Source organism: Anser anser (assembly GCF_964211835.1).
Source record: "Anser anser genome assembly, chromosome: 10".
In the NCBI taxonomy this organism is placed as follows: Eukaryota; Metazoa; Chordata; class Aves; order Anseriformes; family Anatidae; genus Anser; species Anser anser.
The window spans coordinates 6,675,792-6,745,128 of record NC_139730.1 but is presented as its reverse complement, the minus strand read 5'-3'; the positions used below and the strand labels follow the sequence as shown (position 1 = coordinate 6,745,128).

The window sequence follows — 69,337 nt, the reverse complement described above, 5'->3', positions numbered from 1 at the left end:
TCATTATGTGCTTTTATTATGTGGTTATAAGCTGCTAGAATGGAAACTGGAGCGATAAAGCTTGATTGATCATTATATTCCCATCTATAAAGGCAGATTTTTTTCCCCACCATGAACAACAGACAAGTCTGATCGGGATGCAAGTCTGAGCATTAAGTCCACTAACTCCAGCTCGTCAGGTCAGGGCTGATGTTTCTGAGCCTTCCTCCAGTCATCAGACCCAGCTGGAGAGGCAGCTGGGAGAGCTGGTGCCCCAAGTCACCCACGTGTCCCCAGGAGCCTCATCCTTGTGGGTTCTGCCACTTCTGAAATCCCAAAAGCTGAAGCAGAGGCTAAATTTGGAAACAAAACAGGTTGTCCTTGACTGTTGTTTCACATCTTGGTCCTGATGTGCTCCAGTTTAGACAGCAGAGCCAAGAACCCTGCGGTGAGGCCATGCGCTCAGTGAGGGCTCGGTGCTTTGCAAGGTGCCCGGGCTGAACAATTGCTACCAGACACCCCGTGTTCCCCCTGCTCTCCCCAAGGCACGATGCTGCCTCGCACTGTGCTGCTGCTGGTCCCACTGCTCACTGCACCCTCCTGGGCTCGCCCCAGCCTGCAGCGAAGGGGAAACATTTGGGTGATGTCCACTAAGGTGGCTCCAAGAGCTCGGCTCCATCCAAGTGCTGGGCCCTTTGCCAGGAGCTGGAGGTGCACAGCACCTCACAGAATGAGGCTTTTCAGTGCATTTGGTTCCTCTTTGTGCACTTCCCTATCTGCCAACGTGAGTATTCATCAGGCCGATGGACGTTGCTGCTGGTTTCAGCTGACATAGATTATGTCCTTTTTTGAGCCGTATCGGAGGCCTGTTCTCTGCAACGCTTCTTTCATTGTTCACCTACCATGGAGACAGCACTCGCAGCGAGATTTATCTCTCAGAGATCTCAGTGCAAAAAGGGGCTGTTCTCTCACAGCCCTGTGATGGCTATCAGCATCCAAAGCTCCCTGCGGAGCTCCATGGACAGCCTGGCTGGACCAGAAGGAAAGCATGGTGAGCTAGGGGAGGAAACACCCCGGCTTTCAAGGAAGCAAAAAAGGCAAATCTTGGCAGAGACAATAATTCATTTATAGAAGGAAGCAAGGGAAATCTTTCTTGCTCCTCCAAATAACAGTCTCTCATTCCCCGACTCTAATCATTCAATAACTTCACAAGGATCAGAATCATTTTTCCATCCTCTGTAGATTTTGTGTCTCGTGTTTTTGCTTGCTAAATATACATAAGCATGCCACTTACTGCAGCGTGCAGGCTCGTGATCTTTGCATGGCTTCCTCCCCTCTAGGAATGCCATAAATAAATCACTAGGTCAGGAAGTCTGTTACATGCCTGTGGTGTCTCTCCATCACACTGGCTCTTTTTCTCTCCCCTTCTACATTTGTACAGAGCGCTTAAACCCGCCAGGAGCGTTGCATGTTATCTCCCCTCCTGATGGTACCTCACTGTGCTAGGTGCAAGCCAGCAGCAGATCAATCACCAATATTCCTCGCCACAGAGGACACTGATGATCTAAGATCAGACCAAAAATTGCATCTAGGAACAACCTGCACTAAAGTTTTTCCTTTCTGAAGAACTCGCTTGCGTTGGCTTTGCAAAAATGTGGGTTTCCAAGAACATGGTAATGCGTAGCCAAAGTCATGGATTAAAAACTTCACTTTAGGATCCAGAAGGTGACTATGACTGGTGATGGCAGTGTTTGCAATGCACCAAGAGCTTTTCAGATCAAATGTAAGTGATTTTTCTTTGGTTGTGGTCACCAAAAGGCAAGTTCTTAGGTGGGTCCTGGTGAACAACTTCAGTTCTTGCTCCCACAGGGGGAGCTAACCTGGGGCTATGCTCTTGTTGCAGCTTGTGGCTAGGGATCTTCGGGGAAAACCCCTCTGCCCTGCTTTGCTCTTTGAAAAGTGCCCTTATTCTGAAGCCTGGGCAATTCACTCAGCAGCTCTTCACACCACAAAGGACATGAAGGATGAGAAATATTAGTACAAAAGAGAAGAAAAAAGCATTCATTATTGATGGGGGAAGCGAAATGACAATCCCTGTAGGCAGAAATCAAGTGCCTTTCTAGACCTGAAATGGGTTTCACATTAACAGCCTTTTGCACAGCAGTTTTTAGTTGGTGGCAAGAAGTGGAGAGAAGAAAAAGTTCATTCTTTATGTTATCCCTAAAGATTTTGTCATTTTTGCTAAATGGAACATATTGTTAAGTCCCATGTGTTCCTTGCAGAAAAGTTCTCATTTGCAAAGGGCCATGTGTGTATGCAGGTTTTTTGTTTTTTTGTTTTTTTTTCTTTTCCTTCTTTTTTTGGGGCATTTTAATTGCTGTTGTAATCTGCATGTTTTGCATCAACATTTTCGATCAAAATTTTCCCAAGGACTGCAAGAAGGTCAGGGAAAAGCAAGAAAACCTTTTGTACTTTTTCCTCAGGTGTGCTGATCACCAGGGTGGTGAACTTTTGGGAGGTTAGCACCGTTGTCTTCTTTATTCGGATGGCCACGAATGAAGGTCATAAAGATTTCCTCGTCCTTTTTTATCTATTCTCGCATCATCTTCTCCAGCCTTCTTTTTCACTCTGACTTCTCACAGGTGGGAACAGAGTCTGTTATCTCAAATTAATCTTACGAGACCTCCCCCGCGGATCTGCACTGTGCCCATGCACAGCTTATTTCTTCATCTCATGTGTAGAATTGTTTATCCAAACTAGGTAGATTTACCTCCGCGGCACAGTTGTGGAAAGTAATTGGGTTTCTGTCAAGTACAGGACAAGATTAATCAAACCTGCCAACTTGAAGCAGGCCAAAACTAGATTCAGATTTGACCTGTGCTTTAAGGGCCAGGAAATTCAGACAGAAGTACAGTGATGAAGGTGTTCTGCAGAGGGAGACCTGAAAGAAATGCCACTTCTTAGCAGCTTTGAACTGAGATAAAAAGATAAAATTCAAAACCAGATGGGGGCTGAATTTGGCATCCGAAGCCTATATCTGTTTATCAGACACTTAAAATCTACCATCGTAAGTGAGAAATACTTATCAATTCGGAATTATCTCGGGGGAATGTTTTGTTGAATTCAAATCACTGCCAGTCGTATGCAAGAATTGTGAATGCTTCACATTGAACTGAGCACGCGTACATATTCTGAGTCATTGGAAACATGGCCTCGCTGGGTTCGTTTCTTCTCTACGGGGTGGGAAGAACGTGGGTCAAGTGCGGAGGCCAGGGGTGGAGAGGTAGCTCGTGCCTTTTCTGTTTCGGGGCTGTCAGCAAGGGGCTGCTTTGTTTCTCTGGTGACCGTGCAAGACAAATGCTGCAAATGCAAATTCGCAGGCAGGGCTGGGACAGCTGGCATTAGCCTGGCGTGCCGGCGCTGGGATTGAACTTTGTGCCTTCACTCCTTCTGGCTGTAGGTTTTCGCACAGATTGGTGGAAACGCAGCGATAATCAACGCTCTTCAGAGCCGAAGCATCTTCCGGCTCTTTCTTTTCCTGCCTTCTTTTGGGCACCGCGGTGGCCTTCAGAATATCAAAGAGGAGCAAATCATGCCCAGGTTTGTGACCCCCCTCCCCAAAACGGTGTTCCCCCCACCCTTTATGCGCACACGTGCGCGCACAGCACTGCCACCCAGCGGTTCGCTAACCACAAACAAAGGGGCGATGCAAACGGGTTGTTTTTGCACCAAATGTCACTAAGAGGGTACAAAAACTTCTCACAGGCACGTACTGAGCTCTGCCCTCCCAAACGGGAGGTGCCAGGCTGCAAGAGAGGAGCCAGAGTGCCAGCTGGGCAGCTGCATTTGGAAATATCAGTACCTGAGCATCAGGTTCAGATAAGAGGCAATTTGCGATTGTCACACATTTTCTACCTTTTCCATTTTATTTTTTTGTGCATGGTTAATGTGAGGGGGAGGACAGCAGACGTTATCTCCTGCGACTAGTGGTGGCAAAACTGAAAAATTGTTTTCATTACCAGGTGGAAGGCTTTTCACATGCAAATTGTCAATATCATTGTGATGTGGCATTTTTATTAATCCAAACCAGCTTATCTGACCAAAAAGAAAGAAAGATCATTCTGTTTCATATCAAACATTTTGTTCTGACAATGGTAAGTTGTATTTAATGAAATGTTGCATGGACGATCACACCTTTTTGTAATTTACTGCAGGAGAGGAAGAAATAGAATGGACTAATGGGTGAGGTTGGGTTTCTTTGTTGGTGGTGTTTGTTTGGGGTTTTTTGTTTGGTTGTTTGTTTTTTTTTTTCCTTTGCTCTTTTTTTGGACAGTTCTCTGAAATGCCAGTCAAATGATGCCAGCTTATGAAAGCTTTTTAACTTCTCTCCTTCTACATCAAAGAAACCGATCTGCTTTTACAGATATGCATATTTTTGTCTCTCTATTGTGTGCACTTCCCCTTCAGACACTGGGAAAATAAGGTCACGTTCCCTATTGAGTCCATCCTTTTCTATTGATTTAACTTTCTTAAAATCCTAATAGAGCTTGAAATTAATACAGTTTAATTTTCTTCACCCTTTCTTGTGAACCACCAAAGCTTTTTTGTTGCTGCTACACCACTTTGGTAATAAAGACTGTGACAGGCTTGGATTCCTCCTTCTGATGGCAAAAATCCCTGAGAAGAGAAAATCAATGAGGGTTATAGCTCCATCCAAGGAAAATAAGGGCTTTTCCTTTCAGCCTATGAGATGAGGAGCGGGGATGCTTTTTGAGGCAATTCAGCGGGGAGCAGACCACAAAGTCTTGGACCCTTCTGATGTGGCTAAATTCAGATTCACCAACATTAGGCCATCTCCCAAGGCCTTGGCTAGGGCTGTGTCTCAGTGCTATGCCTTAAAAGTGAGCCACATTCACATTCCCACGTCTAGGACACATTAATTTCTCCAGCATTTAGGAGTCCTTTAATAAGACTCCTCGTTCCTGCAGGAGGGAGGTGAATGTACTTTAGTATCAGACCTGGCTGCTTTGGGATCTGGCTGGGAAAAGATTTATCCAAGGGCAAATAAAGCCTGCAAGCTGCCTGGTTATTACCAGTGTTCCTCCATCAACGTGCAAAGGGGCTGTGAACTCTTTATGTCGGAGTGGTATCCCCAATCCCTTGCCATGGGCTGTGCAACAAGGTGGGGAGCACTGAACCTACAGCATCGGCATCCTTCCCTCCTGCTGATGAACCTACTGGGGAGGAAAAGACATCGCACCCCTTGACAGCTGCTTGCCCCCCACCAGAGGAACCACAGTTTCATTGGAGAAAGCACCTGGAGGCCGGCTCCTTGACGGTAATGGGGCAATGAAACGTCGCGACCCTGGTTAGTCCAGGCTCCCATCCATCATGCCTGTTTATCCCGTCAGAGCACTGTTTAGCTGTATAAAATGGGCTGTAAACTTTGTTCACTTTGGCTGACAGCTATGATAAAGGCTATGTGCATTTTACAGCCTCACGAATTGGAAGGAGAAAGGTCCCCCGAGACCTCCCGCTACTCCAGGTCCCATCATCTGTCGTGGCACAGGAACGACCCAGTGGTCGTCTTCTCCAGCCCCCCTCCGCTTGGTCAGGTGCCGCTGCCTTTCTTGGTGACGGATTAAAAACATGTTAAATATGTATTATTTTTGCACTCTCTGCATATCCCTGCCTTTCATATCCACATCTTAAATTCATCACCTCTCTGTCAGTTGTTTGTAAATGTCCCTAGGTGTTTAACTCTTATTCCCTGAATCCTCTGAGCTATTGTTGGATGAATATGGCTATTACATATTCCTGGTATTTCTGAAAGGTCAAAAGAAAATGTAAAAGTGCCATTTCTTTTCTTTTCTCCCTTCAAAGCTGCAAAATGCAATATTGTTCTGGTGCAGTTACTCTTGCCATTACGCAAAGATTTTTTTTTTCAATACACCTTTTTGTATTTACTGCAAGTGTTCAGGATACAGAATTATTTCCTCAAATTATTAAAAACTAGAAGATATAATAGCCTTTTATTCTGTTTCAGAACATATTAGTCTACCACAACAGTCTATTTTCGACAGTTTGCTCTCATCTTCCTGCAACCCATCTTACAAATGAGACATAAAATTGAGGCTCCGGATGCTTATGGACCCAATCCTGCAGCATTTATGCACCTGTTTAAGTTGAATCATGTGAGGATTTGCAGTGGATTGACCGAGGGGAATGACTAATACTTGAGGAACTATGGCAATTGCTCCAAAGCAGTTTGCAGTTCTTCAGGATAAAGAGCAATGCATAAAGCTAGGATGCATTATCTCCTCCTCCACCAATTCTGGCCAGGATGCTCGAAAAGATGGACTCAGAGCAAATGCAGAATAAAATGTACTCGCCTGCAGCCAGTACCTGGTACACTCATTTCTTGCTATCCCTACCATAAGATTCCTGGCTGAGCAGAAGTTGGCCGTCAGCAATGCAACAAAATGCAACAAAATCACCAGGTTTTCACCACGGAGTTGCACTTAGTGATGTTACAAAGCCTCGTTAATTGATGACAACATGATTCAGCAAGCTGCACTCTTCCTGACTCTTCTCCATAGCTTGCTGCCTCTCCATTCAAAACCCGGCTGCGCTCCGAGGGTCTGGTCCCTGCGTTTGAAGCCCGAGCAGCTGAAGAATGACCTTTCTCTCTGACCTACATCTTTCATAGGAATAAAGCAACAGATGACACCAAGTACAGGATTCACAGAGCTCTTTGTGCAAGCCCCTACAGCGGAGCTCCCCAGTGAAGGGCATCAAGCTTAACTCTCAGCTCACTCTGCAAGGAGGCTTTTTCATTCCACTTAATAGCAGCATTTCCACCGACTTATGCAGCAGCAGAGTCAAATCCCAGCATGTCTTTTAACACCAGCTACTCCTCGGCAGAAGGAGCATCTCGGCAAATTGGACATCCCTGCCTCCTGCGAGGTTTCTTCCAGGCAAACCCACTCCCACCGCACGCAGAACGATCCCCCACTTTTTTGCTCAGCCTCCGTCGGGCTTTCTGTTCTTGCACATCACCACCGTGATTGGCAACTGAAGCAGAAAGATCAGACAAAAGAAGGCTGAGGCACCACCTGGGACGGAGCTGAAAGAGATGCAGGAGCAGATATCTCCATCTGCCTCCTCAAGGCTTTGTGAGGCCGGGATGCCAGCTGCGGTGTGGTGCGCCCAGATCCCAGGGGACCGCTGCTCTGCCCCGCTGCATCTCAGGAAGCCCCGATGGCAGCGCCGGCACCACCAAGGTCACCTTCCTCATCCTCAGGCCGGTCACACTGCTGCAACACTCCAGAGTATGGTGAGCTAGAGGAGTCCAGAAAGGATAAAACAGAAGGAAAGGGAGTGTTTTCTCGGGTGTATGCAGAAGGTAAATTATGGGGCTACTTACAGTACCGAAAATCACTTTCTCTCCAGGGGCCTGAATATGCTCTATTAGAAAATCTGCATATGAGCCTGTAAATGTGCCATATATGCTATAGCGTAATTGTACCAGACTCACCTGTGTTGTATTTTTTTACCTATAAATGTGACGGTGATGTTCTTGTCTCCTCTTTCTACAAGCGTTTCACCAATCCCCAGGAAAGCAAACCTCCCGCAACGGGCTCCTTCTCCCATTTAATCCAGATAAAGAGGAAAGTCCTCCACGGAGGGTGTGCACACAAAACCCACATTAGGCACCCCGGTGTACACGGACACGCTCTGCCCCACTGCAAAGCACCTCAGCACCCCTGCTAGGAATCGCAGGACGAGATCGACAGCCCTCCCGTGCCCTAAGCATCGCACTTCTGTGTCGATGCAAAAAGCCACGCACAAAAGGGAAGATGGCAGCTTTCCAAGTGGCCCCAGTTAATAGCTCTGTTTTGCTTAATGGTGCCTCCCATTCAGACTAAAGATGCTGTTTTAAATATGTAAGCAATTAGTATCTCTCTCTCTCTCACAACACATCTGTGCTTCTTCTATCTGCTGCATTACAAATCTGCTGCGTCCCTCTCCAGCTCGGCGGCGCGTGTATCGCCAGATATCCTGGTCTTCAGCAACTTTCCGGGCTGCAGGAATGACGGCTGGCTGCGGAGGTGCTCCTGACTGGCCCTGCCTAAGCCCTCGGCACCGCCATCCTCTCCTCCCCAGCTGGTGCTGGGCTGACGTACAATAGGGGTGCAGGGAAAGGGACTTTTTGGTCTGGTTTTGGCCATTCTTCTGTCCGGCCTGATGTTTCTTCCTTCTTCCCAGCTGCCACTTTTACACACTTTTGTCTCCCTTTCTGGGGAGGGGCGGCAGCCTTTTCTCTCCGTACCAAACCGCAGGTTGCCCACGGGAGCGTGGCCGGGATGCACCCCGTGGTTTCTGCTCAGTGAATTCTGCCACAATTCAGCCTGCCCGTTCAAACTCCTGTCCGATTTTGGGAGTCACGGCAGGGCCGGTGTGCTTATGCATTTACGGTACACAAAGAATTATTGCTACCACATAGTGAGAGGGGTAGGTGCGATTCGTTACCGAGCACCTCTATACGCACAGTGCTTTGCGACCCCAAAAGCCCCTCTTTAGGAACAGACGTGCCCACCGGCATCCCTCCAACCCCATTTTGGGCAGACCCCCCCCCGGCCCCCAGGGGCTCCGCGAGGTATCGGTGGGGACCCCACGGGGGGGGTGCCTCCCCGCGGGGTGCTTCCCCGAGCCCCCCCGGCCAACTTTAGCGGCGGGGGGCTCCGGGGGGCAGCCCCCTCCCTTCGGCCCCGTCCTTCCCCTCCCTCCCCTTCCCTTCCCCTCCCCGCACCGGGCGGGGCGGGCCGGGAGCTCGGCGGGCGCCGAGGGGCGGAGCGGCCCCGCCGGGGGGCGGTGGCGGCGGTGCCGGGACGCGGAGCCGCGCTCAGCACCCCGCGGAGCGGCTGGGCACGGCACGGCTCGGCACGGCACGGCTCGGCCCCCGGAGCCATGCCGCTGCCGTGCCGGGGCTGGACGCTGGCTTTGCTCACGCTGCTCGTCGGCTTCCTCATCTTCGCCGACATCTCCGAGATCGAGGAGGAGGGCAGCGGGTAAGGAAGCCCCCGCTCCGCGGCGCGGAGGATGGAGGAGGAGGAGGAGGAGGATGGAGGGAGGATGGAGGAGGAGGAGGAGCGGGGCTTGGGGAGCGGCCGGACAGTTTTCTTTGTCTCCTGCTCTGCCGGCTCCTTGAGCGCCCGAGTGGGCAGGGAGCTCGCTCCGCACCCCGCGCAGCACCGCGCAGCCGGCGGCAGCCCCGGGAGGGACCCCCCGGGACCCCCCCCCACAACGGGACGGGACGGGGAGGGACGGGGAGATGGGGCCGGTCCCGGTCCCGTTGGGGACGTGGAGGTACCGGGCCGGGTCGGGTGCTGGAGCAGGTGCCGGTCCCCCAGGGGCGCGGCATCCCGCTCCGGGTGTAGGGGTGCTGAGCCGGGTGCGGGTCCCGGTGGCGGTGCTGGAGCGGTGCCGGCCCGCTTCGGGGTGTTAGAGAGGGGCTGGAGAGAGGGGGCTGCGGCTCGGCTGGCGGTGGGGTGGTGGGGCTGGTCCCTGAGGGGGGGTTCGGTGCAGGAGGGCTGGGGATGGAGGGGCGAGCTGCAGCCCCGGGGGGCTCGGTGGGCGTGGTGGAGCGGGCACCCTGCACCCTGGGGCGGTGGGCAGGGGCCGGTCTGCAGGGGGCTGGGGCGAGGACCTGTCGGTGGGGAGGGAGAGAGGGAGCAGGGACAAGATTTGGAATGGGTGGGGGGTGATGGAGAGCACCGGGAGAGCTCAAGCTGTTCGGCTGTTGGGTCGGAGGCTTTAGGATCGCGTACCACTCCTACCTGGGGCATCCTGCATGGCAGGGACTAAGGAACCCTAAATCTGGGAAGAGGAGCAATGCCCCACCCGCCCCGTAAACCCCATCTCCGAAGGCTGCTAGGCAAATGAGGGAGTGAGAGGAGGAAGAGTGGAGAGGAGGGCTTGCGTTAACCCGAGGAACTCACCGCAGCAGCGTGGGAAAACAAGTCACATCACTGTGGGAACGGGGGGTGCACTTGTGGTGCCAAAATGGCACGGGGTCCTTCTTTCTGCTCAGGACCGGGTGGAATTTCCTGCTGTAGTACCTCAAAACAAATACCTAGCGCTTGGCTAAAACTGTAAATGAAACGCGGTGATGTTTGTCGTCGTTTCATTGTTGGATTGTGCTGGGTGCCACGGGCAAGAAGTGCTTAAAGGTCGGTAGCCTTGTCCAGAAACATCCAGCACCGGGCTGTAGGTTACCAGGCTGGGCGGATTATCGCTCCGCTATGAGCTGGCGCTACCTATATAATAAGAAAGGAAATGAAATGCTTCAGAAGCATCCTCCCCATCGGACAGGCTGCTCCGATCCCCTTGCTTTCCTCCCATCCTCTTTTCCGGCTTTTGCTCTTTCTTCTCCCACCTCGCCTATCTGCTGGATCTGTCTGCTAGAACTTGCTGTGACCTTACTGAAAATCTATTCTGTTTTGTTAGTTACTTGTCCTGCTCTTCACCCAGGTTCATTAGGGACTTCCAGGTGTTTTTGGGTTTTGTTTTGTTGGTTTGTTCCCCTCCTCTCTTTTCTGTACATTTTATGGAAAGTGGGTGTTCGCTGGCTGCTTATCTCCAAGCCCTGGCATCTGAGTTTGTTGCTGTAGTTCTCCAAGGAAGTACCGCCAAGCAGTTCAGCGGCAGAGACAGCAACAGGGTCAGATGAGTTCTGCAGAAATATCGAGCAGCCTCTTTCACACGGCGTTTCAGCAAGTGCGGGAGGTAACGTGGGCAGGAGCGGAGATCCCTGTGCCCCTGGCTCAGACCCGCTCACTGCCCCGGGGACTGAAGGAGGCTTCCTACGATCCTGTGCCCTCTGATACACGTGCATTAGTCCCAGACCAATTTATTTTCTTTATAGATAAGCTACCACATTGGCTGGGACAAAGGAACACACAGAGAAAAGGTGAGACTATATGTAGAAGTAACCACGAAGTAGGACAAACTGACCCTTTCTCCTCCTTTCGCCGTTCCCACCCACATCTTTTCCCCGTTGCATGTCCCAAATCCCTGAAGCGGCCCATGTTTGAGCTCCTTCATCCCAAACACAGCAAGGGGACAAGCTCTGTTCTTCGTGCACCCTAGGCTCTTAGCACGGGAGCCTGGCACAAGGAGCACCCCATCCACGTGTGCAGTCGTGATGGCCAACACGATGCTGCGACCTGGCTGAAAGGCATTGCTGGGGAGAGGTAGCAAAGTTGCAAAGACTGCGACAGCCCGGGAGATGGTAAAGGTTTTTCAGCTTCTGGGGCCACGTGCTAGCGGCGTCTTTTTCAATCAGGACTTGTAGGTAAAGGGGACTGTGTGACAGCAAACACTGACGACAAAACGTGTGCCGTGGTGTAGAGAAACTGCAAACTTTTCTAGGAGCTCTCGGCGTGCCCAGAAGGAACAGTTCCACCCTGCTACAGGTTTGGAAGCTACTGGCTTTTTGTTCAGCTCTCTCCTAGGTCGGGAATATCCAGCTGGTGGATGGTTTAGCTCAGTGTCCTCCTCCCTGACCCCCTGGCACCACCTCGGTGGTCGGCATGGCCCAGACGGGAAGCAGGGGGAAGAGGCGGGCAGGGACCCCTGGCACCAAGGGGCTGGGAGCTGCAGACAGGTGCAACTCTTTTCTTCTTTTTCCTTGGCATCGAAACACTCTCTAATTATTGTGAGGAGCAAACAGCTTGCCCACTTTTACACATACCCTGCCCCCTGCCTGTGATTTGGATTGTCTTTGGAAGGATCTGCCTCGTACGGGTAGGAACAGGGGGAACATACTTCTCTCACCTACAAATACTGGGAAATCGAAGAAAGAGAGAACAAAATGTTCATTAGGTACAAAGTAAAAATGTAATATTACTGGCAAACGGACAAAAAAAAAAAAAAATCATGCTGTTTGCCCAGACAATAAGTTCCCAGCATCACAGGTGAAAAAGGGGGCTTGGAGCCGAGAGCATCTCTGCCTGGCGGAGCTTCCTGAAGAAGGACACCCCTTAGGAAGCAAACATCTTTTGCTCCTCCAGATACTATTATCCCTCCTCCCGCAGAGGGGAGAAGCTGAAACAAAGAGGCTAAATGACACTGCTGGGGCAAGGATGGAAAATGAGCAGTTTCTGGGTCCCGGCGCTGTGCTGCTCTTGCTAGCCCCTTCCTTTTGCCCATTTCGGCACGGACACCCCGCTGCCCGCCTGCCCGGGGCCGGTGCTCGGCGGCGATGGGATGCCAAAGGGGAGGTGGATGCGCTCGCCCTTGCTCCTGTCCCACCGTGGTGACATGTGGACGTTTCCAGCGGTGACATGTGGACGTTTCCAGCGGCGTGGCCACGTCGGTCCCCAGCAGCCACCCGCTTCCCGGCCGCTGAACTTTTCCTGCAGCCCGTCGGCGCCCGCCTTTCCCCGCACCGCTCTGTGCACAGCTCTTTGTTTCCCCAGAAAGGAAACAAAAGAGGCATTCGGGGCTGGCTTGGGGAACGCGACAGCAATCGCTGCCATTTCTTCATCCAGCCCAGGACAGAGGAGCGGGCCAGACCTCTCTTGCCTTCTGCGGAGGAAGACAAAGGAGTGGGATAATTATTGGGAAAGCGAGGGGGATAATTATTGGAAAATTCTGCTCCTTGGTGGCGGTTTAAAGGGACTCTTTGTTATGCATCTGCTGTAGCGGTTCTGCAGGGGTCCGGCTGTGTCCTGATTGTCTGTAGAGGGAGCTGGTGACCCGCTGCCACCAGGTGACTTCTGGAATTAGCGTGAGCCATCTTAGGCAGCACTTGACACTGGATAATGGGTTGGACTTAATATGAGTCAACCTTTTTCTCTGCTGGTCCAGACCACATGCCTTTCCATCCTGATTGCAACAGGAATTATATCCTGCTCTTTGAAGTGATGAACTGGAGGATCAAATATCGCTGGCCTGCCCCGAAGCTTGTCGTCAGATCGCCACGTTTCCCTCTTGCGCCCTTTTCTAACGCCTGCCTCTCGAAGTCTCGGGGGAGCCACAAAAAGGCTTCGCATCCTCTGCGGTGGCTGATGCGTTTGCTCTGAGTGGCCTGTAGCATGCTACAGTCATAACACTTCTTGTCAAGGCTGGTCCACCGACTATAAACATCCTGCTTAAGTCCTTTGGGCTGTGATTTATTGCGCCTGACCCGGAGTCAAAGACTTGTTCTACACCAGAAAGTTTTGCTGAAAAAAAAAGTGCCATATTCTACCAACCCCGGCTTTTGTGTGCTCACACAGCGGGTGCGCAGGAACCAGCAATTACCTGGGTGGGTCTGGAGGAGGAATGCCTCTCCGCAGCACAGAGCCCACGGACACCAAGTAACTGTTCATGCAAATCAAGCCCATGGAGAGACCTTTGTACCCGTTGGGTATGGCAAGGCTCTAACAAAAGCCCCGTGACGCATCGGGCTGGAAAATAAAAGCAATGTTGGAGCACTGATTTGAATGAGGAAATATTCGGTGTAGGCTTTGATTGCCACACTTCTGACGATAACTCAAGCAGCCCATGTCAGGTTGGCTGCAGAGCTCCCCTTGCTCCCTGTCAGCACTGCCGCGGCACAGAAAAGCCCCATCTCCTGCAGAGCCACAGGGGCAGGAGGGCAGGGGCGGCTGCCACAAAATGACATGCAAAACCTCCGTGCTGCTGCCTAGGGCAAGTTGAAGGGGATGAATCTTAGTTTATTTCCTCAAGCTGAGCTCCAGGGGAATGCAGGGATGAGGAGTCCAGCAGCAGGGCTGGAGCAGCAGGATGGGAAACACCAGCAGGACCCTGAGCTGTCCGGTGGAACAAAGCAAAATCCAGCACCAGGAACATAACCAGTCCCTCTGTGGGGTTTCCATTACAGCTGGTGAAAACTTCGGTCCAGTCCTACCTGTTTGCTGCTTGCAAGACCCCAAGGAGGGGATTTCTGAGGTTGCCCATGAGGGGATTGAAGGCGGCAGCCCTTTGACTGCTTCTCCAACCAACTGTCCTTGAGCATGGAAGTGCCAGAGACGCAGCCGGTCCTAGCTGCAACAACCAGAGTGCTAAGGAGAGGAAAGCCACCCCGACAAGTGCTACAAGTTTCCCTTTCACCCAGGCGGGCTTTCTTTGTCCCATCACTAACCCTACAAATGCACCATTTAAATCTGGAAGGGAATGGACACTGATAAAAGGCTCGTCTTTTCTTTTTTTTTTTTTTTTTCCTCTTGTATTCTGTGCTCACATGCCTGCAGCAACCGTGGTTATTCTGCTTGGACATCTGTTCGTCTTTGCCTACCTGCATGCAAAATGTGCTTTAGATCCTCCAGAAAAGCATTTAATAGGAGCTCTTATACCTTTCCCTGGGCTTCCCAGTTATGAGTATTTTGGTTTTTCATCCCTAAGAGCAGAACTACTCAAATACATCTACAAGCACCGTTGCTATAAAAAACAGTTGTTTCAAAGCCAGGCTTCCTCTAATTGCCTCCATCATTTTACTTTCCTTGGGTCTGGGTCACCTTCAGCAACAAGAAATAAACCCAAACCACAGTATTAGACAGTAATTATTTTGCTTTTTCCCTGCTGCCCTTCCCCAGCTGCCTCTGGAAACCAGGGAATTCCCTGTCCCAGCAAATTTACCGTGGGAGCAGACTTTGAAGTGTCCTTCAGCAAACACCATGGCAGAGCAGCCTGGTGTCAGCAGCTCTGCCCATCGCAATTCAATAGCAAGGGAAAAAAAAAAAAAAAAAGAACATCCTTACAGCTCTGTTTTCTTTGTGCTCCCACTGTAAATCTAAACAAGTCCTTTGCCTTGGCTAAGCAGCAGCCTTGGTGGTGGTGGCCTTGGGAGAAGCATCCTCAACAGCAGCACTGCTGGCACGCTGACATCGCTGGTCTTGCTATTGACCATACACAGGTCTCTTGTTTGCATGGTGTTCAATTCATCGAGCTGGTTGCTTGTTCACGGGGTCAGCTCTTTCCAAAATTAAGCACTGGATTCTTGCTTGTTGCTACTGCAAATAAAGTCCTTGTCATTGCACATAGAAACCCACCGGGAATAGCACAAACAAACAAAAAAACCCACCAGGCTGGCCATCTACATGCTGAGCATACTGTCCCTGCCCACCGAGCACTCTCCGTATGCAGGGCTGCTTTTAAAAGCACGTACTGTCACCGTCACAACAAGGTTTTGCCGTGCTCTCGTGGCCTTCCTCACTCAGACAGCATCACAGCAGGCTCCAGGCATCCTCAGTCCCCCGGTCGAGGGGCAGCTGTCCCACCACCATACATCGCCTCCGACCCAGGTGTCACCGTCATCCTTGGGAACATCAGCCAGCAGCTACAGCTGGGGACGTATTTCCCCTGCTAAGGTTAAGCGTTGTCATCAGACATCCCCTGCACCTTCTCAGAAGCACACTCGACTGTCGCCCAACAGCTGCTCACTTGGTAATTAAACTTCTTCCCGCTGCTGCCTGGATCTCCACAGCATGGCTTTGTGAGCCAGAGGAGGGGAGAGGAGGCTGAGCTCTAAAACAACCAACATTTTTTCAATGTGTGGCATCTGGACACCATGCTTGGGGGAATAAGTCCTTGCATAGGTGGCTCCTTTGCTGGGGAACGCCTATGATGGTGGGCAAATGGCTCAGGTGGTTGCTGGCCGTGGGGTGCAGCTTTCACCTGGGCACTCCTGGTACCCGACATCATGTTGAGGATGCTCGTACAGAAGAACCACACCAAGAGAATGTCACTGCCCAGGAGAGGTCCTCAGCATCCACGCTGACAGTGGAAAAAGAAAAACCTGAGACCCTGAGTATCCCAATGAGCCTGGGGACCCTCAATCATTTCCCAAGGTACGTAGCACCCACGATGCTACAAGAGCCACTGGGATTTCTGCCTTTTAGGACAAGGATGCTCAGGAAGACAGGATCTGCTGCAAGACTGATGCTCTACTGCTTTTGCTCTCTGATAGCTCTGCTCAGTTGGCTGAAAAAATGATCTCGGGAAGAACACACAGTGTAGACATGGTTTTTAAGTAGTGACACATTTTTCTCTCTCAGCTCTTTGCTAGGTCTTCCCTGGACTCTTGGTATTTCACCTTTTCCCTTCCAGAAGGGGAAAACGAAATCCACAGACAACACCCACACCCCCGTCCCAAGCCCCTCTCTGGATGCTTTTATCCTGGTTCAACGGCTGCTTCTTTGCTGGCTGTTTCATTAATATACCCAAATAAGCTGAAGGAAGGAATAAGGTCTGCCGGTATGCAGGATGGGGAGAGGTGAAGCGTGTGACATTTCATCCCTGCGAGCACGTGAGCATTTTGTCTTTAGAGCAGCGATAAAACAGGAGTGTCACGGGGTAACGGAGTCGAGCCGTGCTGACATTGTGAGGAACGTGTGCGGATGTGAGACCTGACACTCTACAGGTGCGAGAGAGACAAGAGCCTGTGAGCCCTGGACCCGCAGACCCTGCGGGGCAGCAGGGACCGTCAGCGTGCTGCCAGCATCCTCCTGCCTCTCACAGCTCCTTCAGACACAGACTGGGATTTAGTGGTGATGCTCCGGTTACCCCAGCACCAAGGGATTCCCAAGCAGCACCCTGGTGATGTGACGTCCTGCGGACGTCCCTCCGTTTGCCTCCTGTCCTTTCACCTTTGGAGCTGTGCCTTTCCTGCTGCTTCTGCACCGGTTTTGTCACGTAAGCATTTCAGCCTAATTGGCTTAACCCTATTAAGCAATAGGTGTCTCTGTTTTGCAAACTCATGTGTCTCGATTCCTGTGCCCTTGCCGTACGCTGGCAATGATTGCACACAGTGATTTGCAGCCAGGCAGAAAGCTCAGGGCTAAACCCTGCTCTCATTTCCACGGGAGCTGATGCGGAGTTGTGGTTCTGCCTGGCACACGGGGCTGCTTCAATGCTGAGCGCCTCCAACCTTCCCCTTCCCTCGTGGGCCATGGGGTGGGTGAAGTGATGGAGGTGGGCCTGAGGCACGGAAGGAAGCAGCTAAATTAGAGAGGCTGGTTTGTACGAGACTGACAGACCCCCTTTTACTCAAGAAGGGTGATAGCAAATGCTATGAGTGGCAGCAAGGCTGTCGGCTGGCACTTTGTCACCGAGCCTCCCAACCTTGCTCCCCAACCAGTGAGGCAAGGTGATGTTCCTGAATCCTCTGGTACAGGCACGATCTCTGAAACGTTGTCGTATGACTCGATAGAAAGAGTGGAACTTGGAGCTGCAAAAATAGCACCTGATATTTAGGAAGTTTTTGACACCCTGGCTGCCAAGCTGTGACAATATGAACAAGTGAGATTTTAAACACATCGAAGTGAGATTTCAAATGTCTCATCAAGATATATTGCAGGCTCTTTCATCCTAGCAGACAAATGCTTTAGAAATTTCCTCCAAATTAATCCCTAGAGAGGAACCTTGCTCGCCAGGAGAGTGCATGCTGGCAGGGCTGCCCAACGGCCACCACTCCTCTTAATCGCAGTCTCCTTCACACCCTGGCATGAAAACCTCAAAAGCAACTGATGAAATGTCACCGGGAATGATGGGCAAATCTCAAATGTCCTGGCTCCTCCTGATATGATACAAAATGTGATATGGGGAGGTGAGTGAGAAATGAGCCTGGCAGCTGGTTTTCTGGTGCAAGGTGAAAACTAGGGTAGGCAGGCGGCGTTGTGTGCCAGCATCCCATATCCAGGGTCAGAAATGGGGTCTGATGCCATCACTTCTCACCCAATTTTGGCTTTAGTTTCTCATTTGGCAGTTGGCCGAAGGTGTGGGCCTGACTCCCTCTGAATAGAGCATTCCCTCTGCATGTTTTGTCTCGTCTGCGATAACAAGAGCAGCTCATGGGTGTGGATGGGCTTTGACATGCTCCCCTCAGAAATCAGCTGAGCATCCAGCCAGAAGCCCCCAAGGGGACTTGCTGATGAATTCAGCCTTCTGCCGGTCTCAACACAAACCCCAAACTTCAGGGAAGAGGAGGGAGGGTTGAAGCCTGTGTCCTCGTCCCAGTTTTGCAGCACCGGCCTGAGTGAATCCTGACCCTGAAGGCCCCTTCCCTGAGGACTCAGGGAGCACAGGGCTTAGCTTGGTGACTGCATTTCTCTTGGTCAGCAGAACAAATTCGGTCACTTCATGGGGCAGCCGGAGGACACGAGCCTGTCTCTAACATGGCGGTGTGTGGGTGCCAGCCAGTCCCTGACACCACCAGGTCTGGCCCATATGCGCATGCACGTTGGATTATCTATCATTGCAAGCATCAGCAGAGCTAAAGTGTGTCAGGTTTTGGAGGAAGGAGGTTGTCTAAGTGTTTGTGGTTCATTTCCAGCAACGGGGCAGCGTATCCCTTTCCCCAGGCTTTCTGGTGGCAGTGAGCAGGTCGGCCTGGCCTGCAGGGGGGTCTGTCAGCGCCCTGCTGGCATTGCCCAGGCCTGGCATCACGCGTGTGATCAGTTCCTGTGGCCTTCTGTGTTACATGTGCTTCCCCTCAGCTATCGAGCCGTGCTCAGTGAAGGGCAGGAGGCATCTGCTCCTGTCCTGGGCTGTGGGCCCGTCACCTCCGGTGGCACAGGCCGAGCCACTTCCCTGTCACCGTCCCAGCCTTAAAGCGAGGATCACAAAATGCACCTAATGCAAAAGAGGGCTGTGAAAACTCACTCAGTAGGTGCTACTCATTTGCACTCCTCAGATAAAACTGTGGCACTCTGAGCTGTCTTTCTGAGGAATTCGGGGGAATAAATTTTGTTTAACAATCCCGCTACGGGTTATGGAGCTGTTACTACCGCTGTTTTACGTGGAGGAGGGAGGAGAGGGGAGCTGGGGCAACCCGTCTCACCCAAGGTCAGGAAGGCTCTGGCAGTTTTTGCTCTACCAGAAATGCAAATGCAGCTGACTGGGTGCTTGGATGTGGCCGAATTGTGTAGCTCACGTATTTTGGACCATCCATGCTTGTTGTGCCTGCTTCCCATGTGTCTTCTGCTCTGGGGAGAAGTAGGAACATGAGGTGGGCTTTGTAAAATATCCGTGGAAAACACATTTTCAGATTTGTAAGCCTGCGAACAGGGGTGCGTGAAGCCTGCTTTTAGAGACCCAGTCACCCAAAGAGGCTGTGTGACCTACTTGTTCAGTCAGAGCAGCTTTGATTCCATCTATTGAAATTGCTGGAAGCAAGACCAAACTGCACTGAGCAACAATTAAGAGAATCGTTGAAGAAGTGGACAATGATGAAAAGGGAACCGAAAACCCTAAACAACCCATTCATAGACTGTGAATGGAAAAGTCTTTGCATACCTGGTTTGTCAGGAATTATTCATCCAGGAAAATTTGGACCTGAACCATAAGACTTTTTTTCGTTCTTCTCCTCTGATATATGAATCAGTGTCACTCTACAACTAAGCACAGAATATTTTGACCTATATAATATCTTAGTCAAAATTCAGCTTGAAAAATCTTGAAGCAAAAATGAGAAAAGATGGCATAAGCCAGTAATAAGGCATTATCGCATATAGATGCAACTTATCGCTGGAAAACATCCAAGCCAAAGTCAAAAGAAGACCGTTTTGTAAATAATAGGATTAGGAAGCAGGTTGGTACTTTGTGGGGCTAGCTATACAATCAAACTGATAACAGCTAGATTAATAAAGCAATTCAATCTGAACACGCTGTAGCACTAGAAAGCTTTTCAAAATCAATGCCTATCAGTGCAATTTTAATCGAGGTTGCTCTTTGCCTTTTGAAGCCAAGAGATTTGAAACTCCAGGTCAGTGAGGTGTAATAAAAAGCATTGTGTTTGTTTGTTTGTTTGCTTTTTTAACATGTGCCTCTTAATTACTACCTTCCATTTCTTAAAGTTTTCCTCTTCCCAGGTGGGACTGGAGAGGTGGTATAACGAGAGTGGCTTGGCTGCATTGGTAGCTGCGGCAATCCTTGGAAAATACGGTGCTTGGCTAAACTGGGGGCATTTTGAGCGACTGGTGTGCCTGGCTGGTACCTGCTGGAGGGCTGAGAGAGACGTCTGGATGGGGGAATCTTCCCCATGGTATCACAGCTCTCATTGTCTTTGGTTGTACAAAGGGAGATTGTAGGGAGGGTGTCCAGAAGTTGCAGTGTAGGACAGGAAGGGTCGAAAGGCCGGTGGTTTTGAGTCACAGGAATGTTTTAGGGTTGACTGGACAAGTGGAGAGCTTCAGCCAAGTATCATGTCCCAGTCTCAGGCGATCTCTGTGGCTTGGAGAGAGAAACCAAGCCCAGTGGGGGGAGCAGCATCCCTGCCATAATCTCAGGAGCTTGCCAAGAGCATCCCTGCTGCCTCTGGGCCAGATGCTGGCTAGCAGAGCCCTGCTCACTCCTCCACTGCTGAGCTGTCCCTTCCAAGTTCATATATGACAGCAGTTCCATGCCATAATAGGGTACAGATCATATAAATACCCATCCAGGGAGGAAGGCAGCATTTCCTTGCCATCTCGGGTGTCTGGACAGGGCAGCCACAAGAACGCTTTGTGCTGTTTGCACTGAACACTTTGTGCTCTGTTTGCACTGCAATGTTTTGAAAACTCTTGCTTTTCACAGTGGAGGTAAAATGAAGAGCTGACCTCTATCCCTGCTGCCTCCACACACAGCGAGCTGGGAGATGGGCTCCCAGGTCTTCTTCCTCACATCCAACATTGCCTGCCCGAGCACCTGCCTGGATTTCAGGAGAAAACATGCACAGAGCTGTCACTGGGGGCATGTAAAGCTTAGCTTGGATAAATGCATTTGAATAACGTGTTGTGATGCTTTGGATCAGTCCTGCTGTAGCCACAAAACATGAATGAGGTGGGAGCTAAGAGGTCTTCTCCACTTCCAGATTTCTGTGATTTTTCCCCCCCTTTCACAGAGATTGTGAACCAGCACTTATTCAGAGAGCAACATTTCTTTTTTCTAAGCCCTTAATCCAGTCCCTATCTCTCTTACAGCAAGTGTGAAGGAGTGTGAATCCCATTTGGAAGGCTCCTTCAGAGGAGACGTCTCTGAAAGATGCGTGGTTTGCACGCTAATCCAGCCTGCTCCCACAACCCGCAGTGAACCCCATTAAAGCAGAGGCTTGTTAAATGCCAGTAGGCTCTAGGAATAAGCCAGTCCTGCTGTTCCCTTGATGCACCAAAAAAAAAAAAAAAAAAAAAAAAAAAGAAACAGCTCGCTAGCTCTCATGTTAGTCAAAGGAAAAAGGAGAGTGTTGGAAGAAGAATCGCAATGGCTTGGTCGTAGATGGGCTCCTGCGGGAGGGAGGGAAGGGACAAACATCACAGCATTTCCAAGGGTTTTATATTATGCGATGCTGAGGATTGCTCTCAGCCTAACTAAGGGGTTTACATCACATCCCACAAGCCTGAAAATCTTTTTAATGCTACCAAATGGTCATGCTCACTATTTCATTTGTGTCTAATACATTTGGGATCTTTTCAGGACTGCTAGAAATACCTGCTCCTGAGATACATTTTCATTAAGGTATATGTTTCCAGGTAATAATATTTCTGCTGGAGAAGAATTTGGTTCTCTTTATGAGCGTGTTCATGTAGTTAACTGTACAATGGAAACAATAAAACGGAGCAATGAGGACGTGGCAGCTAAAACGCGTCTGCCACTGAGTGTCACCAGAAAGCAGGGGACAGATTCTTTGTGGCCTGCTTGAAAATAGCAAGCTAAAGCAAGAAGGGGCTCTGCAGACAGCTAAATGCAGAACAGTACTGGGATTTGTTTAACCGAGGATTTATGGGCCATACGAGTGACATTGGGTTCTGAAGGGGCTCGGTCCCACCTATTTTAAATTATAGCATCAGTCCAGCGCCTGGTGCTGGAAACGTGGGCACTCTGTTCCCACAGGTCCTGCTCAGGCAGGTCTGGTGCCCGTCCTCGTGCGGGGCTGCCAGGTCGTGGCAGTGACAAGGCTGGCCCTTCGGGTCCCAGCTCCAGCTTGCGAGCAACTGTGCTGAGTTGGTCTCGTAGCTTCAGCCAGGTCACACCGAGGGTGGAGACCAGGGGCTTCAGGGCACCCGTGGGACCGGAGCGGGTTGGAACGGGGCCCTGGGTCTCTCTTGGGTCACTGGAAGCTGGGAGAAGGCACGCGGTGAGGACAAGGTCTCTGCAAGTCACCCAGGAGGCTGGTGGCTCGTTTGGGATAAATGGAGACGTTGGGTGGTCTCAATTTAATCCCAGGATGAAGCCAAAGGCATGAATCCTGGCCAGGTCATTCCATCAATCCCCTGGAGAAGGACAGGGGGATGTCCTTTGTCAACCTGGAGTTGGAGGAGACCTTCTCTAGGCACAGCTCCCACCTGATGCGTTAAAAAAAAAAAAAAAAAAAAAAGAAGTTGAGATGTATTTAACGCAACCTGTAGGCTGCACGCTGCTTTGACAACAGAGACCAGATGTCTTTGATGGCTGGTTAGAGAGCGCAGGTATTATTAATTGGGTTGGTTAGGAGCTTTTTGCTGTAATGGTTTTACGGTCGCAGTAGGGCAGCAGCGACGATGGACGTGAAAAGCCCTTCACAGGCATCAGGACATCTCCGTTCTGGATGGGGTGAGATGCGAGCGGTGGCTCAGTTCAGAGCCCTTCGGAGCAGGATCTCTTGACTGTTGAACAATGCTTGGCAAAGAGGAGCCGGGTTTATAAATAATGCATTTCCTTTGTCTTGCAGGAGTTCTGGAGGCAGAGGTACAATCAGATCAGCTGTGAACAGCTTACATAGCAAATCTAATAGGTTTGTAAATTAGATTTTGTGTTCATTTGTTTTTGCTGTAAGGCAGCTATTAATCTGCTTCTCCTCTTCACTGGATAGTGCTGGTCTTATTTAGCAAATGTATCTGTTTCTTTTCACTTCTGCTTTGCATTTTCTTAATCGTTTCTCTCCCTCCTTCCCCATCTCAGTGCAATAATCATTTGCAAATAACCAAGGATCTGCAAGTTGCGGTGATTGAGAGAATGAGAAAGAGAGAGTTACTTATTGTGAAAATAAGTCAGTGATAGAGTTGCCATTTTCGTGGTTTACTGTGTGCTATTAGGAGAGAGCGAGCTTGCTTTGACATCAGAACCCCATTCGGTTTTATCGTAATGCAGTTCAGTAACGTCGCTCCCTTGCAGAGTCATTTCATGGCATCACAGCCTCACTCGGTGCCTCTCTGTGTTATTTTTACGATGATGTTGTGTCATCCCAGCACTGCCAAGTTGTAAAGCCCAGCGACACCACGCAAGAAAGAAAGAGCTGTGCCATTCCGCGACGATGTCGCAACACATCATCAAACACAGAAAACAGAAAAACAACGACAAAAAAAATCATAGTTATTCCTCAGATTCCTTTACCCTATTTCCTTTAAGATTTTTGACACCTCATAAGTAAGCTTTGCACAGCATGAGGTGAAATAGCAAAATGCACGGTGGGAAACAACCTCCACTGGAGGCAGCCTCTGGAGAAGGTCCCGTAGCATTTGGTATGTACAAGCACACACAAGGACGCTGACATCCAGCCTTTATCAACACATCTCCCTTCGTTTCTGCAGCACTACATAGTTTGAGATGTAATGTGTCCTCAGGAGCACCAGCCTTGGGCTGGAGATGCGCTCCCAGGAGCTACACATTGCCTTGAGCCTGGGCGATGAGCTCTGCCCCGTCTCTCCCTCTTTTCCCACCTTGGGCTTTACCTGCCTTTTATAAATGTATTTATTTACAAACTGCTCTCCGTCTGGAAAAAACCCTTTGCACTACAGAGGGAGATTCCCTTCAGCTGGTAGCAAGTGCTTTGGCTGTGTGTTTTTCAGAGCGCTCTGAAGTGTGAAGGCTTTTTCGGGGCTGCAGACACATGCACAGCTTCTTGATGAGATGTTTGGGTATTCTCTTTGGAGGGCGGCTGACTAAAATCAAATATGCAGAGGCTCCCTTAATTTATGCCATTTGATGTAAATTGCACTGAAGTGCTGGGGCCTATTTGCCTCTTAGAGCAGGGATTAAAAGCTGGGGTCTCCCAGTGATCATCCTCAAACCCCAGCATGAGTGTATCTGGCTGTTTCTCATCCCCCTGCTCATTTCTGGGCATGGAGCAGGCAGGATGAATGCTGAAATCATTTTGTTCTTTTTCAATGAGGGAAAAAAGTTACCAAGAAGCCAGTCTCCCCCTGTTTGGGGTCGTTGTAGGGAGTACCCAACCTCACAAGCAGCACCCAGCAGCTCAATTAATTCATTTCTCCATAGGGTGAAGTGCAGGTTGTGCTTCCCTCTTGAGGTTTTTACCTGCCCCAGGAGCTGAGGGGCTCTGCTTCGGGGTGCAGCCCGTCTCTTGGTGACATTTTGGCTGTGTGTCTTGTCTGCCAGCCTGTCTCTGCAGTGTGCTCTTGTTTCCTATGCATGCGCTTCTCCGGCTCGATGTGTACAATTGTGTTTTCTGTAAACCTGTAAGTATGTGTTTGTGTGAGCGAGCAGGTATTTAAGGATCTGTGTCGGCTTGAGCGTGGCGGAATACAAACAGGCTTTCAGTTCTCGTTTAGGTAATAACTACAATTTTGCTTTTCTGATGAAGTTTGAATTCCAGCAGCCACAGCCGAAGACAGTGATTAGAAATGCCATTGGGATGCTAACGGATCCTGTCTCTCTCCCTCGCCCTGTCTTTCTTTTCTCTAGAGCTGAAGTAGTAATAAATGACTCTTCGTCTCCAGCTGTTGTTGACAGAAGTAATGAAAGCATTAAGCACGACATTAAACCAGCCTCATCCAAATGGAGACACAACCAGACACTCTCTTTGAAGATCAGGTACTGGTAATTACCTATAGGACAAGAGACAGATCTGGTCCTCTCCAGTGCAAGCTGGCAAATTGCCTCTGTATATCATCTAAAGAAGTCAAGGAAGAAATAAAAGGCTTAGCTCCTGCTGAGCTAGACTTCATATCTGTAAGCGATCGCTTGGAAATGAGTTCCTGGCTGAACCAGCTGGCCCTGCAGCCGTGAAACACGGAGCATTCGAGCCCCCAGTTTCCAGGCCAAGTGGAACTGGTGTGCAATGCTGGTGTGCCCCGGGAGGAATGCAGAGACCCCACTGATGGTGTGCCAGCCATGGTAGCCTGCTGGAAGGGCTGGATGGGGCAGGAGAGGGCATTGAGATGGAGACAGCTGTTTGGAAGCTGTTCCTGCAGGGCAGGCAGGAGACAAAGAGTTCATCTTCTGTGTTACCCAAGTTCCCTCTGTACCTGAGCTGATGGGGCCGTTTTCTTCCCTGTCCCTAGGAAACAGATCTTGAAGTTCCTGGATGCAGAGAAGGATATTTCGGTGCTGAAGGGGACGCTGAAGCCGGGGGACATCATCCACTACGTCTTTGACAGAGACAGCACCATGAACGTCTCGCAGAACCTGTACGAGCTGCTGCCCCGCACCTCGCCCCTCAAGGGCAAGCAGTTCCCCTCCTGTGCCATCGTGGGCAACTCGGGGGTCCTGCTCAGCAGCGGCTGCGGCCCCGAGATCGATGCACACAGCTTCGTGATCAGGTAGGGGCCACATCCTGCCATGTGATGGGTTTGGGGGTTTGGGGGATTGGAGAGGTGCAAGCATAAAGTTCACCAACACGAACGCCCTGCTGTGAACTCTTCCAACCACTGCCAAGCGCTCCTTGCAAACACAGCTCATGCCTTCTCACCCTGCTGTCCCCAGTGCCCATGTCCTGCAGTCACACTGCCCCCACTTGCGGTGGCAGGTCCCGATCTCCACCGAATTCCCTCCAGAAGATGCTAGGAGTGCAGAGGAGGAGCACGCCAGCCCTCCCATCCATCCCCAGCACCTTTGACTGAGGGGGCTGTGGGATCCCGCTGATGATTTATGTATGTGCAGACATTTGCTTCCTGGCAAGTCTATTATGAAGACAGCCCAATCCATCAGCAACTCACGGAGGCAGTCCCCTGCGTGACGTGGGGACGAGGATAATGTCACCTCTGCCCTTGCTCACGGCCAGCTGCTCCAGCCTGGCTGCCGGCAGCTCCCTCCTGGCCACAGGGGACTGGACCCGTTTGCATCCTTAAACGTAACCAGAGAGAGCAAAGGAGAAAACAGCTTGTTGCTCTTCTGGCAGAGTTTAGGGAGGGGTTTCACGTCAGGCAGCAAAGTTGCAAGACAAAAGTTTCGCTGGGCATAAGGTGGGGTAGGACTGGGATTTGGAACGAAGTCTCCCCAGCCACGTGTGCTAGTGCAGGGCTGGCGTGGACGTGCTCTTCGCACCATACATTAGCCAAGCCACCACTCAAAACTGCATCCTCACGAGGAGGTTTTCTCCAGGCGGCTTTTTCAGCAGGGCTGGCAATGGCCAGCAGTGAATGGGGTCTGCGTCCAGGACACGGCTTTGCTCTTCAGACCCAATGTTTATTTTAAGCCATTTGACTCCTGCAGCGAGCACATCGGATGGGCTCCAGGGCCCCACATGCCGCTCGCTGGGTTTTCTTTCCATTATTTCCCCATCTGCAAAGTGGGGAAAAATAGCAGTAACGGCTGATTATCAAGACAGATGGTTAAGACACAATTCCTGCTTGTTAAATACTGTAAATTCACTGTAAAACACCACTGGAGAGCACAGCGTGCTCTAGGAACCCCCCATAAAACAAGGGGGATTTGCTGGCGGTTTATCCCACAGCCCCTCCATCCTCATCCCTCACAGGAGCACCGGAGCCCCTACCCGCCTGCACAGCCCCAGAGGAGACAGCAATTAAAATGATGGAGTGAGACTGGGTTTCTGAAGGTCACAGGCTGCAATCAGCCAAACCCTGCGGAGCCCAAGTCCTGTGGCATCCACCTCCTGCCGGTGTCATTGTCACTGCTGGTGCATGTTTCACCTGGGGACATCTGCCAGCCTGCCCAAGCTGCTGCTGCTGCCGCGGGGCGCGCAGGCACTTACAGAGGCGAGCATCTTCCTTGCGTGGGAAAAGCCATTTCATTTCAAATCTGCTGTGGCAGCAAACAAGGGAGGTTTGTTGCTCCGTGTTATTTTTGAACTGCACCAGCAGCAATACAGACCGTACAAACCCGCCCACCAGTTACACGCAGCATTAGCATTGCCCAGAGGAACAGGCACACGCGTGCCAGCGTACTGACATAGCTCGTCATTACCAGGTGAGAGCCTCTCTAATTTATTGCAAAGCCTCATTCTTCTTCCTTCCCCTTCCACAAAGTGAGGGCAAACGGGCACATCTGTCACTGCCCCAGCTTTGGGCATCACCCCCACCATATTTGTTAGTGCCCTATCTCATATCCATTGCAGAGGGCTGTTCAGTGTTTCCCCTCGCAGGTGCAACCTGGCCCCCGTCCAGGAGTACGCGCAGGACGTGGGCATGAAGACGGACCTGGTGACCATGAACCCGTCGGTCATCCAGCGAGCCTTCGAGGACCTGGTGAACGAGACGTGGCGGGAGAAGCTGCTGCAGCGCCTGCACAGCCTCAACGGCAGCATCCTGTGGATCCCAGCGTTCATGGCCAAGGGGGGCAAGGAGCGCGTGGAGTGGGTGAACGAGCTCATCCTGAAGCACCGCATCAACGTCAGGACTGCCTACCCCTCGCTGCGCCTGCTACACGCTGTCCGAGGGTGAGAGCATGGTTGATGCGCTCGGAGCCAGCATTTCGTGAGCTTCCTGAGCTGGGTTTGTGCTGGAGGCAAACAGCGCGAGCTGTTTCTTCTGCAGACCATGAGGAAGACTCCATGAGCCGTGGCTGGGCCCTAAATGAGATCCGGAGACCACCTTGCAAGCGGGGGGCTCCTCGCTGGGCTGAGCGTGAGGTCTTCTAGGTGTGCAACAGAGCCTGAATCTGATGGTGCTTTGCTGTCTGTAAGCCTGGATGTCACCACAATCACTCCCCATCCTACTGTTAGGGCTTTCCTAGGAGAAATGGGTGTGTGCTGGCTAGTGACAAGGCTCGTCAACTTGGGCTTGAGTCACATGTGGGAACATCACCCAGCTTCTCACATCAGGGAGCTGGTGGTAGCTTTGAACAGCAGAGACCCAGTAGTTCCTGAGTAGTTCTTGCACAGCCCATGTGCTCCTGTAATGCTGCTAATTGCAGTGCTCATCTTAAATGAACTTCTAAGGCAGGGAAAGGTCTGATGTGGCCTAGTCCTGCTAATCAGGTAAATAGGCTCAGGTGATGGTGAAGGGATGTGTTGGGAGGGCAAGAAGGGGCTGCTGCAATTTCAGGAGTGTGGAAGGCACAGCTGGAGGGTACTGGGGAGGCTATAAAGAAAGGGAGCCCCAGGGGTGAGGCTTCTACACGAATGCCTTGGGGATGAGGTAGGCTCTTGCTTTATTTCCCTGGGGTAAGAGATCATCTGTTAGGTATTTAGGGAGAGCAGGCAGGTGGTGGCTTGTGCAGGAGGTGGCTTAGTGTCAGCCCCTTTGTAGCAGCAGTTCTCCTCTCTCATCCAGACTCCAACCTGTTGCTCTCCCAGGCTGGGAGTTCATTTGAGCAGGTGACGCTCCCCCCTCTGAGCCTCAGCACTGACAGTTCTTGATTACTTTGGGCATTTCTTCCCCTCTGCACCTTCCAGCCTGAGCTTTTTGGATGGGTTGCTCCCTGCTGGCATCGCCTCGTGCCAGCACAGGGGGTGGGCACAGGGCAGGCCCTGGGGGTGCTCTCGGGGTGGTTTCCAGCACAAGCCAGCCTAAGCTGGGCTCCGGCATCACGGTGAATCCCAGGCAGCAGTAAGGCGTGAGGACAGCAGGGTCTGCCCTCCAGTGACTGTGCTTGAGGCTTCCCTGGGCCTGAGAGGCATTTCACAGAAAATGCTGGCTTTGAGGTAAAGAAAGGGGAGGAAAATAACACCACAACTCATGTAAAAGGGAGGGAGGGAAATAACCCAAATTCTGAGCTATTTCTAGCTGTAATTGACTTACTTTTGTCTGTCAAAATAGAATTAAGCTCCTGTAATAAGCCCTTTAAATCAACAGGCTGCTAATCCTGTGCTGGCAACCGCTCCCGGTGCCAGCACCTGCCCACAGGCAGCTCTGTGAGGGTCTGGTGGGGCCAGGCACTGCTCCTCAGCTCCCCACGGGACGAGAGGAGGGTGCCCCATGCTGCTCGGCTCCCCTCCGAGCCAGGGGAGCTCCTGCCTGCCCTGCCCTCCTGCTTCTCAGCCCAGCAGCAGGAAGATGAGGATGCTGTTGATTAATGATTACCAAAACATATGGTGCGGTTTGGGATGAGGAAGGAGTCTTTCCCCAAGTCAAACCGACCAGAGTGACTAGCAGTTTAGTTATTTACCTTCTTTGATACTAATTTCTACAATCATCATGTATTTTTTCTTGATGAACTCCTAGCTGTTAGAAGGGCATGGTGTCCGATAACTTCTGCAGTCCCCATCTCTCTGGGGAACATGGTAGTTATAGCATTAAGCTTTTTCTTTGATGGATCTGAGATTTGTGAAATTAAGACACCCTGTGGAGTGTAGCATGCAGCTGAGAAACAATAACCCACAAAGCCTTCTGAACACCCCCTTGCACTACAGTGATAGAGTTGTGCCTTCTACTTTGCTGCTTTGCTGGATAGAGCTACCTTTGATTTATAATCTATTCTAAGTTGTTTTAGAAATTACAAAGAAATGGGGAAGGTCTTTCAGCTAAGAAACTCTTTTAAGTATTTTCTTTTTCTTTTTTTTAAGAAATTGCACTTTCTACACAGACTAATGTTATCTCAGCCAACTTCAATTCAGCTACAAAAGCTTTGCCTTTACTGTTCTTCCTTCACTTCCAGAGAAATACATTTGTAAGTTCTTGACTCTTCCTTGAACCACGGAATTTATTGTCCTGCTCTGCTTTCCCCCACACCAAAATGCATTTCCGTGGCAATTGAACATTTCTTCCTATAATTTGCAGTGCATTTGGGGCACTTGTAGAGCGTCCATCACTGAGATAAATAAAAAGCATTCTGTTTTTGTTGTCCTTAACAGCATCATGTGAGACACCACCTTCCCAGCTGTGCTGGTGCCTTAAATGTTTGCTGGTAGCCTTTGTGTCGGTGGTTCTGGATAACCAATGCAGTAGGACAGAGGCTCTTCTCTCGCGGTTAAACTCACACCAGCTCCACTCCCTGCATGCCAAGAAGGGGGAGAGCCATCAGCATTTCGATGGAGGGGCTCAGAAGCAAACTGTCAAAGTGATGGAGCAGAATTACTGGCTAAGGAGCCTGTTCCTGGTGCCGGCTCCATGCGTTTTGGGGTGCGTGACTCACTTCGGAGAGATTCTCTAAAATGTCTCCTGAGCGACGCTTCTGGCAAGCGCGGTGCTCATCTTCTGGCTGGGAAGCAAGCGAGCCCCTTATAAGTCATCTGTTAGTGTCTCCAAAAAGCCTTGTAATCCCCATTGCCAAGCAGCTTTTGTTAGAGAAATAACATGAAATGCAGGAAGTGGGGTGAGACAATTGTGTCTGGAGGTCTGGCTATCACCTCTTGTGGAGAATTCACGGGCACGTTTCAGTTCGCCTTGTATAATCTAGTCTAGCATTTCTCTCTGTGTCCATCACAAGGGTTTCTTGGCTGTAACCAATTCTAATCCCATCAGATTTTATTAAGAGCTTCTTAAAAAAATAAAAAATCAATAGATCTTCCAGCTCCTTGGCTCGCTCTCCCATTAGGTTTACCATCCAAGCAGCCGTGACAGCTCGCGCGTGCTCTCTGTGACAGCAATCGCCTCGCTTGGTGCCCGCAGCTCTCATAGCACGGCTCTGCCACGTGTCCTCAGAAACACAGCTCAGTGGGACATGAGGTGGGTTCATCCTTGCATCAGATCTCTCTCTGGGTCCTCACACCTGAATAACATCGAAGTAAAGCCGTGTGTGGGTTAGATAAGCGGTATCGCAGGAAGGAACGCTTGTGTGGGCAATTATTCTCGCCCCTTCTGCAGGAGCAAATGAGGCACGCTGTATCCAAGCTGGTGTCTGTCTCCACCATGTCCCCATGATGCTTGATTGGTTCCAGTTAATCAGGAAGATTTAGGTTTTCCTTTGTAAAAAGAAGGGGAGAAGCATAGGAAGGAAAGGGTAAAGAAATAGTGATTCTCTTCCCAGTTACATTTCTCCTGTCTGGGGATGGCTCAGCTTATGGATGTTGAGTACCCTGGGCGTTCAGACGGGCATCCCAGTTACACAGACCTGCATAAGGACTCAGTTATTCATCTGTCACCAATCTTCAGTCCCTCAGCATCGACTTCCTTGTGCTGGCACACTACAACCCAAGCCCCATCTCCCCCTGCATGTGCTGTGTCAGGACACGGAGGCTTGGTTTGGGCTGGGGATGAAGCCCAGCTCCGGGTCCGGCTTTGGGATCCTCGGTGAGGACCTGAGGGTCAGCCCCCATCCAGCACGGATCTGGTCACTGCGTGGTTATTTTGTGGGAGGTGAAGGAGGAAACTGGACACACGGACAGATGGATAAGAAGATATTGCTGTCCCCCGGGGCTCCAGCACTTCATCTCCTCTCTGTGCTGTTCCCTGCCGGTCCTGTCCTGGCGTGCGGCAGTGGGAGCACGGGGTGCCAGCAGGGTGCTGATTGCCTTCAGCCAGCCTCTCGTGAGCGTTAATGGGAGCAGGATGTGTGTGGCAGGCAGATAGTGTGCTTCAGACACTCAGGGGCTAGCACCTCCACAACAGCTTGTGTTTGTGTCGCACTTGTACAAATAAGCTGTTTTAAAAGGGTCTGAAATTGCATTATTTCAGCTATTCTGATTTGTATCACAAAATAATGCGGCTGATGCTGCTGAAACTTGATTTCTTCATTGGCCCGGCTTTCTTTCACTCATTTCATCAGCGTGATAGATTTTCTGTTTATTTTATCCTGCAGTTTAACCCTTGCCTGGAGGGTACACGTTACCTGAGGGTTTCCTCGGATGCATCAGCAGGTGATGTGCAAGCCCAGGGCAGGATCCTGCCCTTGCTAATGATCCCAAACACTGCCTGCAGGGAGGAGTCGTGCACCCAGCGTTTCGGCACGAGCTGGGGCCAGACTCTGATCCCCAAATTCAGTGCACAGGGCGATGCAGGGGGAGGATGAGCGCTGTCAGTCCCTCCAGATGCAGGTGGGAGCCGGTGCTTCCTATGGGTGGCTTCAGAGCATTTTGTCTCCAGAGGGATTTCCTCTGGGTCTCGAGGGCTGAGCCACGCACCAGCAGCAGCACTGGGCAGTTCTGCTCAGGAGACTTCTCAGAAACCTCCTGGGAAAATGGTGTTGCTGTGATTGCCTCCGTGTGCTGGAACTGTTAAGTTTTGCCTGGGTTTTGGGGAGGAGCAGCACTTTTCCCAGTGGCCGGTGGGCACTGGTGAAGTCTCTTTTGCAAGACACCTGATCTGTCCGTGGCGGATGGTACCCGGTGAGGAGAAAGCACAGGGCTCTGAGCCGCTCCTTCCAAAACCTCTGTCCTTGGCTAGCACCAAGTATCAGCTCGGATGGGTGCTCAGCCCTGTGTCTGGGCTGCTCCCTTACAAAAGATGGCCTTGATGCTCTGGTGGCATTTTCCATCTGTTGTTATCATGCTCCTCCAAACAAGAGCTGTCTCAGGCAGTTCCTGCCTGGCAGCATTATGGCTCCTATTCATAGCTGCATCCCACTCAGGTGCCAGACCATCTCTGTAGCTGCTTACACCCCTGAGGGTTTGTTTACGCCGCTTCTGAAGGAGGTCGGCGCTCGGAAGGGCTCTGAGAAAGGAGGCATTGAGTTTCAGGAATGCTCTTTGCTCTTCTCTTTTAATTGTTGTCTCTTTCCATAAAATGTTGCAGTTAATAGTTATGGTGATTGGTGTAGCCAATTTGAAAAATAATTACTGCCTGCTTCAAGATTATCTTTCCTCCTAATTAAAATCCCGGACCTCACATATTAAAGGTGTGCTGTTGACACAGCATCCCATGTGCGCCCAGACAACCTCATTTGGATTTACGGAATTAATTAGGTTTTATTTCCATCCCCAGCTGTTCTCTCCTGCACTGGGGATGTGGCCATTGTCTCTGTTGGGCAGTGGTGGGAGAGACGAGAGGGAGATCGTCCCGCACTCCTGCCACAAACGGGTCATTAGAAAGTGTTCCCCAGCACTCACTGGAGGTTTTCCACCTTAATTGTGTAAGAAGCAACTTGCAAGTGCTGTGGTGTGACCTGTGGTATGGTTTGGACATTATATATTAGGTATGGTATCTGTTATTTTCATTCTGAGCATCCGAATTGTCACTGAGCCCCACTGTGATGTTGCAGGAAGGTTTGGAGTGCCCAGTGGGCATGTTGGGTTGTTTTGGCAGATTCCCTTCCTGCTGTGGCTGGGAGGGCTCCTCGGAGTACAGCCCCTATCATTTTTGTCATTCTTAATATATCTTAAAAAAAAAAAAAAAAAGTCAGCATTTCAAGCAGGCTGGGCAGGCACCCCAGTAGCTTGCTGTGGGGTGCCCTCAAACTGAGGGCCGCATCTTCCCCCAGAGCCACCCCCAATGTGACAGCTCCTCCCGGGTGGCTTCCCTGCCACAGGAGGATACCCTAATCCAGCATTAAACAGCTGTGATAACCTCCCATTTCTCTGTGCACATCAGGGGTCTGATGTGATTCCCCTGAAGAAATCGAGGAATCTGTTCCTCAGCTACCTGTGGGGTGAGGCAGTGGCACCACAGCAAGCTTTGCTGTCCCCATAGCTCAATCCCTGGGCAAGCCCAGAAAAGGCCAATGGTGACGCTTATTCTTGCTGTTTTCTCCCCACTTTCTTGCTCCTATTCCATGCTGGGTGCTGAGGAGAGGTGTCAAGCAAGGAGGACGTCCTTCCCCAAACACCGCACTCGTACTTCACTAAAGCTGAGGGCTCCTGGCCAGTCCTGGGGCGTTGGACCCCCATGAACCCACCCCCCCCCCCTTTCTGTGCATGCCTCTGGAATTTGATTCACCAGAAAAGTCAATTTTCCTCTTATCTCACTGAGAACAAGCAAGTACATTTTGTGCCTTGGTTGCTAAATTTTAATGGCTTTCATGAAAAGCTAATTTGCAGGATTATGGCTCTGCTCTCCCGCGGGTTCCTGCTGTCTGAGCCCTGGACCCTCGGGAGCCCAGCGGGAAGCGTGAATGAGGAGCAAGACGTGTCCCGTGTTCAGTCACCTGCACCCAGGCCCTTTGAATTATCCATCACCAATAATCCACTGGCAGACCCCGCGGTGAGGGCTTGAGCAGGCAGCGGCGGCATCAAACATGTTCGGGGAGGAGGGAGCGTGCCTGGGGACCTCTTCCACCCCCCCCAGATCTTCTCCTTTCTGATTTTGCTCCTCGACGGTGCTTTGCCGCTGAGCAAACCAGATAACTTGTCTGTGCAATAACGCGCTGGGCGCTGGAAACTTCTTATTACAAGATGTTGATACTGCAGGAACTTTTATCAGCAGCCCAAAAAATATAGCTGCTGCTCCTTTCTGCTCGTGCATCACTACAGGATGCCTCCTTCCCCTTATCTTTTTGCCATCCCTCATAAAAAGCAGCACAGCTTGCAACAGGGAGCGCATCTAGCTTGTGTATCGTGTGTTGCATATTGCAATGTGTCCAATTGCGTGTTTCATGAACTGATGTTGCAAAGCCTGGCGCCGTGTTTTGATACAGGGCCGCAGAGCGGTGGCTGTGTGCACCACGGGCACCAGAGCAGGTGTGTTTGAGCTCCTTCAGCCTGCTGACCCTTTATTCAAAGGCAAACGTTTTTACAGCCCTGTTGTGTTTACTGTCAGTAAAGTCTTCATTGATCAATGAAAATTGTCAGCTGTGTGTGCGAGTGGCTGCTTCAAGGGGCTGCTGGAGTCTACTTGACGTGTGGATGGTTAGGTCTGAGGTATCGATCCCCTAGGTTGATTGGAAGATAATTGTAGGCTGAAGTACCGAAGGCCAGCGTTGCGAGCAATTTGTTTTTCGTAACGGATTGCCGAGACATGAGATGCTTCAATGCCATAGCAACACGTGTGGTGTAACCGCCAGACAGAGAGCAGGAGATGCTTATTCATGAAGCAATCCCCAGAGAGGCTTTCTTGGCATGGAGAACTCTTCTGCTAGTCAGAAACCTCTCACTTTGAATCACCAATATATCTCGGCCAGAGAGGGGGAAAAAAATTCACAAGAGACGAGCTTTGTGTGCGAGCCCGGCCGCGGGGGCAATAACAGGCTTTCCTCTGCTGTCCTTTTGCAGGTACTGGCTGACCAACAAGGTGCACATCAAGCGACCCACCACCGGCCTCCTCATGTACACCCTGGCCACTCGCTTCTGCAACCGCATCCACCTCTACGGCTTCTGGCCCTTCCCCCTCGACCAGAACCAGCACCCGGTCAAGTACCACTACTACGACAGCCTCAAGTACGGCTACACCTCGCAGGCCAGCCCGCACACCATGCCCTTGGAGTTCAAAGCCTTAAAGACTCTGCACCAGCAGGGAGCCTTGAAGCTGACTGTGGGGGAGTGCGACGGGGCCACCACGTAGGGCGGCCCCCGGCCGCGTTCCTGCAGGCTGCACAACCAGGGCAGGCCGGGGAGGGGGCGGAAAGGCCGAGTGCGGCCTGGCGGGGTTGGTTGTCTTTGTCAACGCGCAGAGCAGCGGCACAAATACATATACGTGGTACCTATATATATTGACCTGAGTATTATAACTGTTTGGTGTTCACCAAGGAAAGGGGCAGGAGAGGCGCGGGAGCATCCGGAGTGGCCGGCCCCGGCGAGACCTCGCGCTCGCTGGGCCGGGAGCGGGCGTTCGACCAACGTCCGAGGCGTGTGGTGGTGACCTTGGTTTTTGAGGGTATGTTAGGTGACGGGTAAACGTGAAGCCGTTTGTCGTGACTGGTCCGAGGTTGGTAGTTAGTTTGTTCGGCCAAGACCGCCTGGTGCGCTGCAGCAAGGCACGTTCTTGGCTCCGTGCTCGTGGCGGGGAGGGAAGGGGCAGGGAGCGGGGTGGGCAGGGAAGGTTTGTTGGCGGCTCTCACAGCTGAGGAACACCCAGCGGGACCCGTCCCCTGCCAGCAGGGACCGGTGCCCAGCAGGGCAGCACACAGATCTGAGCGCAGCACAGCCTTTGGAGAGGCAAGGGAGAAGCCTCCGGGGCTGCAGTATGGTCTCCAGGAGGCGGTGGATGAGCTGGGTGGACAGTTAGGAGGATACTGAGGATGAATTTCCTCATCCTTTCTTAAGGAGAGATATAGAAGGGAAGGAGCAGAGATGCTGGAACGTGGCAGGAAGGTTTTTTGCTGCAAACCAACGCCATTAGTATTGTCTTACTGTGCCCCGGTGTAAGACACTCGACATCTGCCAGGGCTCATGAAAACCATAAGTACATCTAGCTCTTAATTCCCAAAAGCTACCTGTTAAGCAGCCTGACTTCTCTCCCCCTCCAAAAATAACTGCTGAAATATTGCTGATAGGCCTGAGACCCAGCCAAGCAGAAAGACCACAGGACTTCAAGGGACTTTGTCAAGTCTAAATAATTTATTCTCACTTCTCCGCAAGGAGCCAGCACACAGCGCTGCATTACTGAAGTCCTGATCTATCCTTTCTTTCAAGCTCCAATTAGTTGTTGTTCTGAACAGTTAAATAGGATGTCAGATAGCTCTCAATGGGATGCTTGCGTAGTAATGAGCGTCAAAGAAATAATTAATCTTTTCCCATGCTTTTCTGAGAGTACCTAAAATATGAAAAAGTTCTTACAACTGCATTGGCTTTTCTCTAAATTTTGCATTCCTTTTTTGAGGGAAGTAACTAGATTGGTCTGATTAGCTCATTTAATTTTCTGCTTCCATAACCTCCTTGATTCATCTCCTAATTAGCGCTGGGTGCCAGAGTGCAGGTGAGTCCGGGGTTCAGCGAGTGCAATTTGGTTTTAATTTGTGTGCAAGCAAATAATGCACAGCCGAGCCCTGGGCAAGCGTCGCAATGCTTTTGTGGTGAGGTTTCAGCACCTTTGTGCCTCCTCCTACAGTTGTGGTTTTTAAGTTGAAAAGTGTATGTTTTGGGTTTTAAAGTACTTCACATTGCTTCTTTAAAAGCAGAGTGCTTAGAGTGGTAAAAAGAAGAGCTCTCTTTCATGTTTTGGGATGTAGACAGTATGATACCCGTAGGAACCTCCAGCCTGCTAATTAGTGTCAGATGAAGATGCCGAAGATTAAGGTGTAAGCAACATTATAGTGGATAAAAGTGGGCTAATCTGCCACCAGGGGGACGTTTCTTTCCAACTCCAGGAAGTGATTTATTTTATGTATGCTTTTTAAGCCTGTTTTTTTTTTAATTTTTATTGAGTTTAGTGACAGGATAAAGTTAAATCTGGCTGTGAACCTCAGCTTAAGCTGTTGAGTTTTCCTGAGACAGGAGGAGGCAAAGAGTGAAACTGCAAGGTGGAAGTCGTCTGCAGTGCCAAGGAGCATCCCACGATTCAGGAGTGGTTGCTAAATGGGATGATCCCTGGTTTGTCCCGGTACGGAGGAGGGAGAGATGGGGATGAAGCCACAGGACTGCTAAAGCCAACTGTTGTATTGAGGAGCCTGGGCCACGGTACTGATCGCTGTTAGCAAACCTTCTTTTTAAATAAAAATGCAAGAAAATGAAAAAAAAGTGTGATTTTTTTTTGACGTATCAATGTGAGAAGTGGGTTAAGACTGTGAAATGTTAAGCTGGTTAAATATGGAGAAAAGGGAAGAGAGAGGGGGATTTCTGGTGCCCTTGGAGCATCTGGGGCAGAGCCCAAGCAAGGTATAGGCAAATTATCCTGGAGGATGAAATTGCTGGTGGTGTTTCTATTTCCCTATTTTAAATGTATTAAACCAAGAGTGAAGCCCAGCAGCTGCTCAAATCAGTGGCAGAGCTCCCACTTCACCTCGCTGCCATCCAGGTTGGTCCCTGGCACAAGAAGGCAGATGGATGCTCTCCAGGTTCCCGAACTGACACCAGCCGCCCCGGTGCTGCCACGTGGGACTGCAATCAGGCAGCCACCAGATGCCTGGGGACCGGGCTGCTGCTTGGTGGATGCCTTCATGCCAGTTAAGGCTCTCCTGCTGTTGAGAGGAAGACAAAATCCCATATGGATGCCATCCAGGTGCATGTGCTGTGCCGTGAACACGCTGGATGCCCCTTGGCTCTTCACTCCTCCATCCTGCTGCTGCCTCCAGCCCAAACTTGTGGCTCTGGGATGCTTATTTCCCTGCTGTGGGCTAGGAATAAACTTTCAGACCGTAACAAGCAGCTGATGTTAGACCTGGACTTGTAAAATAGAGCTGAATTGGAGTTTCCATGTGGCTGAATCCAGAGCTAGGGCTGTGTTTGTATTGCTGTGGCACTGGTCCAGGGATGCTCCTATCCAAGTGCAATGCCCTTTCCATCCTTGTGTGCCTCCTGTCTGTTCTTTCCTCACCACAGCTTGCAGATAAGGGTCTCGACTGCTCAGCCAAGCCACAGCCAAAAGCACAGCTGTCTGGATTGCCTTTCTTTTTAATCTTGGTTGGCTTTGTTACATCCCAGCCTTCTGATCTGCCACATGCTCGGAAGCCAGCCCGGGGATAAGAAGTGGCCTCGCCCTCTGATGCCCAGCAAGTGAGCTTGTGCTTTCCTCTCCCTTTGATTGCTCCAGTGATTTTCTTCCCTGCTGAACGAAGCTCAAGAAACAAGTCTGCCATTACCAACCCAAAACCGGGGCTTGTCCAGCCTGAGGAATGGCCCTGCAGGAGAGGTTTAACTCGGCTCTGGCTGCGCTTGTCCCTTGGGGCTGTGCCGAGGGGGATGCATGGCACAGAGCTTTCTGTTCCTGCTACAAAAATACACATACACCGCTGTGGATGCTGCTCTCAGAGGGGCTGTCTTGCCCACACCTCATACTGGCACAGGGTACGGCTCCTCTGGTCAAGCTGCAGTCTGTGCAAAGGTCAATGATTCCAAGATCCCGTCTAATTAATGCAATTTATTAATTTAATTCAATGCTGCCTGCTCTAACAGTGACTTGCATTTGCCCAGGTGAGTTGCAGTGGCTTCTGTGAACTCCATCTGCCTAAGGTGTTTTTTTAGTGCTGAAAAACAACTGAATGTGTTTTTGAGACGCTGCTCTTGCGAACCTGACAGACACGATGTTTTGTTTTGAAGGTGTGATGAAAATTGTTTTCAGTTTTACACTGTTTTGGATGCTGCTTGGGAACAACACTGAGAGCGGTGGACTTCAGTCAGTCTGTTTTATAATGGTATGAATGGTTTCAGTTGGCCCAAACACAGATTCATTTTTAATTTTGTGCAAAAGTTTTAAAAATGTTTCACCATCTGCAGATCTTGTTATACAGATGATATTTTTTGACCATCATCCCTTCTAAAAAATGTAAGCTACTCAATTTCATGCTAGAGAGGCTTGAAAATATGGAAATTAAAGCTTAAATCTCTGACATCCCCACTGGGATGGCAAGGACATGGTTTACTTCAGAGTGCTTCTCGGCATCAGGAGCCAAAAGCAGGTGTGTCACCTTGGTCTCCGGTGTGGTGCCTCCTTACACCACACGTTGTTCAGCCCGTTCAGTGTTTTGGTTGCTTTCCTCATTGGATTTCTCACATTTATGAGTTCATCAGCAAAATATCACCCTGTGGCAGGCCCAGGCAGAGGAGCAGCTTAGGCTCCAGGCTAGAGAGGCCACCACCACCGGGGAATGGACTACATGCCTGATTTTCCACTAGCAGAGAGTAGATCATCATCCATTTTTGCAAAGAAAAAACTGAGAGAGACTGGACACAGGTCTGAATGCTAACCAAAACACCCAGGAGTAGCAGCATCGAGGCATTTGGCAATAAGCTCCTTTTCCAGCTGGAATCACCCCTGTTCAGCTCCACCAAACCTAGCCCCACGCATGAGCAAAGCGTTGCATGCCGATTACATGCACGATCCAGCTGAAGGCAGACGCATGTAGCTGCTTAACAGCATCTCCAAGCGAATCTGTGAGCATTTCTGCAGGAATCACAGTCAGCTCCAACAAACCCTTCCTACAGTGATGCTCTCACAACTTTGGGTCAAGCACAAACACAAAATAGCACCACAGAGGGAAATATCTTCCACCCAGTGTGAGGATCCCCAGCACCCAGCCAGCAGCAGCTATCTCCAACCCTCTAAAAAGAGAGGCACGGGGCAGAAGGACGCTCACCCCAGGGATGGCCTGGGGTCCCCATCCCGTGCAAGGTGTGACAGCAAAACCCAAGCCATGCTTCTACGGAGGGAGCATTGCTTATCCCAGCATCATAGGGATGGGCTGGGGGCTGGTACAGGGTGTGCTAGCCTCCCAGACCCTATAAATAAAATAAAATAAAATTAAAATAAAATAAAGAGTACAAAAAAGTATAAAATAAAAACTATAAAATAAAATATAAAATGAAAATAAACAATGTGCCTGTTCCTTATATAGCTTAAGATGAGCACCCAGCTCTCCTTTAAGACTGCACAGTGCAGGCACTGAATTTACTTCTCATGTGCTCTGGCCAGGACTGAGCTCTCTCTCTGGCATTGCATCCATGACAAAAGCACGGGGTTTGAGCAAGGATTAGGCACCAGGAAAACCAGCATCCTCCAACCCCTAAAGCCATCCAGGGGGAGGCTGTCATCCCCCCCGAAAGCGCCTGGCCAGACGAAACCAGCCGGCGCTGCTGGAGGAGCACAGCCAGCAATAAAAGCTAAGTCCTCCGTGTTGAAATGGTGGCAGGCCAGCTGATACTAATCCTGTGCCTCCTGCAAACAAAACCTCCCGGGCGTTGTGAAATATCCGCGGCTATTTGCTGGTTTGGTTGCCTGGAGAAATCCCTCCAGCGAGCGCCGACGAAGCACGCCGTGTTCTTGCACGACCCAGGCGGCAGAGGTTAAAGCACATTACAGGAGTGTAATGGGTTTTGTAACTAGCGCTCTGGAAAGCCTAACACACTGCTTTCTAGAAAATGTTCCAATTTAAGCTTCAGCAGGAACCACAGAGCAAGGAAAATATTATGCTTGGCCCATCAGTCTTGTGGCGTCTTGCTGTACATGTTCCAGATGAACTTGCTTAACTGGGCTCGTGTCTGGAAATGACTTTGGATGGGAGGTTGCTAGAAAAGAGGAGCGGTGGCGTGCTCTATTCCTGGACCGCAGATTAGCGCTCCATATGGGTGCAGAGCCAAAGCATATGGACCCGCATCTGCTAGGCAGGCCCGGCCTGGCCTCATGGATGGTTTGTAACGCGCATAGATTCATCCAGATTTGGGCTTCCTCCAAAGCAAGAGCCGAGCCAATGACTCAAATATTGTGTAAAACCATTGAAACTAATGGCACTAAACAACAGTCATTTGTCTCCGGTTTCATTTCACTTGCTGTAAAATAATGAGTTAGTTACGGGGGTGGGCGAATGTTGTGTTGTGGATGCGAGCTTTGAAGGAAGCATGGTGAAAAGAAAACAAAACAAAAACCGTCTCCGTTATTCTGTATCAAATTACTGCAATGTATTATTCCCCGGAAAGTAAGCTGTGTCCTTCGAATTCATAACATGGCATTTATGCTCCATCTGTGATCAGATTTAGACACTTGCAAGCATAATTTAGGAAACCTTCAATGACAAACATAAGAAAGCTGGAGAAAGGACGCTTGAAGTTCCTCTGTAACTAAGACAACTGCAGAACAAATTGACTTTGTTCCTACAAGGTCCATATTAACCACAAGCCCTGGGCTTATGGTTTGTTTGTTTGTTTTGTTTTCTTTTAAGCAGATTATGAGCACCCAAAGTCTGCAGACCCTATTATGCATTGTCAGTCCGTGCATCGAGGAGCCGTTGTGTGGTGGGACTCAGGATGAAGTCAATAAGAGGCATCCACCAAGCCCAGCGGCACCGCAACTTCATCCACCACCTCAGAAGGTCTCCTCAAAGGCTGGACCTTGGCAGCTCCGTTTCAGGCACCATGGTGGAAAATTTCTGCCGGATTTTTCTGCCGAACCGGGTGGGACACGTGAGGAAAGCCGTGGGAAGGCCGTCTGACCGCCAAGGGGATGCGCCGCTGCGGCAGCGCCTGGGAGGGTTCACAGCGGCTAGGAAAACCTCTCTCCGCTAAAGAAATTAATTGCCATGCATGTTAGTTCTGTGGTTTGGGGAAATGACTGCGGCCTGATTTCCTTCAGCGCTTTTACTCCTGGCTGGAGACCAGGGGAGCTGCTGAGGTTGCTGACTTAAGGCACCGTAACAAATGCCTCGAAATGACTGGGCAGACGTTATGGTTCGTGACCTGTGGGTCTCACCTGCCTTCAGTACGGGGTTCATGGCGTTTTTCTGGTGACTTTATGGAATAAAGGGTAGATTTACAGGCACACAGGTGTGCTCCCAGGCTTTCCAGAGAGAGCAGGAGGCCACGAATTCCTTGGCTGAGAACCGCTGGAGACGCCAGGCAGCTTGGAACATCCCGTGGTTTATTTTTGGAAGAAGTCAGTCATTTTGGTAACTGCAAGTGATAAATGAAATGCAATTAGGGGTGGAGAGAAGGTATTACATGTGTGCTGGAATAGTTGTTGTTTCCTTTCCAAGGATCTGGCAGAAATGTGGACGTCTGCGGGTGCTGCAGGGCAATGGGGGCAGAGAGGAGGAGCTGCAGGGGCGCTGAGTTATTTATGGCTTTAATGTGGAACAGGGTATGGAAACACTTGCATCTGTGATATGTCTTTTATGGTCCTCCCGAGGTTTTAATTAAAAACGCAATAAAAGCATGTCTGTAGGAAAACAGGATGCTTTAATAATCATCTGCTATAAATTTATTTTATTTTTTTTTTCTGTGCGGGGGGGAGAAAATCAAAGAACAATTGTTCGAACGGAGGCGTTCAGGACACTGAGCTCATATGGAAAAATAAGCCGTGTCGGAAAGGTTTTCCTGTTAGGAAGCACGTGCTGCACAAGACAAAGAAGTGCAGGGGATGTCTGTGGAGGCACGGAGCTGTCGGAGAGCTCGGCCACCAGGCAGGCGTGCGGGGGGCTGCGGAGGGTGCTGGGGTGCGGGCTGGGACGGCCTGGGCACAGCTCGGAGGGGTCTCAGTTTCCCAGATGATACAGCACGGAGCGCTTTGTGCTGGTGGCAGATGTCTCGAAACTGTTTTCAGCAGCACCTGTTGCCTCTGATGGAGGGAGCGTGGCCATGGGAGGTAATGAGGCCCGGAGAGGATGCTGCAGGGCACGCAGGCACCGTCTCTGGATGTTTTAAAGGGCTTGCATGACTTTGGGGTAAGTCTTGGCTATAGGAGGGACCAGAGCTTTGCCACCCATTGCTGCAGATGCCCAAACCCATAAAGAAGCAAACGCAGAGAATATCTGCGAGCTGCACGCCCCTTGTGTGCGCATTTCTCAGCAGAGAAGGCAGCAGCCTCGGTGCACGCCGAGCCAAGCAGGCACCCCGGTACCCCAGCACCTGGCTGCCTTCAGACCTGAGATTTTCCTGTTTGTCCCATTTAGCCAGCCTTTTGCAGGAAACAGACTACCGAAACCCCAAAATGGTCCTCATTGTTCAGGCAGAAACATCCTGGGTGGGTTTTCGCTCTGCCTTCCAGGTGAATTCAATGAAAGCCCACAACAGCCGTGGCTCCAAGCAGCCCCCGAGGACCAAGGTTCACTGAGCCTGCAGTTTAAACGGAGATTAGCTTCTAAAATTTAATGAGAAACTCTGTGAAAACAGAGTCCCAAGGATAAAACAACAACTAAAAAAAATAAAAAAGAAGCCATTGAATACCCATCCAATTAGGGCTTCCAACTGATCCTCATTAAACATCCACTCCTGACATTTGACAGTGCAGTTTAGATTAGAGCTGTGAAAAATCCCCTCGAAAAGGCTGATTGACATTTTGCAGAGCAGTGTTTTCATAGCAAAACTAATGGCTTGAAACCCCGAGCTTTTACCTGAACGTGGAAAAAAAAAAAAAAAAGCCTCCTGGGCACGGCGGAGGGGTAATGGAGAGCTGGCTGGTGGCGAAGCTCCTGGCGACCACGCTCGGGGCCGCAATGAGCACAGGCAACCCCTGGCCTTGGATCTCCGCACGTAGGGCCCTTGAAAGGGAGCATTTAATAAGATACAGAAGCCGGGATTTTTTGGCTGAGCTGAATATGAAATCACCATGGCAACCTTTCTTCTGAGGTGATCCGAGTCAGGTAGCAACAGCAGAGACGAGTTAAAGGTCATCCCTGCAGAGGAAGACGGGCATTGATGAAGCACTTTAACAGGTCCCCGGGGAGGTGGCATCTCAGAGCCACCCAGAGGGCTCGACCACATCCTTGAAGGGAAAGAAATCCGAGCGCGGCAGTTATTTGGGATGCTCACGGCCCAGAAGCCAGCAGTGTCTACCGGGTGGTTGGCAGCACCAAGACAGCACTTCTGCAAGGGCTGAGGAGCCACAGAAAGACCAGGGTGAACCCCGTGGCCCTCACTTAGCAGCTCGGGTTGGGAGCCAGGGAAAACCTTTGCAAGCCTCCTTTCCCCTGCTCTCGAGCGGAGGAAAATTCTACATGCGAGAAAAGAGCACTCCAGCGAGGAGATACGGAGAGAAAAACATTTGGAGAATAATCTAAGACTAATTGCAAACTGATTTTCGCTGGGACTTGCGCTTCCAAATGCCCGAGGATCTCGGCGAAATATCCACCCCCCCCTCCGATGAAGGGCTCAGAGCAGTCGTGACGATGCGCCAATGCCATTATCTTCACTTCACAGATAAAGGGAACAGAGGCGTGGAGGCTTCGCCAGCGTTTCCACAGCTAAAGCCCGGCACTTGGAGAGGCAGCCTGGTATTCAGCGCAGGCCGGTGCCCTGTGTTTCTGCAAACCCTGCAGCCAAGGGCTCACGTACGGCCTTTGGGGTGGTTTAAGTGACTCACCACAGAGCAGACAGCGAGGTAGTGGCAGGGCCAGAGGGAAAATCCCGGCTTTTCTGGCCCTTTGATCCGCTCCTTTTGCCATGGAGCTACCAAAAAGCCCTCTCCTGATGGCAGCTGTGGGAGAGAGGTGTGCGACAGGGCTCTGCCTGCCCTCGGCGTGCAGCAGGTTTGGGGATGCTCATCCTGAGACCCATGTGCCCCACGCCGGGCTCTGGGGACAACGTGTGGCTGACGTGGGGCAGCCTGATGCTGGCCACGGCTCGGGGAGGCAGAACAGGGCTGTCTGGGGACGTTTCTGCTGGGAAGGGGGAGCAAGCTCTGGAGCTGGTAGCCCCCCGAGCTCAACCTTCCCCCCAAATCAGGAAATTATTTCAGAACAATGCCTGTGGGAATCTCTCTATATGCCATCTATTTTTAATTGTGTTATTTTTCTCTGCTTCTCGGGGTCTTTTTTCAAGCTTTTTCCCTGTAACCATGAGGGCTAGAAGCTCGCAGCTTTTGTTGTATTAATGAAAGCGGAGCATCTCAAATAATCTCGAGTTCAAGAGCTGTGACTTCAAAAACCCTACGTATCATATGACTGGTGAAAAAACGTTGTGCGAGCTCCCAGCACTGCTCTCCCCCATCTCTGCGGAGCTCAGCTGTTCCCCACAGCTCACAGCCCACTCTCAGCCGTAACTTTCTTTCATCTGCACCACGGCTTGCGGCTCTGGGTCAGCACCTTCACAGTCAGAAACCGGGTGAAAAAACCTCCTCTGGGTAAGCCTGACGGCTGGGAGAGGGACCAGAGATTCGGGAGGTTTTCGGAGCTCAGTCTCACTGCTTTATTTCTGGGAGGAGAGACCGGAGCTGGCACCAGGAGGATGTTGGCTGGAGACGATGGAGAGCACGAGGACCTCGGGGCAGATGGGGCACAGACGCCCACGTGGGATGAATTTCAGTGTTGTTCGCAGGCAGGGAGCCACAGGGCAGCATGAAATGCCCGCAGAGCTCTCCCCGTGCTGGCGCCAAGCACGGCGTTACGCAACTGGTCTGTGCCTCTTTCCCGAAATGGGGACAAAATGACCCATTCTGCTCCACTCAGCAGAAGGGGCAGCCTGCACCTTCCTCGGCCATTAGGAGCTGGAGCCGCCGTCCGACTTGTCATCACGGCCGCTCTAATTTGAGCTAATGACTGGGAAACTCATCGCTGATTACAGGGCAGTGCCAGTCTCCTAGCTGCGGGCACGCAGGCGCTACAGAAAAACGCCCCCCTCCTCGGCATGGGGGGGATAATATTTCATAACATTGCCAAAATGGACCTCAGCCATTTATTTTGACAGCTGTAGCTTTAATTATTAATGCTTAGATTTCACAATGTGCTGGTAAATGGACTGCAAGACATTTCATGAAAAAAGAATGAAGTCTTGCAGTGGGCTCACTGTAATAAACCAGGAGGGAGAAAGGTGGAAACGTGGCACCAAAGGACCCGGCCTAGCAACGAGACCGCAAGGAGAAGCTGTTTCCTTGTGGAAACCTTGGTATTTACCATAAAGCCGAATGCAGACAGATCAGAACTCTGAGGCAGGACACAAATTTGCCCATTTCTAAGAGCACAGGCTTGTTGCAGGAGGGAGAGGATCTGTGAGCAGGGAAATCAGTGAGCTACGTGCCTTCACTGCTCTAATCCCATCCTACTCACCAGACGGGGACAGAGCATTTTCCCCCTGCAGAGCCCTGCGCTGCCTTGGTATTTGCTTTCCTTGGGAATGAAGATGAAAGCCACAATTTTCGCGGAAGAGAAACGGCACAAATGCACGTATTCAGAAAAAGTGTGATTTAGAAAGGCTTAAAAGCTTTCGGCCCGGCCAGTGTTCAGCGCGTTGCTGAATTGCTCCCCTGGCATCACAGCCTGGATGTGCCGTGCCGTTGTGCTCCTCCACGATTTCCTATGGGCCCGTGAGGCTCCTCGCAGGTTAGGTAAACCTGCCCCAAACGTGCAGCCTGGATCTTCTTGGTATGATTTGATTTTCCTTTTTTTTCTTTTTTTTTTCTTTTTTTCCAGTGAAAAACATCAGCCAAAATCTCACTGCTCCTATGGCAAATCTGAAGTATTCTTGAAATTGAAAATTTCATCAAAAATATATACTTAATGGGATTTTTTTTTTCCTGGTTCTCCTAGGCAGGCCTTAAAACTCGTGTGAACTTGAGAGTAATTTCACATCTCTGCTGCAGTTCTTCATTTTCCAAAGGAGGAGAACAACAATAGCCCACCTTGTTACAGATCTTGGAGATAAATTACTGGAGAACATTAAATAAGAGCTCGCTGTTATACCAGGGAGCATTCGAGGTCTTGCCGTTCTCCTGTGAGGTTGGATGTGCTCTATAACTGACGCTTGATTAATCTGTGCGCATCACGGAGGCTGTCCCAGGGACGCTGCAATCATTACTTCGGTATCGGTCTGAGGGGACCCATCACTTCCGAGGTGGTTTTAAAGAGGAACCTGAAATGAGCTGAGACTTAACACCTGCCCATCGAGAGAAGATAGATGTAAAAACTAAACGGGTATCTCAGGCAGGGGGGCAGGCTAATCCCCAGCAGGGTCCGTTTGCTCGGGTGGGTTTTTAACACAGCAACTGGGCTAGACTTTGCACGTGTTAACATAAAATATAAGTCTTTGAGATAGGCACTGAGGAGATGTCCCTGCTCTGGGACTTTCCTCCTGCAGGTCACGCTGCTCTTTGCATGGGATATCCCATTGCATACAGGCTGCAGGCAGAGTTGCAAGTCCCACCAGGTGTTTTCTGTGGCCGTGTTGTGTTGATGCAAACGCTTGCAGAACGCGCAGGGCAGAGGAAACTCAGCCCAGCACTCACAGAGCATTTTGCAAAGAGGATTAGGAGCTGTGGGGGGATGATTATTATCATTAACGACGTCGGGAGGGAGGCGAGCGGGAACTCGGCATTCGGTATTTGGACAAAAGCCACAGGGTCCAGATTTGCACTCGAGTTCTGCAAAACGTTCTGCACTGAGGCTTAGAAAGAAAGCAAAGTAAAATGTTTATTATACTAATAATTCTTTAGTTACTGTCAAGACAGGTGAAGAGGGTGTCTAACGCTTGCTCCCCTGCTAATGCTTTGGCAATTCCACATGCCAAAAAGACTGATGAGAAGATGCAGCTTGCACAGAGGAAGCAGCAGGCTTTGTGTTGCTGAACAGAAAGGGCTAAAACTGCACAAACCTGCTGCCGAAGTGTTTGTGCAGTTAGCACATGTCCTCCTCGGCCTGGAATCCAGTGCTCAGCCTCTCCAGCAGCAAAGGCACCCGGGAGGCCACGAGCAGGCAGCTCCGGGTGCTCGAGAGCCTCCTCGCCGTGCCTCCGAGGGTCTCAGCCGCAGCTCCTGGGCCTGTGCCAGGTCTCATTTCAAGGCTGTAAGAGGCGGAGGGGTGTGCACGGACGTGCCCGCTGAAATACGCAAATTAACTAGAGGACGGCCTTATATGAAACAGAAAGAACCAACAAAGAGGCAAGCAAGCTGAATTTGGGGCCTTTTCAAATCCTTTTATGACCAGGTTTGGGTCTCTGGGTGCGTGGGAGCCGCCTCAGGCCATCTCCATCCCCACCCCGCACCCTCCGGGCTGGTTCCCCCATCTCGGGGACGCTCGCAGGGCTTGGCGACTCCGACTTCAACCTGCAGTTCTGAACCCGGGAAATGTAGGTCACTAATCTTCGGCGTGACCCAGATTCACAGCTCCAAGCAAGCCCCCTTTGCCAGTGCTGATGTTTCCCAGCTTCAGGTTGGATCTAGAATACACACAGGCGGATGGATGCCCTGCTTTGCTGGGCTGTTTGGGGAGGGAGGGCACGGCCGTGCACAGGCAGGTGCTGCACAAATCAGCCCCGTGCTGCACGGAGAAGGATAGATAACAAAAGGAATTTTAACATTTCTACTATCTCTCTATTCTTTCTATCTTTCTAGTATGTTGAACAGGGCGGGGAAAAAAAAAAAACCTCTGGCAGGTGCTTTTCGTGAATAAAGGAATATGCAGTGTTTCATATGCTTTATCCTTTTCTTTTTTTTTATCAAAGTGCCAGTTCCACTGATCCCTTCAGTCTTTATCTTCACTCCATCCATCATGTTACCTCAATACCCAGAATATCTTTAGTCTTGAGAAAATATGAATAATAGCAGCTGGATTTTGCCCATAGGGAAAAGGGAAAAGCCTTCGCTACGTTCCCCAGGCTTGGGAGGACATTTAAAACACTGCTAGACAATTGATAGGTAAACCCTTCTAGAAGTAAAACAAGAGGAAAGAGATAAAATAGTCTGAAGGAAAAGGAATAAGGTGAAAAGTGGGGGAAAAAAGGAAAGGGAAATTTTTGTATGGACAAGATACGGAAAAGCCACCACTCCTGGTGACACTTCCCATCAACAGCTTGCAGGGGCTGCCCAGGGGGAGCTGTGTTTGTGGCTGGTTTCCTCTCATTATCAGCTGGTGAGAGACAGGTCGGGCACCTCGGTTTGATTTAGGACCAGCACCCATCGTGGAGGACTGATACAGCACCGAGGGCCAGGCTCAGACCCAGCTGCAGAACCCGGCTGGGCACCACGCACCACTTCTCCCCATCACACCTTGTTTAATTTTGGGTCCCGTGCCTCGTGTATGAATGTAGGTCATTGTTTACACCATGTCTCGGTGAACTGTGAAATCTCAGCCGAGCCTCTTGTCTTATGTGCAAGAGGATTTTCTCACCTCCCATTGCTCCGGGCTGCTGCTGCTTTGAGTTCTTCCACTGCAGCAAGCCTGTGCTCCCAGCAAGTGTCAGCAAAACTCATAGCAGCAGTGACTGCAGGCTGCGGACATCCCCAGGGAGAAAGGGTAGTCGCAAAGCCCAGCGTCTCGTGTCAGCACCCCTATGGGATCTCCCATCTGCCATCCCCGATGCCATTCAAGTGCCTCTTTAGTGGGTCTCCCTTCGGTGTGCTGGGGTGACAAGAAAATCAATGTCTTGTGTACACCAGGCATTGATATTCTTAAAATCAGTGGAATAACTGCACATTGTATTGGTGGCGATCCAATCGTTCTGGCCTTTTATTGCTGCAGGGGGCAAAAGAAAGAAGCAAAACAAAGCGTCCACGTAGCGAGAACAAAACAAGGGCTCAATGCCCAGGCGCTGGCATCGCACTAAATCCACTCCAGCCTCCCCTGGCCTTCAGCAGCACCTCAGCTAAGCCAGCTGTGTTTTTGGCAGGAACCCTTCCTCCTCCCTTTGCTAGCGGTCAGCACACACTTCACTGAAGCCTAATGCAGGCTGCTCAACATGGGGCTTGAAACCCCCCTGGGCGCTCAGAAGTGCCACGCCGCATTTCCCAGCGCCCGCTGATGAGAGCTGGCCAACAAAACACGACAAAGAGCTGGCTGGATCCATAGGGTGAGGAGATTTAATGTACTGCCCGCGCTAAATGTCTAGCGGCAGGGTCTGAGCTGACCTCCACAATGGCCAGCGCTGCAGAAATGAGTTTGTTCCCTGCACTTTCCTGCCTCCATCCCAACAGGATGCCAAGGACGTGCTTTGCTCCGTGTTAAATAAGAGTAGTGCAAAGCAGGGCTCTTGGACCTCACATTTTTTGGGGGGGAGTCGGAGAAATGGGGTGAAAAATTTCAGTGCTGCAAAGCCCCCCCTGCTAAAACCTCTTTATTTGTATTCTGTGTGTATTCTGCGTGTACTCTGTGTTTTCTCTGTTAGTACACATTTATATTAGGCTTTAATAGGCTTCATTGAAGTATTTTCAGGTTCTACAGGAAAACAAAATGCCAAAGGAAGCCTAAAATGCTGGGTTCCTAATGTCCTTGTTCAGATTTCAGCTTTTTAGATGGCACATCAAAAAGGAACGTAATGAAGCTGCTATTATTACTAATGTCTTCCACATTATCTGAGTTGCAGGAAACAATTAAATGACATAAATGACGTGCTGCTACACTTGAGTACACCGCCAAACTGCGGCTCGATTCACCTTCTCTCCTCTCCTTCTGCTCTTCCTGTCAGCAGGCAAGGCACAGCCAGTTTGCTCGGCTTCCTGTGAAATTCAAATCAAAGAAAACTCCAAATGTTCCAAGCTCCTTTCAGAAAAATAAAATAAAACGAGTGCCAAAAACGTCAGCTTCCAGAGGCTTTTGCCCCTTAGCAGCAGCAGCCCCTTGATGCCTCCGGTGCAGGGCAAACTGCACAGCATCTCCCCGGGCTGGGAAGGGACTCACCCTGCACCCAGCTGCCTGCCCTGCTGCTGAAGAGCCCAGCAGGTCTCCTCAGTTCTCCGTCCCAGCCTTTGTGAGCCACACTCTTCAATCACCTCTCCCCTACCAAGAGAGCCCTCGCTCCGCACTCCCTGCTTGCCAGACTTCTATCAAAAAGAGCCGTGTGTGGTTCCCGAGCTTCTGACCCAAGGTTTTGCAGCCCTCCGGATTGGCACGGGATGGTGCTGTCCTGCTCTGTGAAGCCCTGTTTATGAGGTGGAGCTCCATGAGGACTTTCCTGGGGCTTGGGCTGCACGGCTTGGCACGAGCAGCAGGCTCAGCCTTGCAGCCAGCTGTGCAACATGCAGGGATGCCGAGCCCAAACACACAGCGAAATGTCCAGGTAACGCTGCCCTGGCACCAGGATCAGCAAGTGGCACTCATGTTAAGGCTGGAAGCAGCCAGGAGAAAGCATCTTGTTGGGCTAGGAAAGACATGCAATGCCTCTGAAGCTGTCAGAGGGTTTTGCCTTACACAGTGAAGCTCTAGACACACTGTTTCCAAAAACCACATGTTCTACCTGCACACCAGGGGAAGCAGTGTGAGCACGGGGATAGCTTCAGCAGCCTTGCACTTAAAAGGTCTGTGATTTGGTGAATCTGCAAAACTTGGAAACCCTCAGCCTCCAACTGCGTCTTTGTGCAAGCTGCCAGCTCTGTTTTGGACCCACAACCTTGTGTCTTCTTCACTGAGATTCCTCCTCCACCTGGCTCTGAACGAGGAGGACTGGGGTGGGAGGAGGGTCCTGAGCAAGGAAGGCAGCTGGCAGGCATTGGGTTGATGCTGCTCAGAAAATTATAAAGGGCACAAGTGCAGTAATCACTGCAGATGGTAGAAGGTGGTTGGGAAATGTTTTAGTGGCAGCGAGCTTGTGGGGCTCAGAGAAACTCGGCATTCACAGTGAGGATGGATCTCCAGGGGCTTCCTAGAGACAGGTAAGGTAAAAAAAGAGCTTACAGTTGTTTTTTTCTAAGTACTTGGATAGCAGGGAATGTCTGAAAGGTTCAGCTTTGGTATGGCCATGGGTGAGTGGTTTGTGCCTTCCAGTGTCAGCAGAGTGGGATGTGAGAGGGCAACAGGAGCTCTGTGCCTGGTCTTTGGGCTTGAATCTGCTGTCAGGGGCATCAGTGCTCCTTTTGAACTCCCTAAGTTTGAAATACTTGGGTATTGTGTGGCTGAGCATAGCAATGGCAATTTGGGGAGTGAGCACAGGGTGTGTTGGGCCAGCATTTATATGGCTGTAGGCCTGCACTATGTCGAAGTGGGCCTTATTGCAAGCAAAGCAGGGAATTGATATATCTTGAGCTCTGTGCTCTGTATTTGACATCTAACGTGGTTTTTTTGAGCCGTCTTGTGTGCATGTGGGCATTCATTCTCACAAAAGGCTCTTGCCTGTTTGCTTTCTCGCTAATGAGATATTCTCACTCATTTCTTTGTTACGCCAGCTCTAATTTCAAACTCTTTGACATGAGCAACCATTTTTCTATGAAAGGCTGAGATCATGTGGCAGGATTATAAATTTACTCCTGAAATGTCCCATTAATAAATGATAAAGTGTTTATAAATATGCAAAATAGATTATTAGTCAGTTCTACAAAATCTTGGCTACAGGAGCATAAAAGTGTGCCCTGCAGCTTGTATATCTATTATAAAAAAGAAAGAAACTGTAAAGAAATTCAGGCTTCCTTTTTAACTTCTAAGCAGTGAGCGCTGAATAATTTACTTCTGATAGCGATTATGTTAAAAGCAAATCATTTGTTTCCTTGAACAGTAGCAAACAATGTGCTGTAAATATGTGATTTTAAAAATATTACATATACACAGAGGGACAAAGCAAGTTGTACATTTGAACGGCTCATTAAATAGCAGCTCTTCAGCACAAGCCTCACCTGGTCAATAGGTACCCTGAGTGGTGCTATCGTTTTATTTAAGCTTAGCAGGCTTCGGAAATGCTAATCCTGCATAAATAGACCTGACTTTTAACTACAGGAGCTCAGGCTGGAGGGTTGGTTTTAAGTCTGTTTTGATTTTGCTCATTATCAAGGCAAAGGGTGATCCAGGAGCATGCGTGGGTGACACCTCTGTGCAACGCAGGCCAGAAACATGGAGGGCACAGCCCGGGATGGGTCTGGGCCTCTTGGGCACCTCTGGGCCTCTTGGCTTAGCACAGCCTCTGCACCCCGTGCCTGCCAGCTCTGTACCCAAATCCTGTGGCAGTTTGGGGCTGGGATATTAAACGGCTGGCCTACGTCGTGGGTTGGATGTTTGCTGTCTCCTGCTGCACAGGCCGGGCCTGCAGCTTTTGTTGGCTGCTGGGTTTGTGCCCTTGGGCCAGCCCTGGGCCTTAGATGGTCCTGAGGGCCTCAGAAGCTTTCCTGTTGAGCCCCAGCCTTGTCAGTTGGTTGCTGCAGCTGTATTTTGACTCCTTCCTCCAAAAGAACCAGCCTGGTCTCTCTTTTGCTGTTGCTTTATCCAGCAGGGCCTTGCTAGCCTGGTCTGATCCCCTCCTCCCCTGAAAAAAATCTATCAGATCTAGAATTGAAAATGAGAAATTGCTGAAGTAGCCTATTTTTCCTATGTACCTGAGGAACTACTTAACACCCCTGGGATCTGCACCTTAGCAGTCCTTAAGCAAGGAAAGGGATGGAGCTGGGTGATTTCAGACGCTGTCCAGAAGGCACTGCTGAGACAACTGCTGACAGCCAAACAGAAATGAAGTGGGGAAATGTCAAATGTTCTTGACCTGAGCTAAACCTTTATGAATTGAGGGCAGGAGAAGAGAAAAGTGTCTGTAAAGAGCTTCTTTTCAGCTAAATATATTTGTACCAGGGCAGAGGTAGTCTGGAAACTGATGGCAGCAGGGGAGGGGAGCAGCTTGAGGGTGAAGGCTTTAGAAGTGATGCCTCAAGGAACTGAGGACGATTTGAAGCATTTTATTTATCTCAGCTTATCAGCAGCACCGTGATTATTCTGGGCTGGCATCAGGGCTGATGAGGAACAGCTACATCAACCCAGGCCCCCTCGTATCTCTTCTAACAGACTCAGGGCAGCAAAAATACACATTACCTGGTGAGAAACGCAGCCCTGAAATTCCCAGCTGAAGACGTAATGTGAGCAGGGCCAGGGAGTCTGGAGGAGAGAGTCCCACTTCTGCCCTCTTATAGCCCACAGCGAGTTGCTCTCCCATCTGTATGTAAATGGAAATGCTGCCCCAGTTGTTTCACTGGTTTTCAGATGTGGTGGAGGAGTCCCCAGAGATGCTCTGTGCTGCCTAATGCAGGTCAGAGAAGACGGACGGACCAGCTCATTTGGCTTCTGGAATTTATAAAGGAGGAAATGGTGCTGAGCAGGTACCTGCTGAACTGTTGCTAGGCCAGAATAACAATATGTACCTTGCGTTGAATTATTTAGAAGAGCCAGTGTAGGAAGCCCAGAGGAGTCAGGATGAGCTTTAAGTAGATGATATGCATTACCCTTCATATAACAGCTTTAAAATGAATCGTACTGGCCGGACTGCTGCAGTAGGTTATCTAATCTTTATTCCTCCTCATCTTTCAAATCCACAGTCCCACTTCTGCAGGCTGCAGAGCTCAAACCCTGGTCAGGGAAACCTTGTTCTTGCTTCACATGCACACCCACGGGTCCCCTCCATCATGGGGAAGGATGGAGTAAGTGGAAGTGAATACTCAGGGCAGCCTTTGAAGGCTGAGAGCTGTTCCAGACTAGAGGTTAAGCATGCTGGTAGAAGCTGGGGAGCAAAGGCTCCTGCTCCGGGGCTGGGAGACTGGGTGTTTGCTTTGTGAGCTGCCCATGCACCACCTCCAGCACCCTTGCCCAAGCCCCAGGACCTGCCTTCCCACAGCCAAAGCACGTTCACCCCCAGGGTTGGCTGGAGGGTCTCTGCATCAAAGGCTGTGGGCACCCAGCAAGCAGGGGAACAGGTGAACACTATGGCTTATGTAAAAGGAGCAGGAGGGGAGCGAAAAGCCTCAAAACCAACTTTATGCCTCATAAGACATCAAGAAATACATCTGGATTTTTAAGGCTGTTTGCTTTTTAGCTATAAAAGCAATGGTCACTCCTTCCATACTGTTTTCTTAATTGGAAGAGTAGTTTTTCATGAGATGGAAGTGCTTCTTTGAATTAAACTCAGCTCATTGCACATGCCCTGAGCAAACAGTCACTAGAAAAGCAACCCAAGTGGGAACTTGGTTGGTTGAGCTCAGAGGAGCGAATGTCTGCTGGAAACCAGAGCTAGTTTCTGGTCTCTTAGAAATTGGTAATTGCCAGGTGATAGGGAGATGAACTGTCTTCAGCGATGTTTTTGTGCAGCCTAGTTACAGACTACTTGGTCTTAAGCAATTAGAGCTATTCCTGTTTCCTTCTCTAATAGAGCTCATTGTCAGGCATAATTCAGCTCGTCTCAGAGCTAAGCTAATGCCTCTTTGATAGCACTTGCCAAACATCACTGACAATTTTGTAGTTATCGGTATCAAGGCATCCAAAGATCACTGCCGCTAACAGACACGAGAGAGGCAGCCCCTCCCTTTTCCAGAGTTAAAGTGTGTATTTGACAGATTTGTTCAGTTAACCTCACACTGCTCTTACTAGCAACCCCTGTCTGTGCAGAAACAGCTTGTATGAAGGTGGCAACAGCCATGTACGTGAGAGGGAAGGTCATGTTATATCCTGGCCCATGCAGACTCTTGTAGAAATCAAAGAAATAACTCTGCAATATGATCCATTAAATAAAAAGTATCTGAGGACTTGTCTGAGATAATCTTTGTTGTGCAAGAACTTAAGTTATAGCTCCCAGTTTCTCCTGCCTCAGAATTCAGAGGGGTTAAAATCAGTCCTCCCTCTCTTCCCAGAGCCCCAGCTGCAATCGTCTTCATCAAGCTCCAGCTTTTCAGCTCTTATCTAATAAATTATACCAGAATTTTGGTCATTTGCTCATCTTCCACTTGAGTTCTCATCAGAAAGGCAAGCACACACAGACTGCAGCTGCTGCTTTTCAGTCTGTGGTATCTTCACTGCTGCAGCCTCCTAAGGAAGGGCTCTGGTCCCACCCAGCCACAGCTGGGTTAGGTTGGTGCTATCTCGGTGGGTCTTGAACTTCCTACAAAGACCAGCTTTGCACAACAGCTGGCTGAGGCCCAGTTGCATTTTGAGATATTCGATTTAGCTTTGCTTTGGCAGGACGTAACTGAAAAGGCACTGGCTGGACAGCAGCTGCCCTTCGTCTGCTGAAAAAACGCTGCCTTACTCTGGCTAGTCAAACGAGACACGAAGACACCGCGGCAGGAGCAATCACGTGGAACAGGGGAGAGGAGAGAGGCAGAGCTGACTGATGCAAGGGGCACTGGATCAGTCTGTCCTTCCTCACGTCACCTAAAAATAGGGCAGGAGAAAAATGGTCTTCAGAGGACTTGGGCATAGTGCTATGAGTGTAACAACCCCCCCGTGCCTCGCTTTGCCCTAATCGTTCCCTAGCTCTTCAGCTTACCATGCCCTAAGAGCCCCAAGGCAGGACTGTTTCAGAGCCTGGGAACTTGGGCACGTGATGGAGCTGGAGGAACTCTGCTCACCGCTGCCCTGCGGTCTGGCCACCCCAGGGAGGGGACACTCGGTTCGCTCTGCCTGGCTCGTGGTCTGGGACAGCAGGGCTGCAGTTTGTGGGCTCGACGGTACTTAATGTGGCTGTAACCGGCAGTACAGATAGGCTCCCTAGTGCAGGGGTTTTGTCTTTTGAATTTGTGTGTCAGCCTAGCTTGTTGATGGGGACTTTGCAGGACTGAACACAGTTCTCTTCCATGCTGCCAAAACCAGTTTCTCTTGTCATGGCCTGGTTCGGGCTCACTGGACAAAGGGACTCTCAGCTCTTTGCAATGAAGCATCATGCAAGGCACTCTTAAAATCACCAGACTCCATCAAACAGCAAGCCCCTTCCCGTTCCCTTTCTACAAGCAACACACAGCACAAGGAGGGTTTTCAAGAACATGTTTAATGATGGCAGTTTCTACTGAAACATGAGATGTCCATTCAAACTTGTCCTACCATTTTTTCTTAAAAAAAAAAAAGAGAAAAAGAAAGCTTTGGTCACAATGACAAATTATCCTATACATATTTTAAAACAAAGTTCAAGCAATTACACAAACAAAACGCATGGTCCTGATAACTCCTCACACAAAACCTGCAGCAGCAGAAACACATCTAACAAAAGAAATAAAACCTTAACAACTATAACATGCCATCCTGCAGAGATTATACCATGTACAGTGATTTAGAGGGAACAGTTTGGAACAAAACATTCAAATGCATTAGCTCTTGTGTGTTCATTAGACTTCCACAAGTCATTTTGGGCTTATGATAAGCATTGACCTGTGTACAAGTTAGTGTGCTGAACAAGTGCTTGCAATCATCTCTACACCGTCAAGGGGGAAAAAAAGCACAAAGCTACATGTGCACTTCTGCCTTAATTCTGCAGGCAAGCATGGCACGCTAACTTCTGGCTTCTCAAATGTAACCTCCACTGCCAGGGCTGTTGGAGTAAAGAAGGTGCCACTCTGCGCAGGGCTTTTCTCCACAGCACAGCATGCACAAAGAGGAAAGCTGCTAATTTGCTTGCTCTGTTTGCCTCTGCTACTAGTCAGTGGATTTTGTAAGCAGCGAGCGAGCTGCAGGCGGACATCTATAATAATGTTTCTCTTTTCATTTTCTGTAACAAAAAAAATGCCTTTAAAAATGCTCTTGAACAAAGAAAGCTTGGCTAAGCAACACAAAATAGCAGCAAATACTAAGACATTACAATCACAATCAGATTAAATCTGCAGTGTAAAATACACAAACGTTAAGGTAAAACATTCATGTAGTGGTTAATGGCTATTTCTTCTCTGATAAAGTCCTAGACCTACCTGAACAAAACAGTCCAAATTATTAAAATTATGTTTTAAACTAATTCCTACCATTAAAAAAATATTCATATATATACTATTAGATGAGTCACATCAAGTGCTCTTAAAATCTTAACTAAATATAACTATAGAATATTTAACTAGACACTTTAAATCACATACAGCAACTTTTGTAGAGGTAAACATTGCCTCACATTTGCAACAGCAATTGAGTATCAAACAAAGCATTCAGGTTATGTGCATGACTATGAGCAACTGGTGAGGTTGGCCTTTTATTTCCACCGGGCAGCTGCTGCTTCCTCCCAAGCACTCGATAGTTTATGGTGCAGGGGCTGGGACCCCCGAGGAGCCAGTTGGGCAGCTCCATCCTCCAACAGCTCACGTACTTGATCCCCATCCACCAGTGAGACTCGGCCACGTTACAGAATCAGGGATTTTCAGCCACAAGCAAGCAGAGCAGATGTTCTTTGCCCGTGTAACTCAGCAGGTAACCTGAAGTTGGTGGAAAATCTCATTTTAAGAACTGGCTTAACCTTGGAAAGAAGTACCCTTCTATGCATCTTTACCTCTCAGTTCTCTCCTATGTAACTTGGTCTTGCCTCTCATGCAAAGAGGCTTTATCCCTTCTCTCCCCACCTCTTCTGGAATGCCTGGTGCTCAGCTGAATGCCTTTGGCAGAAGTGTGGGCATGAACACGTTGCTGTGGTGTCTGCTCAGGCAGCACAGCCACCTCGCTCCATCACCTGCAAATGCTAACAGGAGCTTCTAACCCAGCCTTTCTCTCAGCATCGCCACTTCTTTGACTTCAAAAGGCCTGTCTTCAGATCAGTTCCTGATCTTCAAAGTACTTCGGTCCTGAAGGAATGCAGTTATTTCCTACAGAATCATCCAGCCTAAATCTGAAACCTGGTTTACCAAGGTGGGGAAAAGATCCCCAGCTTTCATCTCAACCTGCAGCGTCGTTCAACCTACTGGTCCCTGCAACTTCTACCAGCCAGGAGACAACCTGCTCGGCCCCAACATCAGTTCTTCCACTCTCACCGTAATAGTTGACATGTTAAATATTGCTTAGTAACAGTAATGTGGAATGACTCAAATTCATTCCATGAATGAAAATAACAAAGCATTTTTATATTGTCTTGATGACTAACATTAACACAACAGTCTGCTGTGGGATTTTTCCATCCTGGCTGAGAGAGCTGTTTGCAAAGCCTTTGCTGAGTCACAGTTAGGGAAAGCAAGTGATGTTTTGGGAGCTGCTCTAAGGAAAGCACAAGGATGCTGGGGAAAAAAAAATTCCCTTCACCTCCTTTTACTGACTGCAGGGCCCAAGGGAACCGTGCAGAACTAGTGTAGGTTGTGGTATCATGACGAAGCAGTTCAGTGTTCTCAGCAACACTCAGATTGCAAAAAGGGAAAAAAAAAAAAAAGGCGACTCACTGCAGTCTCCTTGAAGGGTTGTAACTGTAGGAGGTCAAGCAAACAGTGGGACAACCCTAAAAGAGTTAGAAAATGCACAGTCCCGACAAAAAGTTTCAGCCAGCTTCAAACCCAAAGTAAAAAGGTGTTAAGGGGTACAGCAAACGGAGAGTAAACATGCCAAGGAGGAGTCTGAGCTGCATCTGTGGTTACTTTAAAGGAAAACCGCAAAGTAAAGAAACTAAACCAGTTAGGTCTGCCCTTTCTAATGACAGCCTGGAAAGTATACATGCTTGCGGTTTCCTAAACCAAATCCATCCAGATGCAGCTATCTAATTCTCGTAATGCCATCCCACAGCTCTGACCTCTGCAGCACGAAGCATAGCAGGGAGTAATGGTTAAAAATGCATCCTTGAGTTTAATGGGATTTGTCAAGCAGGTGGTAGGGGAAAACTTCCAGTTTGATACAGATTAAGATCACTTACACAAAGCTTCCATGAAGAGTAAGTAGTGTTCTTTCTGCAATCTAATCATTTCACACGAGGACTTACTTTGCTTAGAAAAAAAGTAATATAGATGATTGGTAGACAAGTTACAGTGAGCACAGGACACAGAGCAGTACAAAACGCCTTTAGTCCCTGTGGAAGGGCAGAAAATTACAAAAATATATCTTCTTTAATCCAAGACTGTTGTGGTTTAGGGCATGCCTGATTCTTCCTATTTCCCTGTGGTCTCATTTATTGGAGTTGGTCTGGTCAGAGCTCCTTGGGACAATGAGAATGTCATTATGAAAGCTTAGTGCAATAGTTTTTTTTAAAAAAAATCAGTAGCAAGTCAAGAAAATGTTCTGCATAAGTCAACCTTTCACCCCCTTCCCCCAAAAATCCTACACTAAACATAGTGTGGTATTTCACCATGGCTTACTTACATTTTTATCACCTCAAGCCATAAGACACTTCTGTAAGGCCCAGAATAAAATATATCCTTCCTAATTTTTAAACACATGACCTGTTTTACAGCAACCAAAGTTTAACAGTGACTGAAGTACTGAATTGGGGTTTTAGAAAAATAAGTCCTTGGGGCAGCTTGATTCAATCTTCCTTTTCTTTCTTCTGCAAAATTTATTTAGACCATAATGAGCTGCAAGTCAGTACACGGGGCTGCACCTTGTCATGCTTTAGTGACACAGCAGTCCTCTTAAGCAAGAGACAGATGAGTTTGCAAGGAGGAACTCCAGTCATTCCAACATAGTAGTTGAGAAACCAGGAAACCAAATGGCAATGTTTTGATCAGAAGATCCATAGCCTGCTGTACGAACAGCACCTCGAGGAGGTGAGGCTTGGTTTGGTTTTAACGCTGCAGAGATGAAAGCCTCCCCTTTCACAGTTATGGCTTCAGCAGGTCCCTCGAGAGCAGAATGACATCTGGCAGGGCACCAGTACTCCACACAAATGCTCTACCTGGAAAGCAGGAAGAATTAGTACAGTTGCAGAAGACTGGCAATTAAATAGCTGACAGACAGAGATGAGAACTGATGTGCACAGTGGGAAAAAAAAAAAACAAAGTCACAAAGGCAGTGTTATTTGCTCTGATTGCTATCAGTTCCCTCCAGCAGCTGATTTCCATGGTGACACTGGACACAGAGATGAGGTTATTGCTATGCCAGGAGAAGCTAGACCAAGCAAAGAAAAAAGTAGTTAAATCAGACAAAGCCCAGATGCTGAGAGGTCCTGTGGCCAGCCACTGTACAGACTAGAGAAGGGAGTGTGCACACAGGAGGGGGGCACTGCAGGGACATCGCATCTCAGATCCCACAGCAATCCAGCCCCTTACTAACCAAGGCATGTGGACTGTCTTCCTTGCAATGGCTTCTCTTCCAGACACACTATTGTTCTGATTGCTTCAGAGTTTTTTTTTTTTTAAAAAAGTCTTAATAGGAACTTCTTATACTCTGGTGAATGTGGCAAACATCCTTGCGTAGGACCGCACTGCCTGTGTATAGTCTGAACTAGCCACCAGGACGTGGTGTGCTCTGTAACAACCGGCATGGCAGAATGAAGAAAGAAACCGCCCTTCAAAAAACGACACAAACTGCTTTTTGACCATGTCTCTTCTCCCCTGCTGCAGATCCCCAGGAAATCATAAACAGCAACACCAAAGCTTTGGCAATTTGCTGTATTTATAGCGAGCGGCTGACTGAGTTAGTGATTTGCACCCCCTTCAGATGAGGATAAATGATACCCCTCCATTTATACACAACCTGTCACTGCTGGCGGCTGGGAGAAAAAAATTAAGCTGCTACAAACCCCAGCGCAATTCACCTAGCATCATCCAGAAAGGCCTGCGGCTTCCACTTGCCAAAAATCCATTACAGCTGCTCCCTCGGGAGTATACACCTTGCTTTAACAAGCAGACAATGCCCTGCTCCATTCAGAGCTGCACATGCAGTTAGGATCTGGAAAGGACCTCTTCAAAGAGAAGACGCCAATATTGTAACTCGTATTTCACAGAGAGTCTCCCAAAAGACTCCCGCACATCAAAGGCTGAGCCCTGCAACTGTGATGGAGGTGTAGTCACAGGGTTCAGTGCTATCGGGGCCTGAAAAGGGGGGAATCCAAAATGCATTGCACCAGCCCTTAGATGTGGTACTACTTTACAATGTTCTGCAAGCTCTCAAAAGCCCTTTATTCCAATGATGGCTGAGTAAATGTTATTGTCCTCTTCCCTCTGCCTGCCACCACTCCTTCCCCATAAATCTCTTGGCTTTCAAGAGATCTTTGGAAGATACATTCCTAAAATGCTTCTGTGTTTTGCTGGTGGTGCTGCTGCTGGAAAGCAACATGACAATCCATGTGGAAAACAAGCTGAGGAATTTCACTTAGCTGACAGGAAGGACAGAGGCCTCAATCCGCCCCAAGAAAAACTTGTGGCTTTCTTTCAGTTCTTATTTAGGAGTCTGACATCTGGGTTGGGAAAATTCCAGCTCTGGTATTTAAATTCCGAGCTCTTCCTCAACTCACGTGGCACAGCTCACCCTGGACTCAGTGCTCTGCAGGGACAGTTGTGAAATTGGCCCAACGGGTGTAGTGAGAGCAGAATGCACTGCCCCAGCCAGCCGTGCTTCAGCAGGGAGAGGAGACACTGGGAACCCAGATAAATGAAGTGCTTTCAAAGCCTCTCATGTACAAGGCACCACAGAATTTATTCAGGGCTTGTTTTTCATTTTCTATTGAAGCTGACAAGAAATCCCCCAATGAGCTACAGTAGAGTTAATAAGCTTAATAACCTAACAATTGTAGTCACCTTTTCAGAAACTGCTTATTTCTGCAGCTGTTTTAATTTCTTTTTCTCGTATTATGTGGACTCTGCTTATATTGTGATGGGGGATGGATGCTAGCACCAGTTTGCTGGGGGTGTTTGCCTTCACTTCACTTCCTGAGTACCATGCGGTACCAGCTCTCTGATCAATCACTGGTTTAGCACCAGCAGGTAGCAGACCATGAAACCTGTGCAACTTTCTTTCAGGAAGGTGAGGGAAAAGTGCTAAAGTAGAAAACAGGAGAGGGGAGTTTTAAAATCAAGATCTATTGGTGGGATGACAGAGCACACTTGGAGGATGGGATTTAGCTTTCCATCTAACTCATTTTCCAAGATGCGTAGCAAGTGTAATCCCATCATAAAACATGAAAAAATACCCGACAGCTGGAGAGTGATGGCCAGTTCGCATCGTCCAAAATCAATCAGATGGGGATATTGTCCAAAATCAGTCGGACAGGGATACCTTTTGTCCTTCAGCACAGACTGAATTGGTGATCAATAAGCAAAGAATCTGTATTCAATTTGCTTTCTTAGTATAGCTCTATAATAACTTTAGAATAATTCCTCAACTTTTTTATCCTAATGCCTCTTCTGAAACCAGAGCAAATACATAGAAAACCAACCTCCATGTTGAAAAACTATTCCCATGAAGCTTTTCAAGAAGGTGTTAATATCAAAGTGATTTGGCACCTTTGCTCTGTGACAATCTCTGATTTACGCTTTCAGCCTCTTGTCACACAGAAATTGTGCTCTTGGGATTAGAAAAGCCATTGACAGAACCGTTTCCCTGAGACTGCAGTGAGATTGCAAAAGGGGCATCTAACCCGGCACACGCAAGCTCCTCTGTTCGTCAGAGACAGGCAGAGGGTGTCTCTTGCATCCCCAGAAAGGACTGTGTGTGGTTAAGATTTTGAAGTGACTCATTAGCCAGCTTTATGGAGGAAAGTGGTTATTCCTCGATGCTCCACAAACCGAGGGGGGTGGGATCTAGTGGGAGCCCAAAACCTTAAAGTCTCCCGAAATAAATGTGACAACCTTCACCCAGCAGCCCACTTTACGCTGCCTGCTGTTCTCTGATGCCTCGCGTAAGGCTGGAAACAAATACATGCAAGGAAGGAAAATTAACTGCACGAGAACAATTGGAGAGGTATATGTGCGGCTTCCCCCCTGGTGCTGCTAGACGCCAACTGCCTTTTAATTAGTGCTGTTTGCATCGTGTGGGGGAGATGGCACAGAATCTTAATTACTCCCCCAAACACAAATACTAGCATCAGTGCAGACCTTTCAACAAGGCGGGGGACCCCAGAAAAACCAGCCCAGCGTCTACCCACGTAATCCTCAGCAAAGACTGGTGCTACAAACTCAAAGACTCTCTCCGAGCTGCGTATCAGCCAGAGCACTGTGCTGATATTGGGGTAACATACTTAGTATTTGTACAGGAGGCACCTAATGGCATGGTACTCCGAGGTCAGCTCTTCGGATTGCCAGCTCTTTCAGATATATTATTTTTCTTGCCCTGCTGGCGGCAGTCCTGTGGATCTGAAAGCACGTAGCTGTCTTATAGCCCATGTGAGTAACACTTAAGCTGAATAATGCTCGTAGTGTCACAGCCAATATGGCCCTACTGCATCAGGTTTTGGCAAACTCATTCCCTTTCCACTGAACTCTCAAGTTTTCCCAGAAGTGTGTATTTCAAAAATACTTTTGGTGCTTTCTTAGTGGAAAGCACTGCGCAAAGACAATTGCAAGTCACAGCTTTCTGGAGAATGGATGATTTTTCCCATAGTTTCACAGCCTTAAATCAACAATGAACAGCTCAAAAAGACTACAGCTAATTTCACATGATATTCTGGAGCCAGGGAGACTGAAAATTATAGGTCTCAGTCTACAGAAAGTTGGCTTCTGCTGTAGGTATGACAGCACATATGTTACAGGATTGAATGATGCATAGTCCAGCCAATAAGCTTATCTTTCACTACCAGTGTGTCACAAAGAAATAATTACAAAAAATCAGAATGACAGCTCTTGGTCAGCCATGGCACTGCACCAATGGATCCTTACCTTAGCACAGGGCTGCACGAGGTCTGGCCTCTCTGAAAGCAACCCCAGTAACAGTACAGTCACCGAAGCACTGTGTATGAAGCAGCACCTTGCCAAAATCCCCATGCCAAGAGTTAGTAACACAGACGGGCCAGAAGTCTGTCGTACCACAGACGAAGTGAGCACTGCTGCTAGGAGGCTGATCGAATAAACCCAAACAGCCGCTGATACTGACTGCTGGCAGGGAGGCACCTTCATCTGAATACAAAACCGAACACAAAAAAAAAGACACCACGGTATTTTCTAGCCTGTGGGTACCTTCCAGGAGGCACCTGTCACTCCTCTGTCCCCTTCACAACTGCTTCCAGGTTGCTGCAGCTCATTACACGCTGCTTTAGTTTAGCTAACAAGCTGAAACAGCAGTATCATCCTATTCCTTATGCATCAGCCCTAGTGACACCTCTGCAAGCTCACCTGATGCGTCTGCATTTTTTTTTCTTTGAGATAATAGAGAGGAAGCAGTTTTCCTGATGCAGCAATTAGCAAAGGCTCCCTTAGAACTGTAGACTCTTGCTGAACATCCAAAACAACCCTATCACTCTAGTCGTGTGGCTACCTGCATGCATTTACAACTCCTGTTAACAACAGAGAAATGAAGATACCTCTCCTTACGCTGTCTTGCTGGAATCTGCCTCCAGCTGCAAGAAACAAAGGAAGCCTTAGGTAGCACAGGGTAGCTATTTTTCTTCAAGGGGGCAAGGGGATCCCACTTTCTACTATGTCTTCCAGTAATTCACCAACGTACTGAGGGCACATGTGAGACGCTTGCTTCCCATCTCAACACGAGTGCCTACAAAGAACCTCTTGACTGGTTTACTGGGGCTGTCGGTGGTCAAACTCAGCAATTCAAATTTGCAAAGAAGAGCCTTTACGGGTGACAGGAGACATTTAGTGATGCACTCTCTGAGAGGCACAGAGGGAGCAGGTAGCTTGATACCTTTTACGGCAAATGTATCCTCAAAGAAGCTTTCCTGTGCTCAGTTCTGCAAAGGGGATGTCTGTAAAATAATATTCCCCTCTACAATGAGGTAGCTCTGTTTGAGCTAAAAACTCTACGCCTATTACAGCAAGGATTTCAGAAAACGTGGAATTTAATAGCTGTTGTACGGTGGTGGAAAGGAGGAACTCCCACAGATGAAGAGAGGACAGGCTGGCTAAAAATCAAAACCCCCTATTGTTTCTGAACAGAGCATCACACGAGGTGAAGAGCCGTTTGTACAGCTAAGGAACCCACGAAGACTGAGTAGCTTTTTGGGAGAGCATCAGTCCAGCATGTGCTCCAGGGGAGCAGGCAGATAATATGACTTCAGCTCTCATGAGTCAGACGGTTTCCAGCAAGCTCTCCTTTGTTCATCCAGTATTTTACTATTGGACATGTTATCCCGAAGCAGTGCCATAATTGATAGCCTTCTGTTCTCTGTCTTTGGAAAATCCCTCTGATCTCGCTACCAGAAGTTCATAGAGAAAGTACTGAGTTATTTCCACTTAGCTAAGAGAAAGAGGGGCTGGAGAAACAGGCTGGTAAAGTAGGTCATGGTGAGACAGATCTATTCAGGTTTAACAAAGCCCAGGCCCAACAAGCTGCCTTGAAATGGCACAACCTGAAATTATTAGTGTAAATACAGGACAGCTACAGAGAATGGCAACAGGTAGGCAAGGACTGACAGGCGCCTTCTAATTCAGGAATTAATTATTTACGCATAATGGCACAACTCACACCCTTCATTGTTTCACAGCTTCCAACTTTTTTATAGAAATAATGCAGTTATTTTGAAGGTGACCAGCAGAGCATGTGCCAGTGTGTGTTTTAGATGCTGGCATGTAAGTGCTCAGAACACATTATGTCGTTCCCCCCTTCCAAAGTTGAGATGGGCAACATGAGTAAAGCCTGTAAACTCTCCAGTTAGGACTTGTCAAGATCTGCATTTTTATAATTAGAAGAGCTTATTTCAGCCAAAGAGAGACAGATTTTTAGAGTAGGCCATATTTGGATGAGAATGCAACTCGAGTGCTGTAGATGGTTTGATGCAAATAAAAATAAGAGGTGCAGATACCCTCGTGCCATAAATCAACGTGCGGCATCTCCATGTGCTGAATGGTTGCTATAAATCTCCGGCCCAGAATAGGCACCCAAAAGCTTGGGTTGTCACACCACTTCTGTCTTAAAAGAGCAAATACATTTAGTGAAAGTTCGTTACTAAGGGATAACGGCTAATATTAGTGAGGGCCTACAATCTTTCTTTGTTACAGAACACGACAGCACATCCAAACCCAGAGGTCAGTGCAGATTTGCCACTATTTCCCTCTCCAGCTTCCTGCAATGGCAGCACCTGGCAAAGCAGCCCCTGACACAGAGTTCTCCGTCTAGAGCATGTGTAGGCACTGAGGAATGATTGCCAACAACTGCCTAAGAGGGGAAGTTCAGTCTGTTAAACCCCGTTAGCTATCTGGGGCATGTGTATCCTATTGTGCTGCTCTGCAAAGCAAAGCAGAGGGCACGGTGAGCCTAGGGGGAGTGATATGGTTATTATAAGAGCAGGAGAGTACAGAGCAGATGTGTGCTGAGAAACCAGGCACGGGAGCTGTAAAGGAGAGTGATGAGGCTTGGGCAAAGTGAAAGGGAGACCGTGACTGCCTCATCTCTGTCAAGTAGGCCCAGCAGAGAAGAAAGCTGTCTTTCCTAATAAGAGCTCAGTGAGCAAGCCTAACTGGACAGGCTCGCAGCAGTACCTGTATTTCACATCAAACACTGTTGAGTCTTCGTCCTCATCGTCTTCTTCGTTCAGAGGAGCCATTTCTACCCGCTCAGCTGGAGTGGTGATAATGTCATACTTCCTGGTCTTCTTAATCCTCTTGCCAGACCTGAAACACAAAGACGGGGAGGGAAGGATCACGTTTATACAGTATTCCTTAAAGAAGCTAAAGCTGTCCCCTACAGACGCGACCCACTGACAACGAATCACTGGCCTGTTTAAGACCTCCCCAGACACGAAGGCTGTGGAACCAGCCTGCGTCCCCTCCTGCTGCCTTTCCAGGGCCCCAATTTGTGCCTGTCAGCGTACAGAACAGTTTCTTGTCAAGTGCAATCCAGATCAACGTCAGTCTTTTAGCTGCTGACAATTCAGAGATCCTTTGGCATCCAGGGCCAGCACAGAGCAGCAGCCCACCGCGTCCTCCTGCTGCCATGCTCAGGAAGTGAGAGACAGGCTTAATCAGCAGCCAATGGTTTAGTGAGCACGTTTAAATGAGAATGCTCAGGTTAAACCCTACTGAGATGAGGGAATGTTCTAGGCAGGACTATAAGGAGCAAAGGGGTGGTGATATTTGGGTACAGACAGCCTGCTCTTTTCCTTTCTTGGTATCAAGCCAAGCTCAAGGCTCCCACAGCGAAAACCTTTAGCCTTGTCTGAGAAGTTTCGTGCTCAACGCTGTGCAAGCGCTATGAAAAATAATCAGCTATGATTTGAAGCTAACTGTACCTATCACCTCGCCTCCTGTACACAACAGCCTTGTGTTCCTTTGGAAATGGAGATACTCAAGTGCCTGCATGTCTCAGGGTTTTGTGAGATCTATTTTCTAATACTTACTTTAAATTAACAAATACTCGGTGCGTGCCTTTTCCACTAATTCTCCGCCTCTGACTTGAATTGTGCGAGTCCCTTCTACTTCACCTCCTCCTTTAATGCATATTAGGAGGGTCACACTGCTTACGCAGGAATCCAGTTTCATGATTATACATTAAAGAAGGTGTTGATGCGTACAGCTAGCCTTTGGGGAGGAAAGAGGATGTTTTTGGTTCACAAGCTGCAGAATTCCCCTTTAACCTTTCATAAAACAGAACTGGCAACTGCCAAGCATGGAAAGGGAGCAGGTACAAGCAAGCAGCACCTAATTTCTGGTAATCACAACTACCGCTCAGAGCAGACAGCACGTCATGAGTGCACTTTCACTGTTAAGAAGTCTTGCCCTGGCACGTCATGCGAGGCGTGTTGGATTCAGCGCTGCCACTTTTGCACCAAGAACAGATGCCTTGTAACGAGCTAGCAGCAAGAACCAAGATGTAGGAATTACAAAGAGACTGGAACTCAAGACCTGTGTTTGCACCTGGTCCTACATCCACCAGAGCTGACCACAATGTCCTCTTCTGGGCTTATGGTAAAGGAGGTTTAAATCTGTGAATGCCAAGAGCTCTGATACGAGTCTCACTGCCTCTGCTTTTGGCTGCCAGTCCAAGGCTGAACAAACTGGTCCCAGCCCTGGGGAAGGAGCAGTTTGCATTTTCTCCCTGTTCTGAAGATGATAGTTGCGTTAAAAGCATGAAGACAGACGTCCCCTGTCACCTAATCTTTACAGCAATCTGTGCTGCTGTATCACACAGAGCACAGGGTGGTTTGTGCCATTACTGCTGTTGTTGAAACAAGCAATTTTATATCCAATACAGTAGGACTCTTAACCTAAACACTTGAAAATCCTTTTGA

The 69,337-nt window shown here is 49.4% G+C and overlaps 2 protein-coding genes and 2 long non-coding RNA genes across 7 annotated transcripts in view; 3 read left to right on the top strand and 1 right to left on the bottom strand.

The window, feature by feature from the left end:
• The first annotated feature begins 8,843 nt into the window (after positions 1-8,843).
• ST8SIA2 (ST8 alpha-N-acetyl-neuraminide alpha-2,8-sialyltransferase 2) lies at positions 8,844-37,564 on the top strand. The gene is made up of 6 exons (XM_083849904.1): positions 8,844-9,050; positions 22,670-22,732; positions 24,643-24,771; positions 25,242-25,499; positions 27,284-27,577; positions 35,162-37,564. Exons 1-6 carry the CDS (start codon positions 8,950-8,952, stop codon positions 35,448-35,450), a joined length of 1,134 nt encoding a protein of 377 aa, XP_083706030.1. The 5' UTR covers positions 8,844-8,949; the 3' UTR covers positions 35,451-37,564.
• LOC310904735 lies at positions 27,584-30,517 on the top strand. Of its 2 annotated transcripts, none has more exons than XR_014588585.1 (2): positions 27,584-28,277; positions 29,933-30,517. It is a non-coding gene; the product is annotated as an uncharacterized lncRNA (long non-coding RNA). The 2 variants fall into 2 exon arrangements; XR_014588586.1 differs by lacking the exon at positions 27,584-28,277 and adding an exon at positions 28,463-29,748.
• Positions 37,565-51,926: 14,362 nt separating the features above from the next.
• On the top strand, positions 51,927-58,423 carry LOC310904731. The gene is made up of 2 exons (XR_014588580.1): positions 51,927-52,043; positions 54,343-58,423. It is a non-coding gene; the product is annotated as an uncharacterized lncRNA (long non-coding RNA).
• FAM174B (family with sequence similarity 174 member B) overlaps positions 57,097-69,337 on the bottom strand; it is a 19,263-nt gene continuing 7,022 nt past the window's right edge. The window contains exons 2-4 of one of the 3 annotated variants that reach the window (XR_014588577.1): positions 67,590-67,721; positions 60,370-60,901; positions 57,097-58,514 (exon numbers count right to left, since the gene is read on the bottom strand). Coding sequence is in view for 2 of the 3 variants with exons in the window: in XM_083849902.1 (XP_083706028.1) it covers positions 58,460-58,514; positions 67,590-67,721 (187 nt within the window). In the remaining variant the exon portion in view is untranslated. Of the gene's footprint in view, positions 60,902-67,589; positions 67,722-69,337 lie in introns of all 3 variants that reach the window. The other 2 variants (XM_083849902.1, XM_083849903.1) reach the window with 2 other exon arrangements.

What these genes read in the sequence shown, in the direction of transcription:
- ST8SIA2 (XM_083849904.1), top strand. Translation starts at nt 8,950, where the DNA reads ATGCCGCTGCCGTGCCGGGGCTGGACGCTGGCTTTGCTCACGCTGCTC. An exon ending in TTACATAGCAAATCTAATAG is followed by an intron (nt 22,733 to 24,642) that starts GTTTGTAAATTA and finishes TCTTTTCTCTAG; the next exon opens with AGCTGAAGTAGTAATAAATG. An exon ending in ACACTCTCTTTGAAGATCAG is followed by an intron (nt 24,772 to 25,241) that starts GTACTGGTAATT and finishes CCCTGTCCCTAG; the next exon opens with GAAACAGATCTTGAAGTTCC.